General features: G+C 46.0%; 1 long non-coding RNA gene across 1 annotated transcript; it reads right to left on the bottom strand.

Moving 5' to 3' along the window:
* Positions 1 to 20,508: 20,508 nt before the first annotated feature.
* On the bottom strand, positions 20,509 to 66,665 carry LOC146863218 (uncharacterized). The gene is made up of 4 exons (XR_014978571.1): positions 66,434 to 66,665; positions 28,118 to 28,258; positions 25,073 to 25,150; positions 20,509 to 21,158 (listed from the first exon to the last, which is right to left on the bottom strand). It is a non-coding gene; the product is annotated as an uncharacterized LOC146863218 (long non-coding RNA).
* Positions 66,666 to 72,089: the final 5,424 nt, after the last annotated feature.

The following is a 72,089-nucleotide window of genomic DNA, read 5'->3' as shown; positions in this document are numbered from 1 at the left end:
AAAACATCCAGGAGCTAGACTCTGAAGCTGACTAGGAGGATAAAGATGATCCTAACATGGAAATCCAATCTTTCCTGGAGGTGAAGGTGAGGGAGGAGGCATTAATGGACACTCTTTACCCCACCTGGAAGGGTTAATAGTTTACCAAGAAGATCTAGATCTCCTTCTCAGGAATCTAATCATTCTGGCACATCTGTAGGTACCTCTGTTTCTCAAAGGACTTCTTCTCATAAAAGGGAGTCCTCCTATGAGAAGAAGTGCCAACTGCTTGAGTTTGAGAGAGATAAGCTCAGAATCAAGAGAGAGTAATTGGCTTTAGACAGGGCATCCCCGGAGCTCCAGAGAGCTTCTAAAAAGTTGGGGTTAGAGCCCCATGGTGGCAGCAACAGTGTCCCTAGAGGTAGAGAAGATACTCATTACCAAAGGAACCTGAACAAGATTGTCCCTCTCTATCAGAGTGGGGATGACATCCACAAATGGATAACTGCACTTGAGAGGGCCTGTAAAGTACAGAGGGTCCCTCAGGAACAGTGGGCAGCAATCATGTGGCTCTCCTTTGCAGACAAACGTAGAGACAAGCTTTCACTATTAGAGAAGAGGATGCTGATAATTACAAAGTCTTGAAGAGAGCACTGATTGGTGGGTTTGGCCTAACCACTGAACAATACAGGTTAAAGTTCAGAGATACCCAAAAGGCCGAGACTCAAGACTGGGTTGACTTTGTAGATTGTGCTACTAAGGCTCTGGAGGGCTGGTTACTTGGCAGTAAGGTGTGTGATTTTAAAGGATTGTACAACTTAATTATGAGGGAGTAGATCCTTAATAATTGTCAAAATCAGCTGTTGCATCAGTAACTGGTGGACTCTGATCTGACCTCTCCCCAAGAATTGGGCCAGAAGGCAGACAAATGGGTCAGAACCAGGGTGAGGCAGAAGGTTCAGAACCAAGGTGGTGACTCCAAGAAGCAGGAGTCTAAGAACTCTGATAAAGGTGGGGAAAAGGGTAAAGACCAGAAGTCTTCTCAAGGGCCCCAAAAATCTGCATCTGGTGGGGAGTCCCAATCCAACAATGGAAAATGCCAAAAGAAACCATGGAATAAAATCTGTAATCAGAAAACCCATTATACAAGTGATTGTACCAAGTCCAAGGACTCAACTCCAGCCACCATTGCCCCTAAGGCAACTGTTCCCCCTAGTTCAGCTCCAAGTGATGGTACTCGGAATAAGGGTGCAGTAGGGTTAACCCTGGGATCTGAGATGGATTCTGGCCTAGTCAGAGTTCCTACTCAGGCTGTACTGATCTGTGATCGCGGCCTGGATATGGCCTCCTTATTTGTCAGTACCAGTAATCTGGGCAAATACAAACAGCAGCCTTTGATAAATGGGAAAGAGGCCTTGGCATTTAGGGACAGAGGAGCAAGTGGCACAATGGTGACAAAAGATCTTGTGACTCCTAAGCAAATCATACTTGGTGAGATGTACCAAGTGACCAATGCTAGCAATGTCAGGACAGACCATTCCTTGGCAGTTGTTAATTTCACCTGGGGAGGAGTAACTGGCTCTAAGAAGGTTGTGGTAAGTGCAGACCTCCCTGTTGAATGCTTGCTTGTCAATGATTTAGAAACTTCAGCTTGAGCTGAAGTGGAGCGCAGGACTCATGCAGAAATGTTAGGAATCCCTGCAGATGTGTTTGCGATGACCATGTCACAGGCAAAAATGTCTAACACTGAACAGGCCCTGGATCTTGGAAGAATGGAGCAGGCGCCTTCCAAGAAAAGGAGCAGTAGGGGTAAGGCAGTGTCTTCCCCCCAGACTCAGAAAGCAGATCAGTATCTTGAGGGAGATGATCTCAGTCCTGAAGAATGAACTGTCCCAGATGAGCTTGAACCTGATCAGGTTGAGTTCTTGGGGACAGGGGGCCCTTCTAGGGCAGATCTGAACCAGGATCAGCTGAGCTGCCCTTCTCTTGAACCCCTCAGAAAGCAAGCTGCTGATGAGGCTGCTGGGAATGCTAGTGGAACCCATAGGATCTATTGGGGTGATGGACTCCTTTACTCAGAGTGTAGAGACCCCAAGCCTGGAGCTACTAGGCAGTTGGTTATATCTCTGAAGTTTAGGGGCTTCCTATTAACACTAGCCCATGATATTCCCTTAGCAGGTCACCTAGGCCAAAACAAGACTTGGGACAGAATTGTCCCTCACTTTCATTGGCCTCACATGTCTGAAGACACCAAGGAGTTTTGTCGCTTCTGTTTCACCTGTCAAGCCAGTGGTAAGGCAGGTAGTACCACAAAGGACCCCCTGATACCACTGCCTGTGGTGGGGGTTCCCTTTGAGAGGATTGGGATTGATATAGTTGGTCCCATGGATCCTCAGACAGCATCTGGGCACAGATTTATGCTGGTGGTGGTGGACCATGCCACTAGGTATCCAGAAGCTATTCCCCTTAGGACCACCACAGCACCTGTCGTGGCAAGGGCCCTACTAGGAATATTTTCCAGAGTGGGTTTCCCTAAGGAGGTAGTATCAGACAGAGATGCATACTTCATGTCTAGTTACTTGACTGCTATGTGGAAGGAGTGTGGAGTGAATTACAAATTCACCACCCATTATCACCCACAATACAATGTGTTAGTTGAAAGGTTCAACAAAACCCAAAAGGGCATGGTCAAAGGTCTCCCAGAAAAGCTTAGGTGCAGATGGGACATACTTTTGCCCTTCCTTCTCTTTGCCTACAGAGAGGTTCAACAGAATGGGGTTGGTTATAGCCCTTTTGAGCTTCTCTTTGGACATCCAGTTAGGGGTCCATTGTGTCTAGTGAAGGAGAGATGGGAGTTACCTCTCAAACCCCCTTAACAGGATATTGTGGGCTATGTACTTGGTGTCTGCTCCAGGATTGCTGAATACATGACGAAGGCAAATAAAAACCTTGAGCCTAGACAGGAATTACAAAAGGCCTGGCATGACCAAAAGGCTGTGCTGACTGTTTACCAGACAGGGCAGAAAGTATGGGTGTTGGAGCCTGTGGCCCCAGCAGCTCTCCAAGATAAGTGGAGTGGCCCCCATTCCATAATTGAGCAAAGGGGAGAGGTTGCCTACCTGGTGGACCTTAGAACTCCCAGGAGCCCCCACAGGGTGCTCCATGTCAATAGGCTCAAACCATATGTTGACAGGGCTGACATGGGCTTGCTCATGGCTACTGACGAGGGACAGGAGGAAGAGAGTAATCCACTCCCTGACCTGCTCTCACAGAACCCTGGTGATGGTTCAGTAGATGGTGTAGCCTTGGCAGGCAGCATCACTGTACAGCAACAAACTGAGTGCAGAAAAGTTCTCAATCAGTTTAGACACATGTTTCCACTGACTCCAAGTCAGACCACCTGGTGCACTTATGAAGTGAACACTGGGGACAGTCTGCCTGTTAAAAATAAGATTTACAGGCAACCTTACCATGTCAGGGACTGCATCAGGGCTGAGGTCCAGAAGAAGTTGGAATTGGGAATTATTGAACCCTAGATAGCCCTTGGGCTAGTCCAAAGATGGCAAGAGAGAGATGAGGTTTTGTGTAGACTACAGAGGTCTCACTGCAGTCACTAGGACTGATGCCCATCCAATCCCTAGGGCAGATGTGCTTATAGACACTTTGGCCTCAGCCAAGTTCTGAGCACATTTGACCTAACAGCTGGCTACTGGCAGATCAGACTAGCTGATGATGCAAAGCCAAAGACAGCATTTTCTACCCCTAGTGAGCATTACCAATTTGTAGTGATGCCCTTTGGTTTGAAAAATGCACCTGCCACTTTTCAAAGGTTGGTGAAAAAAGTCCTTACAGGTCTGGAAGCCCATAGTGCAGCATATCTAGATGATATTGCTGTCTTTAACTGCACCTGGGAAGATCACCTGGTCCACCTGAGAAATGTTTTGGAGGCCCTGCAAAAAGCAGGTCTAACTATCAAGGCCACTAAGTGCCACATAGTGCAGAGTCAGGTTGTGTACCTGGGCCACATTGTGGGTGGAAGCCAGGTTCAACCATTGCAGAGCAAAATCCACACCATCATGGACTGGGTTGCTCCAACCACCCAGACTCAGGTCAGAGCTTTCTTAGGCCTGACTAGGTACTATAGAAGATTTGTCAAAGGTTATGGATCCATAGTGACCCCTTTGAATGACTCAACGTCTAAGAAAATGCCAAAGAAAGTCCAGTGGACCGTCAGCTGTCAAAAGGCATTTGATGACCTGAAGCAGGCCATGTGCACTGCTCCCATTCTGCAAAGTCCTAACTACTCCAAAGACTTCATCATTCAAACAGATGCATCTGAGTTGGGGGTAGGGCCTGTGTTATAACAATTGAATGATGAGGGTCAGGATCAGCCAGTAGCTTTTATTAGCAGAAGGCTGACCCTCAGAGTGAAACGTTGGTAAGCTATTGAGAGGGAGGCCTTTGCTGTGGTTTGGGCTCTGAAGAAGCTGAGGCCATACTTGTTTGGTACTCACTTCATTGTTCAGACAGACCATAAGCCCCTCTTATGGCTAAAATAGATGAAGGGTGAAAACCCCAAACTTTTGAGGTGGTCCATTTCCCTACAGGGGATGGGCTATACAGTGGAACATAGACCTGGGAGTACCCATGCCAATGCAGATTGACTCTCCAGATAATTCCACTTAGAACATGAAGACTCAACTGGTCAAGATTAGTTTAATGTCCTTACGTTTGGGGGGGTTGTGTAGTTGAGGAGGATCTGCTTCTTATAGTTACCTCCACTTTTTGCTGATGCTTCACTGTTTTTCGACTTTAGTGTGGCTGTGATCCTGCTATCCAGGACCCCAGCCTACCTAGCTGCTTCCTCTCTAAATTGATTGCATGTACTTTAGGTACACCACAGATTGGAATCTGGGGTACCCTTATAAGTCCCTAGTATATGGTATACTATGTACTTTGGGCATAGGTACCCCAGAGGCCTCTCAGGGGCTGCAGCATGTATTATGCATGTAGGAGCCACAGCAGCCTGTGTAAGGTGGTGCATGCACCCCTCACTTAGATATAGGTCCCCTATATCTATCCATATCACTGCACATATAAACCTATCAGTCACCCCTATGGCAGGCCTTATCAATCCTGAAGGCAGGGTGCTGGATTTTATGTGAGAGGGTGCACATGCATGAGCAGAGCCCCTCTGCAGCTTTCGGAACCTTTATTCCGGGGTTGTTTGAGATGCAGCCAAACCATATACTCTTAAGTGCATTATAACCTCGCGGTAAATGCTAACTTTGGAATGGCTGCATGGAAACATGTCGTGTTTGATGTCAAACACCTTGGAATCATACCTCCCTGCCAGTAACTGGCGGGGGAGGTATGATTCCACACTACTAGAGAGAGAAATATGACTTCACTGGTACACCCTGTACCAGCTTCACAGAACCATGGCATCACAAAATGGATGCTGCCAGCAACAGACATGAGTGTGCCCTCCTGCTGCTGGATGAAACTCTGGCAGGGGAGGCTGGACAAAAGGTTTGCTATCACAAGGAGGTGTAACCACCTCCCAGACAGGTTTTAGTGTATTTGGGCTGGGTGGGTGCACTCCAAGAGTGCTTTGATGTCTCCACTGGGGGCACATTTGGTGTTCAATGTGCAAAGTTCATCTCAAACCGGTTGCAGGGGCTATCTGCCCCTGCTCCGGTGCAAAACTGGACAAAGGACATGGGTGTAGCCACCCCTTTGTCCTGACCCTCCCATAGGTGGGTCGCCAGAGTTTGTCCCACCCCTTCCTTGGGTATAAAGTAGGAACTCCTGACTACAGGACTTTAGATTTACCTGGATGAAACTCTGCTACAGATCCCAGAACTTCTACTATCTACACGACGTTGGATGACCGAAGAATCTCTCTTGGAGTAAAGGAGTTACTCCCCTGCAAGGCAGGCACCATAGACGCATCTGTCCAGTTGGCAACTACGCAGCTCTTGAATGAGTCCGAAGACTTTGCAACCCAGGAGGTGAGTTTCCAATCTTCCCCGAGGCCGATCCGTGCTCTCAGCAATCCTGACATCCAAAGCCCTCGTGGGGACCGTGCAGTCCGAACCCTTGGACACCGTGCACATTTGCAGCCGCATATGCTTTTTGGCAATCCCCAAGGCTGTGCTTTAGGGTACTTATAGTCCAAACCCCGAGCAGTGATTCCACCGAAGATTACTGGCCTACACTCCTCGAGTGTCCCGTGGGCTGATATTTAGTGATTCCACTCGAGGACCCTTCGTGATCCCTTGTCCGTCGACTTGAGGGTCCCTGAGACTTTCAACGGGCTTATTTGATTGCTCCAGACGTGCCCTGACTCTCCATTGCTTGGGGAGTACACAGGACCTTGCTGGTCCACACCGAAGCCGTTTTACTCTCACCGCGTGGGTTGCCGTTGTCAAGGCTTGTTGATCTCCAATCCGGACACCGACTCCCCCAATACTCGGCATCCTTCATGGGACAGCTCGCCTGTGGACTGTGGTTGTCGTCGACGCCTCCTGGTCCCCCTGGCAGTGGAGTCAAGCTTCACCTCATCACACCTGAAACACCCGACATCGGTGGGCTTTCGTCTATCGTGCCCCTGGTCACTGGCAAGTGACCCAGACTCTGTCCCCTCTGCTTTCAGGTTCGTCTCATCTTCGATCCAGGCTTGGAACACACTGGACACTTCTCCTTTCCATGGCAGCAGCACTTTGCAGCAACTCGCCATTGAAAACAGTGAAGATTCCCGACACCATTTGACACCTATGCACCTGGCTTCCCTGGGTTAGGTAACACGAGTACTCCAGTGCTCACATGGGTGCTGGCCTTAGAACCTTCTAAGTCTAAAATGGTTTGCTGCAAGTCCTCTCCTAAGTGTCCTTAATCTTTAAAATTCCAACTGCGACTTTCCCTTAGGATTGTAGGGAGCTCGCGGCTGTGTTCTCACACTGCACGCGTCCCTCGTGGGTCCCCTGTGTCACTACCCTGGATGGTTCCTTGGGGTCCCAGCGATTCTACGTGCTCTAGGCACTGTGTCTAGTCAAGTTGTGGTTCTTATACCACTTTCTTAATATATGGTTTGGTCTCCCCCTGGGGCACATTGTATATTCTGCTATTTATTGTCGTTTTAGAACTGTAATATTCTGTGCCTTACTCTCTAATCTCATAAAGAGGTTATTAGAGAGTGTTTAGTAATAAATACATATATTTTATATATATATATACACATTGTGTGGTTCTCCTTTCATTTGGTCATTCAAGAGGTAATAATCTGGTAAACCAAGCTGCTTTACATTCCTTCGAGACTTAGCATGAAGGCTGCTCTCCATAGCTACCACTAGGATAGCTTTCAATAAAGGTTTTCTCTAACCTAATCATCAATAAGGGTTGTTTGGACTGGTACAAGGTACCCACTATCACTAGTGGACAGCATATACCAGGCCAACTTCTCACACTAACAACCTGTGTATAACACTGCTACCTTGGGGGCCAAAAAGAGCAAGAATGCACCTCACACTCAATCAAATTCAGGAGGATAGGGAATGTTTACATTATCTGCCGACTTGAATCTATGAATCTAGGATTGATTCAGTAAAAGATGCATATAACTTCCAAAGAGACACTATTTTCTATATCTCAATGGCATAGTTGGTCATACCATGATGTAAATGCATGCCATTTTTCTGCCTTGTACTTTTGTACTCTTATTATCACAATAGGAAGGACAGATCTGAGCACAGATAAGCAAATCCAGCTTGGCAGATATTTAGTCCTTTGATTCGACTTTCTGTCTGACCTTCAGAGCTTCCCTCTGCGTGCTAGACATTTTTGAGCATGCTTGATGTGGTCCTTTTGATTTTGTTTTGCATTGTAAGCAGAGCACTAGTACCATATCCTGTTTGTTTGCTCTCCATTGTGTTCACTGTTTTCTAGATGGGCATGTGCCTTATATTCCGCTATGCACTTTTTACTGTGTTCTAGTGGGGCAGGTGCCATGTATTCTACTATGCACTTTTCACTATTTTCACTGTTTTCTAGGTGGGGAGGTCCCATGTACTTTTCTGTGCACTTTGTGTAGGCATGCAAGGTACTTTAGCTTGAGTACACTGTTCAACTAAGTGCAGATCCTTGGTATTTCTGTTAGAATAAACATGTGGTGCTGATTAGTTCAAAGCCTCTATCTCCTGCTGAACTCAATGTTACCTTATATGCTTCCTTGTTGTTTATGTGTTCAGCTGCGCTGCCATCGAATTAAAGGCCTCTGTTTCAGATTAATTAAAAGCCTCTGTTTACAGCTGAACCCCAGTGGAAAAACCTGATATGTTTGATTGTTGTTTATTTGTTCAACTGCTCTGCCATTTAGTTAAATGCCTCAATGTCCTGCCCCAGTCTCCTAACAGTCTTCTAATATAGCCTTATAGCCCGCTGTAGCGGGATATACCGGCTAGTAAAGGTCCGCTGCAGCGTTAAAGGCCCGAGCCGAAGGCAAGGGACTTTAACAAGGCAGCAGACTTTAATAGCCGGTATAGCCCTGCTACGAAGGGCTATAAGGCTATTAGAACATTCTGCTACTAGAGGGCAGAATGTTCTAACAAATTAAACAAAGGCTTCAGGGAGCCTGAGGGGACTGATATCCCCTCAGGCTCCCTGAAGCCTTTGTTCACAGCCACAAAGAAGAATTAGAATGTTGGAGCTCCGGGCTTCTACCAACCATTATAAGCCCGGAGCACTCCATTGTTTTCAAAGGAGCTTGCAACATTCCAATGTTCTAATACTCGATAACTGAGTAGGGAAGACTCCAGTGCGCAATGGGTTGTTTCCTAAAACTTCTATTTCCTGCCCCAGTCTCCTGCTAGAGACAGTTTTCTCGTTGACAGAAAATGCTTTGTGATGTGGAAGAAGGCTTTGGATTAACACTTTCATGAGAGGCTATACATTCTGCTTTCATACTCAGCACTCTGCTTGGCTTCATCAATCCATTTTAAGAGAGAGCTGTGTCTCCCATCAGTGCTGTCCCTGGGTTCTGAGTCCTGTCACCTGCGACAAGAATATCTTGGATATGTTTGCCTCGAAACTGGGAGTCAGCCTCCCCTCTTGAAACTCCGTCCCTTTGAGGCAGAGTCCCACAATCTCGTACCTAGGAACTTGGTCGATCAGCCAGTACCGCTGTGCCCCATCACCTTGACTACGACCAAAGTTGTGCTGTTTAACACTTCAGCTTTTCCAGCCCATTATACACAACTCAGATTAGTGAATGGGTGCTTTAGTTTAGAGATCCCATTTTTGTTAAAGGACACCCTAGCAATTCGATTTTGAATTAGAAAGGATTGGCTAAAGGAAAGGGATTAGTTGTGTGAGGTAACACAAGAGGTGGTTGAAGGTACAACATCCAAGAATGCAAATATGAAATGGAAACATACACAGTAGACACAATTGTGTGCCCTTGTCAAAAAATGTACATAGGCAAAACCAATCAAGAATAAGGCAACGAATCATCCAGCATATGTTCGGCATTAAGACAATGACAGCCACAGCCCTGATGGTAAACCACCTCATCACGAATGGACACACAGAAAGAGATTTCCAATGGGCAGTATTATAGGTCACCCAACCAAATCCACAAGGAGGAGGCCTTGAAGCCTCTTCAATACAGAAAGAAGCACATTTGATACTGTGTTTTAATACAGTGACCACGGGGCTCAATGGAATGACAGAACGCCATAGACCATAAATATATTTAGTGCCAATACTGGTGACAGTACACCATCAATAAGATACAGAACAAAGTTGCCCCACCCAAAAATGTATGAAATTCAAAAAACAGCAGCTTGACGCTCAAAAAATCGACACTGAACGTCAAGAAGCTATATGGGAGGAAAATGCACATATTTCAAAACTTTGTTTCAAAATGAAGAAGCAATAAATAATAAGTGGAGCAATAACACACTCACTACTATGAGAACCAGCAATCAATTGGCTGTGAAATTAGGCCCTCATTTATCAATGCCTGACAAACAGAAACAGCATTGCTTAGTGGTCGCATACACCAGAGGACACTGAAGGACTTTCCGGGTAGCAGTGAACATGTTCAGTAAGTTTAATGACACGTTTAGTTAAAAGTTGTAAAGCGCTTTGATATTAAACACCGATAAAGCTGCCTAATAAATGGAAGAGTGGACACGGAGTAATGTGAGAAGCTCAGCAGGCAAGAATGACGGTGCATCGAGCCCCGCGTTCAAGTCAATCATGAATGTTTGACAAAGTTAAGATCGGATAACACCACAGAGCATTTCAAATCAGTCAGCTTTAGAAGTAAAACTAAAACGTGCGGACAAAGTCAGAGGAAAGGAGATAGTATTCCTTCTACATGCACCGACACAGAACTGAAGCCTGAGTGCGTAAGTTTGCAAAAAAACACGAAGTCTGACCACTCATGGCCCTTTTTGAATGAAAGTATTCTCCACTGTTTTCACAGATTAAAGGAGAGTGGATTAGAGCTGAATTTACCAGAGAGCTCGTTTTAAACGACCAGCACAAGATTCGACAGAGAGCTTAAGGTCAAAAGCATTTTCCAATCCATGCAAATAGCCTCACAGGCATCTGACATTCATTGTATTCATTTTTTGCAGAATCAATAAATCGAAATGTGAGGTTCGAAACGCAACGCATTGACGACCATCCACAGAGGCATGGAGGAGCTATTTGTAATCATCGTGACAACCTCAAATAGGGCATCCTAAAAAATAAATTGGTTACCTATACTACCTAGGTGCTCTGGACAACCTTTACAGCTGGACTTGTAATAAGAGGTCATGGAAGAGATTAAAAATAGAGATCTCACTTCCAATGAAATCATTTGACTGGTGCACATGTGATATTAATATGTGAATCTATGTTCATGTTGGATATACATTTTAAGATCGTGAATGTTTTTGACCCATAGATTGGGCACTCATTACTTATGTAAAAATGTTGTTTTGGAAATGTAATGTGCAGCCATCGAGTGCTGCAGAAACGTACCTCATACACACACGTGGTCCGATTGATTTGCGGAGGTGATTTTGAAATGTATTTGAAAAGCATAGAGTGAGAAAAAAATCACTAAAAGATGAAGAAAATTAAATTACTTGATCCTATATAAAAGAGTTGTTAGACCTGGCATTTCTTTGGCGTAGTTACCCCTGACTTTTTGCCTCTACCTCCTCTATTTTTGATGCTGTGACGGATTTCGTTTTGCTGGATTAGTGTTCCCTGTATAAAGTGTTATGGTGATTGGTTGTCCATAATTGGTATGTTTGTCTTACTAGTAAAGTCCCAAGTAAAGTGCACTATGTGTGCCAGGGCTGGTAATGCAAATGCTACTCGTGGGCCTGCAGCACTAATTGTGCCACCCACACAAGTAGCCCTAAAAAGAGATCTCAGGCCTGCCACTGCCGTGCCTGCGCGCATTTTGTTAACTGCCCTGTTGTACAGACAAGTGCACCCACTTGCCAGGCATTACCTTGCCTTTTTATGCACATCAGACACCCACATATTAGGCCCAAGGTACCGCCCTGGGCAGGGTGCAATGTATGTGAAAGGTAGGACATGCACTATGGTGTGTACCATGTTCTAACAGTGAAATACTGCCAAATTAGTTTTTCACTGTTGCAAGGCCATCTTGCCCATGGGACAGAATGGCGAATGCTGTGTCACATGTTTCCAGCATATCTTCCAATAGGCATAAGATGGAGGGTTGGAGTTTACTGTACCTGAACTCAGAATTTAATAAAACATCTTTTTGTGAAGATAGTTTTTAAATTGTATGTTTAGAAACCACATTTTTAGAAGTGGCTGGTTTTTTGTCTTAAACCATCCTGTGTGCCTCTGCCTGTTTGTGTATTGACCATCTGGGTGTGGATGTGACAAGGTCTGGGGAGTGTCCTGACACTAGAAAGGGGTGGGTGAGACAGCAACAGGCTGGCCTGGATTTAATGAGAGGGGGAGGAGTAGCCCCCCTGGATGTGAAGAGGGCTGTGTTGCTCCCACAAAAGGATGGCTCCACCTCCTGCTGAGCGTCTGGGGCCAAGACCTGCACTATCAAAGGAAGAGGGTGTGACTGGCAGGAAGACACCCAGGTCTGGTTTGGACTGGTGTCGGAGCCCCCTGAACACAAAGACTTCAAAGGCATTTATGGGGATAAGTGTGAGAGCTGAAACCCCTGAACTCAAGACTGATATCCCCCCCATCTAAGCCTTTTTACACACCGACCCCCCCCACCACCACCACCTGACAAAAAAGTTCTGGAAGATGGTCTTCCTTATGATGATTGGTTGTTTTGTTCTTTATGACAGCATTCTGTATTTTTCTCTAAGCATGCTCGGATTTGTAGTTTTTTGTTGGCTGCTGTTTAATAAAGGCAAGAGAAGATAGCATACTACTCGCCTCTGTGTCTTTAATAAAATCAAGACCTTCTTTTCCTGAAGCTAAGAAAATCTCAATTCCCTTGTGCATACATGCCAATAGACCAGATTCAGGCGGGAGACTACCGATTTTTCAAGCCAAAAAAGGCTTTATTTGATCTGTCTCCCGCCTGAAATTGCATTTTCTATAATAGAAGTCAATGGGGAAATTTCATTCTCCCGATTTTTTACTTTAATTCTCCCACGTCCCTGTCCTAATATGTTGGCATGCATGCTTGTGTTTTTCTGCAGCCTCCCAGAATGACAAAACTATGGCACACTAGAAGCCATGTTCAGTGAATCAAAATGGTTGAACTTAAAACATTTAATTTAGTAAGGGACAAAATGAGGGGGTTCAGTTTGTCATAGAAGTTATGGTTAGTGCTATAGAAAGAAAAATTAGGACACTTTCTAAGGGATTCTCACATTTCTTACTCTTCTATTTCATTAAAACATTCTGACATGCAGACTGAAACATGCACTTTCAACACCAGCAGCAGACTGCCAGTTAACTCCCTGGTGATCAGCAGCTTTACTACAGTGTTCTAGTGAGCAACTAAAATTCTAACATTCTGATTTTATGCAAAAAGTGTGACACATATGAATGCCATCTTGATAAAATAGAAGAAGAAAACTGAAAGTATTTTTAACTGAGTATACTGCAGTAAATGAGGAAATAAGGGAGCTTTGTGAGATACAAGTCTCGCAAGATGGCCATCAGAGAAAAAAGAGCCCAAATATAGCACAAATATCACCAAAATATATTCCAAGTATAGCCCAATGTCTGAAGTGTGCAAAACACTTTGGGGGATATTCTCAAGAACGTGTGATAACTACCGCAAAAGTACACATCGTAGTCCATCGCGGGAAAATAACACCATGTTAACGTGGTATTCCCAAGCGAGCAGCACCATGCAATAGTTCCTCGACAACACGTCAAATGTATGCGATAAAGTCAATGCGACGCTGCAAAAATGCAAAACGCCAACACAAAAAAAGCTGCGATGATGCCAACTGCGATACAAAAACCAGCACCAGGCCTGCAATTCACACGCGTCATGTGGAAAAACGCAACATAAAAGCAGAGTACAAAACCGATGAGATGACAATGTACGATCACACCCCCACATCCATGACGTAGAACAAATCACCATCGTCCTGCATCACATAGGCATCTCCTCACAGTCACAATGTACATTGACAAGCAATCTGCATGTAAACTGCGCCAATGTAGACACATGCATGGAACACGTAGTGAAACCGCATCTCCCCTTCACATTGCAGAGGGACAAGCAACCCCTCCTGCACACAGACGTGTCATGACCATGAGCAATCAATCATGACAATGTGGACGAATGTAGGGGCAGTGACTCCCGCATACGTACATGTTGCACATGTTGTGGTATTTGAGTCACAGGGGACATCGCTGCATCATGGTGGAATACATAACTGACCCCACAAGGAGCCCTGTTGTCACCTTTAGGCCACAAATGGCAGCCAAAATGGAATGACCCTGGACACATGTGAAACGCCGAAGAGTGGGATGCCCTACCAACTGTGACACACAGGACTGGCAGTTAGAATACGTGACACCCCAAACAGCCCCACTGCACAGAGGTGACACACCCACCATCCATGAACACATCATAAAATCGCCATCAACACATGTTGCACTCACACCTGTCTGAGTGATGTGCCTGTATAGATGAGTGACATGTACTTAGGGAATTTAAGTTCGGAATGCATTTATTTGCACATTCCATGCCTGTGGTCATTCTGTACTGTCCCATGATTGCCAAGGACAGTCACAATATGACGTGATCATCGCAACATGCGCCTGTCCAGCTCCTTCAAGAGAACCCTCTATTTCCATACACAAAGCAGGCTCTTTGCATAGCTCCAACCAGGTTATATCCATATCGTTCTCACTGGTTATAAATGTGATTTTATTAGTAACTGTTTAGAAACAAGAACTGACTCCTCTAGAACAATGAAGGTGACAACTCACTTCCTCTGGACATTTCTTTTCTCCACCACTCCTCTGGTCGCATTTTTACCTGCTGTTTTCAGCGCCAGGACAGCCCTGTTGGGGTAGCTGTCGCGCTTTACAAGCCCCGGTATCAATATTATTATTCATGGTAAGAGCTGTGACCTATTGATAAGAAGAATCATGTTTTAAAGGACTTCTCCAAAGCATCTGTTACCGGTTTCCTACTTTTGATAGAGCCGGAAGTTATAATAGAAGATGTTAAGTGTCATTATTTGTCTTTCTGTCTTCAGAGTCCAGAGCGCAGATTGTGTTGACACAGACCCCAGAAGTCCTCGCCGTGTCCCTGGGAAAAACCATCACACTCCGATGTAAATCCAGCTCATCCGTCGGCGATTGATTACACTGGCACCAGCAGAAGCGCGGAGAAGCACCCAAGCAGGCAAAAGGCATACAAGGCAAGGCCTTGGAATGGTTTGCCTCCTTTTTGTCCAATCGGACACAGGCAGTATTCACTTCCCCTTTTACCTCAGACTGTCGCCCCCTCAGGTGGGGCGTCCCTCAGGGCTCCTCACTGAGTCCCCTTTTGTTTAATGTGTATTTTTCCCCGTTGGCCGAGATTATCACTCAATCTGGAATCCAGGCCACTTCCTATGCTGATGATATACAGCTTCTGTGTTCATTTGATTCCCCCTCCCAATCCACCTTTGACCCGCTGAAAAACTGCCTCCGTAACATCGCTAGCTGGATGGATAACAACTCCCTCCGGCTTAACGCTGGTAAAACCGAGGTTATATTTTTCCATCAGCCCTCGCCTTTGGACCCTAACCTGTGGTGGCCTCTTGATCTGTGCTCACCCCCCTTGCCTAAAGACTCAGTCAAAAATCTCGGAGTAATCTGGGATACCAATCTTTCTTTTCAGAAACAAATCCAGTCGGTTTCTGCGGCCTGTTTCTCTAAGATGATGATGATGAAAAAATTCATTAATTTCCTCCCTAGCCAAATTAGGAAAACTATCGTGCAGGCTTTAATCACTTCCCATCTAGATTACGCCAACAGACTGTATCTTGGTCTCTCCCGGGGCCTTCAGCGTCGTCTTCAGACAGTCCAAAATGCCGCTGTCCGTCTGGTTTGTGGGCTTCCACTTCGTGAACATATCACTCCCCATCGACATAGGCTGCATTGGCTCCCAGTTCACAAAAGGGCGGAATTTAAGGCTCTTACCCTTGCCCATCGCGCGATCAATGGTAAAGGTTCCGCTCATCTATCCTCTTGCCTTCGTCCCTACAGCAATACCCGACTTCTCCGCTCTAGCTCCAAACATCTCCTTTCTACCCCCAGAGTCAAAAAAGCTCGATCTGGGGGAAAAACATTCCAAGTCTGTGCTTCCTTCCACTGGAACAATTTACCCTTGTCCATTCGGACCATCCGGGAGGAACTCCCCTTCCGGAGAGCTTTGAAAACCTTTCTCTTCTGTTAATACCACCTGAGTTCTGACACAGCTTCTGCCTTCACATAAGCGCCGGGACACCCCGTTGGGGTATCTGTGCGCTATACAAGATTCCCAAATAAATAAATAAATAAATAAGCCTCTCATTTATTTGGCCACCAGTCGCCAGCCCGGGGTCTCGGACCGCTTCAGCGGCAGCGGGTCCGGCTCTGACTTCACCCTCAGCATCAGCAGAGCCGAGGACGACGACGACGGGGATTATTACTGTCTGCAGGGAGCTAGCTATTTGGCAACAACTATTCGTGTTCAGTTGTTTCCATGCATTAAATGTAAATTCTTACAACGAATTCCAGGTTTGCTGTAAAAAATGTATTGGGTCATTTTTTTAATGTTGCTTAGCAAGCATAATACAAAATTCTCAAAATTACGTAAATTATGCATGCATTATTTAAATTTCATCTCAGCCTAACATTAGGGTTCTGAAAACCGTAATGTTAGCATTACCCTCTAATAATGTTTAGAAGCACAACCATAAGCCGTTCACTGCTTAAAAACTCATATATGTTGTCAGTTAGTTTCCTAGATGGGTGAAGCTGCAGAGGCCAGCTAGCAATATCAAAGTTGAGATTGCATGCATACTTTACTGTCTTTAATGCGCAGGGACGTTGCTGCATAGGGGCATCGTCCCACTTACAATCCCCCCAGAACCCTAGAGATGAAAATAAAGTGGTCATTTATTAGCATTTTATTTTTCATCCCCCTCCCAACAGGGCGTCAGGATGGGACAGGGCCGCTTCTGAGTGACAGCAGCCGGGTGGAGAGTGGGCCTTCTATGCACTGTTTAAAGTATACATGTCTTTTTGGCCAGCCACACATGCACACTTTAAACACCTCTAAACCAGCTGTCTCAAGACAGCTGGGTCAGAGTAAGTGCAGGCCTCCAGAGCGCCGTGGAGCGCCGAGTGAGGCCGCTCTCCCCAATCAGGGCGCTGCCCTCGTGCTGCATGAGAGCAGTGCCAGGATTAGTTAAGGGAGTTGCTACATCCAGTTACTGTGGAAATAGGACCAGAGCGGAGGACGTCACATTCGGTTTCATTTATTTCGATTTTATTTTGCGCACATGCCCCCCTCCCCTCCCGCACCCTCTCGCCCCGTAGATTCCAGCTGCCACTGGTAATGCGGGTTATTGAATCTGAAACAAAAAGTTTGCCAGCCAAGCTTTGGTCCTCCCAGTGTGTAGCAGTAACATGCAATGACTGCCGATACAACAGAGGATCGCGTTTAAGGCGGCATGTCTTGTATTCAAGGCGCTGCATGGACGTGGACCAATCCCACTCCAGGGCCTGTTTTCTTGGTACCAAGCTGCCCGGCCTTTGAGATCCTCATCGGCGTTTCTGGTGCGGATCCCAAGGATCACTAGAGTCAGGATAGGTGGCCGAGCTTTCAGCCACACAGCCGCCTCATTATGGAATTCCCTTCCGCTAGTGCTGAGGGGTAAGCAAGATCTGACTTCCTTCAAAAGGGACCTTAAGACCTATCTGTTCCCTAGGGCAATATAAACATTCTTCCGGTGGTTTAAATAGGGTCTCAGCGCCAGGATACCCTTGGGGTGACAGATGCGCTTAATAAGAGTCAAATACATACAAATGAAGGAAATTGTCCAAAGGTTGAGTCTATTACAGTGTAAGGCATGTGTAGTTTTAGTAAAGACCCAAACACAGTTTTGCCTAAACAGAGTTCTTCTATAGGTAAAAGAGCACACATATGTACACAGGTAAAAGCTGAACGAAGGAGTAGAGGCCACCAATTTCAATAAACAGACACATACCAAAAAAGAATGCAAAGGATGAGGGGCACTCAAGGTATTCTCAAAATACACTGTTCATGAACCTTACCATGTTCCAATCTATATCCTGCTCATAGTTACTTTTTCTTAAAAAGATAGAATCACAGCCTCCTCTCATGCAAAATAAATGCCAATGTTCATAAAGGAGGAGATCTGGGTGACAGCGTGGACACCGCATTTGTATTTCCCTCGCCCCACTCATTGATTGAGAAACCCCATTCAGAATGCACCGGGCTAATCTCTCAAAGAAAGCAACGCACTAATGCTACCCTGTGGGAGTGGATCTGAACGCACGTCCTATCTGACATATCTGTGGCATGATCACTAACTGTCCATGAATTCTAGTACATTTACAAGTAAATACAATAATGAAGGGAACGTGTTCCCAGAAAACTGCTTGGCCTCTCAGTTGAGGATTAGTATGTTCACAGCACTGTTCAATGTAAGATATCAAATGATACAATGGTGCCGAAAACTCAATTTCTGATTCACAAACCGCACTTTCTAGTACTACAAAAAGTACTAGAACATGCATTGCAAAGTGTGTGTTCTTCACCCCGACTGCAGATGTGGGAGGGACGCGGGGGAGTGCCCTGGAAAAGGGGCAGGCTTAATACTAAAGCAGAAGGGTCAGGCAGGGGCTTTGGGAGGGAGGGCGCCCACCCACACACAGTAAGGCAATTGCATTACTCTAGGGGTGAAGACATGTAACACTTTTTCAGCAAGTTACACCGTTGGGTTTGCGAATATCGACGTATTAAAAACTTTCTACAAAGTGTAAACAAACTCAAAAGTGCAACTTACCTCTGTGAGTCAGGGCCACAGGGACATTGGTACAGTGTCCAGATAGGGCATACCTTTTCAATGAAAGGGTGGAAAACAGGAAGTGAGCGCACATGGCTACGCACAACGAGCAGTCAGAAAGACACTCAAACCCCGTATCAGAATAGCATGCAGGCCTACTACATGCTGACCCTATGAACACCCTGTTGAAGTCAGGGGAATACCACATGTGAATGTTAGCCACTTCTTGCAGCACCGGGACAAGTGTATGGATCCCATAATTGTGGCAACAAGCAACTGTTAGTACAGGGGGAGAGGGCTCCGTTTGCCTGCACTTCAAAGAATATTTGGAAGTCCTCCTCCGATATGCAGTGAGCAATCTGGTGAGCTTACAGCCTTATCTACAGCTGGTTTTCACATAAGTAAGGAAAGCCCAAGGAATGCTAGTCATGCTACAGCGTACATCATGCTGGCTCTCTGCCTCTAGAAATCACACGGTTATAAACCCAGTTCCAGAATGACACCTGCGCCAGATGTGCAGGTCTAGTCAAGACACAAGTCTTCTGACATATGGAATCAGCTTCAACTTTATAGGCCTGCTTCACAAAGGTAAAGTTAGACCAAAAGTCTAACTTAGACAAAAAGTGTAATATTACAGATTTTTGGTATTCAAATAGTATGTTTACTACTAGTATTTTTACTAGTCATAACATCACTACTTGTAACTTTACTACTAGTAAGTTTACTAGTATTAAATGTACTAGTAGTAACTTACCTTTGTGTCTACTGAAGAGTAATAAAGTTAGACTTTTGGTCTAAGTTAAACTTTTGGTCTATTTTTACTTGTGTGAATCAGTGGGAGCAGGGTCTCAACTCTGAGACCTGCCGCTCCCATGCCATCCCCGCGGGAAACAGCCATTACAACCCGGCTGTTTCCCCGCAAGTCATTACATCGCATGTGCTTTTACAACGCATGCGATGTAATGGCAATCCACATCATTGTGAGGAAACTGAGGCTATTCCGTTTCCTCACAACGACGTGCACCATGCACCGCCCCTCAGACGAAGCTGGAACCAGGAGAGAGGAACCACGAGGAGAGAGAGGTAAGGGGGATTGGGCTGGGTTTCTTTTTTAGGGTTTAGGGTAGTGTCGAAGTAGTGTTGTAATGTTTGTGTAGTGTAGGGTTCTGTTTTAGGATTTACTGTAGTGTCGGGGTCATGCAGGGTAGTGTCAGAGTGTAGGGACTGGACTGGGGGTGGGGGCGGGTCGCACTGGGTAGTGTTTTAGGGTTAAGGGTAGTGTTGTGGTGTTTGTGTAGTATAGGGTAGTGTTTTAGGATTAGGGTAGTGTCGGGGGGTCGTGCAGGGTAGTGTTACAGTGCAGGGACCGGACTAGGGTTGGGGGAGGGTCGTGCCGGGGTAGTGTTTTAGGGTTTAGGGTAGTGTTGTGGTGATTGTGTAGTATAGGGTAGTGTTTTAGGATTTAGGGTAGTGTCGGGGGGTCACGCAGGGTTGTGTTACAGTGTAGGGACCGGACTGGGGGCAGGGGGAGGGTCATGCTGAGGGTAGTGTTTTAGGGTTTAGGGTAGTGTTGTGGTGTTTGTGTAGTGTAGGGTAGTGTTTTAGGATTTAGGGTTGTGTCAGGGGGGCGTGCAGGGTAGTGTTTAAGTGTAGGGACTGGACTGGGGGAAGGGGTGGATCGTGCTGGGGTAGTGTTTTAGGGTTTAGGGTAGTGTTGTGGTGTTTGTGTAGTGTAGGGTAGTGTTTTAGAATTTAGGGTAGTGTTAGTGCAGAAGTGGTTGGTTACTTATTACCAGTAATTCATAGTTTCCGGAACTACAGCTATTCACTTTGGATAGAGGAAGCACATCTATTGACTTACTCTAACAGTTCCTCCATCCGGGAGGTCCAATGGATTATTTAGTTCATTTGGTATTTGATAGAAACACATTAACTCTCATATTAATCAATAAAACATTTCAGAAAATAACCACCCGACACAGTTCTTCAAACAATGATTTTGTTTATCTAATTAAATTTGCAGGTTAAATCCTAACAATGCGATATTATCTTTTGTCATAATTACCTATTCTGGCTAATTGTCGTTCTCTAAGTCAGAAACTGGTTCTCAGAAATTCATCAGAGATTCTACCGTCCCATCCTCTGCTGTCAGCGTAAAGTGCCACATAGAGTAGCATCGATCAGGGTGCGTCTCAAACTCTTTGGGTGGTAACCTTCTTTCTCTCTCTAGACTACTTATATTTATACTAAAATTTACATATTACAGTATCATTTTTATTATTTCCAGGTCGTTGATTGGCTGAATTCAGCCTCGTCCCAATACATTAAGAAACATTCTCCAAAGTTCACATACGGATGATGTATAAACTAGGCGCATGGGAAAGTCGTTCCCAGGTCGGGAAAGTATCAGTCTATTTTGAATAGGTGGCTTTTGGTTCCCAGATGGCAACATTTGGTCCATGTTCAGGGACATTGGCATCTCGCCCAGAGTAGTCTTCATGGACCTGGTTCGGAGGTTCAAGGAGAGGCCACGACGTAGTCAGTGCAGGCGCCTTCCTCCATTGCTAGTTGCATGAAGTCATGTACTTTAGTGAGGATTCAGTCGGCAGCCATCTTTTAGTAGCCCGAAATAGTCAACTTAAGTAAAAGAAACACAAAATCGTATTTAATACATAGAAATGAATTAAACAATGTTATTCCCTCACTAATACCCTTATGTGTATGCATTTATCTAGCCATATGCAACATTTTAAGCCGTTAATGCTGGTTTATTTAAGCGCAAATCACGTTAACACTGTTTAAGCTAAACATATAAATTTAATATGCGTACAAACTTAGTTCACTTATTATTTTAGCCATGCAAATGCATTCCCACGTGTATTCTCTTGGTTAATTAGGTTGGTTAATTCAATCACAACACTTTATTATTCATTAGAATTAGTTCTCTAGTCGTTTTAATATAAACATATATAAATGGATTGGGTATACTAAAAATTTTTTATTTTACCCGCTCCATCAATCCTCCCTTTGGTGATTTTATCACCACATCACCCACAAAAATTTCAATTTATTTCCCTTTTTACAGAAATTTGAAATGGCTTCTTGCTTAATTAGAATTATGTTTCCCTTTCGTCTTCTCTCTTTGTCATACATACTCTCCTTCCATTCTTTCAATTCTATTTCATTGAGATCTTTTTCTGATTTCTTTTCCCTCTTTTTGTAAATTTCTCTTTTAACCTTCTTTTTATTTCTTCTATATCTACAACACATACATTCCAATCTAAGTATTAATAATACAAAAATCACACAGGTTAATGGGAATAATATTTTCCCTATTATAGTACTCCCTAATTTACCTAGATAGGCTTTAATAGCAGCCATTTTATTACTAATTCTAGTCCAGATACTTTCAACCTCCAGTGGTTTTATTTCATCATGCAATTCTGTAATATTCTTCATATAGACTTTTAGATCTCTGCTTTCGTCAGGAATGTAAGTGCAACAATGTTGAACTTTCAGCATTCCACAGACTCCACCCTCTTTTGCCAATAAGATATCAAGGGCAAGTCGATTTTGCATAATCATAGCACGCATGGCAACCAGCTCAGTGTTTACCAAGAGAAATCCTCCAGCGGTGCTTGTTGACAAGCGATCCACTATGGTTGACAATTTCCGAATATTATTTGCATTCCAAGATATTCCCACTGCTGGTATCAAGGCTCCAAAAATATCACCTACAATTTCTAACCAAGTTTCTCTTCTGCTAAGCATTAGTAGGTTATTTGGTCCACTATTTTCTACTCTATCCATGTGAAAAATCTTTGGAAAGACCAGGCCAACATAACATGTGCCATACCAATGGTCGGGCAATCTGTAGTAAGCCTTATTCCCACAAATATAGTACAGTCCAGGGAAAACTGGGTCTTCTCCACCTCTAAATCCCCATCCGGATGCAATGAAATATGTATCATGACACTCACTTGTCCCTATATAAACATAATCATATTGGGATCTTTCCCTCATGATGCATAATTTGCCTTTCTGGGGTGAGTCTATAGCTATTGTCGGTTTAACTCCACCCGGTGTCTCCTTTTTCCCATCTATTTCCCAAATGTTATCCCCTTCCTTATGTCCCTCTATATTCGTGTGTATTTTCAATCTTCTCTCTTCAACCATATCCAAAAATGTTTTCTCTTCTGTTTTCAAACTGCAAGTTAAATTGTTCTTAAAAATATATTCTAGAGTTAGTCCTTTAGTTTCTATAAAAATTTCTCCTAACACATTAGCATCTTTAGCTGGATTTAATTCTTTATTCATGGGCAATCGTCCAAGAATATTATCTATATTAGACAAATTATACTCTAATTTCCCTACTTGATAAAATATACTAGTTAAGACGCTACATGTTATTCCATAAGTTGCTGGGAGGTGATGATAAGTCACCCCTTCTGAAACAGATGCAGGTAATTGCATACAGACGTAGCAATCCCTTACTTCCATTGTTTTTACATATTCATACAATAATTTTGAAAACACATTGCTAGAAAAATCATTTATTGACCTATATTGATGCACATGCTCTGTGCTTGTTCTAACCGGTATTACCTTTTGTGAGTTCTTCACTATATTAGTCATATTCTCAGTATGCCCTGCTAGTGTATCTAGAGTTACTTTGAAAAAGATCAAAAGAGCGAGTACGCTCTAAAGAAGCATTAATAGTCCTGTACAGCAGCAACATGTCTTGCACCATCTTCTCATGAAGGTACATCTACTCTTGTTATCATCTATGTTAGCCATTATGTTAGAATTAACCGTGTCTTTTGACTTAGCCTCTTCTACTCCGCCTCTTATAGCTTTCCTACAAGAGCTAAAACTTATCAGGTCGTCCAAATACTTCGATCTTCTTATTCAATCCTGTGTATTCCTACAAGGATCAATATAAATTTCTCAGCTTGGTTTTTCGTCGTTTTTCACTTCCTTTTCGTCATCCACATGCAGGATTTCCTGATCTTCCGCTTCTTCTCCAATGTCGGATAAGATAACTCTCAGGATTTCCCCAGTTTCTTCTTCTTTTATCAATTTCAGCCAAGTCTCCTCTGGATTTCCTTGACTATCTGCCTCTTCTCCTTGTTCAGGCAGTGCCACGTACGTCCATTCAGGTGACTTATACTTCTGGTTTGGTTTTCTTGCTCGTTTGTTTGCTTCTGACACTTCTGTTTCTCCCTCTTTCTCTGGATGCTGACTGGTTACTTCATTCACTTGTTCAGCCTCTGAGGGTTTAGCTCGTGTAAATCGATATCTCAGCTTCTTAATTTTGTTTGGCCAGAGATCACCTTTAGCATTTCTTCTTTGTTTGCCGTTTCTTTCCTCAATCCAAGTTCTCTTTCTCAGAACTCGACCCTCTGGTATTTCAGTTTCACTGTCTCCAGATTCTGTCTCGTTTGGTTTTTCTGTCTCAGTAATCTCCTTTTCCACCTCTGGGGATGGCCCTACTTCTGTCCCTCCTCGGGTTTCCGGCGCGCAATCCTCCTGCTGACTATTTGTCCCTTCACCTAGCTGGGTGTTGCAGTTCCCTACACCTCCTCGGGGTTTTTCCGCAATCTTTCCCTCTCTTTCTGTAACTGTCCGTTCTTCTTCTTCCAGTATTTTCTCAGGTGGAATTTCTTCTACTCTCTCATCTGGCGTAAAAGTTACTTCTGACTGGACATTCTTTTCTTTTCTTCTTTCTGTGTTCACCACTAGCGTTTTGCTCATCTCCAGAATCTGAACCATCGGAAATCTGCAATCTTTTCCTCAGAATTTCCTCTCTGGGGGTCTGAACTAGTCTTGGCTCATTTTCCCCCCTCTTAGGATTTTCTTTTGACTTTATATTCTCATTGCTTGACTCATCACTTGATTCTGATTCGTCAAAGTATTCTTTTCCAATGCCGTCGACTGGATTTGGAACTCTCAGAGTGTGACTTGCATGTATCCAATTTTTCAGTCCAGCACACTTCACAGCAGTTGTTGTGGTCAAGATGACCTGTCTTGGCCTTCCCCACCTTGGAACCAGGTAATTTCTTCTTCTGTGGACTTTTAACCTGACCCAGTCCCCTGGGCTCAAATCATGGGCTGGTTTCTTTTCAAGTGTGGTGGCATCCGCTCCAACCTGGTGAAACACAGAATGAACTGCGTCAGCCAGGCCTTTACAGTAATCCAAAATCATGTCATCAGTTATAGTCATCAGCTTGTTGACTGGCACAAACACGTGTCTCATGGCGCGTCCCATGATGATCTTGTGTGGACTCAAACCTGTGGTTCTATCTGGAGTAGACCTAATGGTCATCAAAACCAGAGGCAAGACATCTGGCCATTTCAAACCTGTGGCTAAACACATTTTCCCTATTCTGTTTTTGATAGTACCATTCATTTGCTCAACCACACCAGGAGCCTCTGGTCGGTAGGCACAATGCAGTTTCTGTTGTACACCCAATGCTTCACAAATGAGTTTCATGATCTCATTGTAGAAATGTCCTCCTCTGTCTGATTCTATGGTTATTGGGAACCCGTACCTTGGAATGAATTCCTTCAACAATAGCTTGGCCACTGTGATTCCATCATTTCTTCTGGTCGGGTATGCTTCCACCCACCTAGAGAACAGACAAACACATACCTCAGTTTGTTAAAAGGGGGCATTTCAATGAAATTCACTTGCATTCTGGTGAAAGGTCCTCCCTCCCGGCCTATGGTGCCTAGACTCACCACAGTTTTCCTTCCAGGGTTGTACTGCTGACATGTCAGGCATCTCTGACAGAGACTTTCTGCTATCAACCTGAATTTTGGATTGTACCAGGTCCGCTTAAAAGCCCTTATCATGGCATCCCTTCCCAGATGTCCTTGGCCATGATACATCCGTGCCATGGTTGACATCATGCTATCAGGCATTACTGGTCTTCCATCCCGATAGACCCACACATGATCCTTTTCTCTGGGTGCACATCCTGCTTTTACCCACTGCCTCATTTCTTCATCCACTGCTTCATCCTGCAACTGCCTCACTTTATCCCATGTTCCCACAACGTTAGTAAACATTATGGAGCAAGAAGACATTTCCTTTTCTTTCGACCGATTAATTGAGTACTTGTTTCGGGCACAATACTGAGCCATGTCATTGGCAAAGCGGTTTCCGGTAGTGATGTAATCACTACCTTGTCCATGAGCAGCACATTTTACCACAGCCAATTCTTTGGGCATTTGTATTGCCTCAAGCAATTTTCCAACCACTTCTGCATTCCTTATGGGAGTTCCACTTGAGGTCAGGAAACCTCTTTGCAGCCATAGTTGGCCGAAGTCGTGGACAACTCCGAAGCCATACTGGCTATCAGTCATCACTGTCACTCTCGCATTCCTCCCAATCTTGCATGCCTTGGTTAATGCCACTATTTCTGCTACTTGAGCGGATCTAACTCCTTTCAAGGGCGATGCCTCTATAACTGCTTAAACTGTGCATACTGCATAGGCTGCGCTCAACACTCCTTCTCCTGTTCTCAAACAGGATCCATCCACAAAAAACACATAATCACTTTCTGGCAGTGGCAGATCTCTTATATCAGGTCGAGGTTTCGTGCAGTAGTCAAGTACATCCAGACAATCATGATCAACCTCTTCTCTTATCGCCACTCTCTCTGCATCAGGTAAAAGTGTAGCTGGATTCACATTCACACATCTTTCCAGACTCACATTGTTTGCACCTAGAATGACTTTTTCATACTTAATCAGCCGACTATGTGACATGAACTGTGTTCGACTCCTTGTTAAAAGGATCGCCACACTATGGGGTACAAACACTCTTACTGGATACCCCATCACAATTCCCTCACTCTGCTCTAGGCTTCGGCATGTAGCCGCTACTACTTTCAGACATCCTGGCAGACCTATCGCCACTGGATCTAACATTGATGAGAAATAGGCCACTGGTCTCCTTTGCCTTCCATGTTTCTGTATTAACACTGAAAGTGCGCATCCATTTCACTCAGTATAGCTCCAACTCCTTTTCATAGTCTGGCCTACCCAGTGCAGGGGCTTCACAAAGACTGTTCTTCAACTGTTTAAACGCTGCCAATTCTTCTTTGTTCAGTTCAAGGGGGTCTTTTCCCTCACTTTTTGTCAATTTCACCAATGGTTTGGCAATCAGGGAAAAATTACTTATCCACTGATGACAGTAACCAACCATTCCTAGAAACATTCTCACCTCTCTTTGGGTCATTGGAGCTCTCATTCTTCTAATGATTCTGATTCTGTCTATGGTTACTTTTCTCAGGCCTTTCTCAATATTATGACCCAAGTATGTCACTTCCTTCTTACAGTATTGCAAATTTGTTGGAGATACCTTAAGCCCTCCATCTGCCAAATGATTTAACAAAGCTATGGTGTCTGTTTCACAGGCCTCACGTGTCTTTGATGCCACCAGTAGGTCGTCAATATACTGGACTAAAACTGAACTCTCAGGCATAGTAAGACTTTCCAGAGATCTCTTTAATAACTGATTGAAAATGGAGGGGCTCTCTGTGTACCCCTGTGGGATTCGGCACCATGCCAAAATAAGGTTTCCAAACCGAAATGCAAAAAGTGGCTGGCTGTCATGATGCAACGGAATGGAAAAGAAAGCATGACACAAATCAATTACTGTGTACCATTCTGCATCGTGTGGGATCTGATGCAAAATCACTGAGGGATTTGGAACAATTGGACAACATGAGACGACAATCTTGTTAATCTTTCTCAAATCTTGCACAATCCTGAATTTCCCACTTGGCGTTTTTTCAGTCCCACAATAGGCGAATTACATGGACTGCTCATTATCTCCCTCAACACTCCTTGCTGGATCATTTTCTCAATCAAAGGGGTTACCCCTGCTATTATTTCTGGGGTCAGTCTGTATTGTGGAATGTTTGGGTAAACAGCTCCTTCCTTTACAGCAATTCTCACTGGGTCTACATTTCTCATCAGGCCTACATCTTCCCCAGTGAAGTCCCAGACTGCTGCTTTCACTGTCTGTTTCAATTCTGGGGGTAATTCATCTGGATTGAATACTGCATAGGTTCCAGCAACCTCACACTCTCGGTTAGCTATGGTCATTTTGTACAGAACATCTTCATCTGGTGTTTCAAAGGCTATTCCATCTGGTGTACAGAATATGGTGCAATTCATCTTGCACAACAAATCCCTCCCTAATAGATTCACAGGACTGCTGTCACACACCACAAATCTATGCATGAAAATATCCCTATTCTGACCTTTACAGGATCAGTAAGATACGTTTTAATCTGGGTGTTAGACACACCAACTACTTGGATTGTTTCATCCGAAAGAGGAAGATTTTTCACATCTGCTGATCTGACAGTAGATCGTGTAGCTCCAGTGTCTACTAGAAAAGTAAGGTTTTCATCATTAACTTTCCCATCTACAAATGGTCCTGTCTGATCTATTTCTAGAGATGCGCCAAGTACGCACTCTGCTTCCTCTTTTCGGCACCGTCAATAAATCTCTTCTGGCTCACTTTCGTCATTTTGCAGCCAATACTGTGACACAGCGCTCACGCGTTGCGGTTTGTTTACCTGTTCTTCATTGTAGAATCCCGTTTCTTTGCTATATCTCTGTGTGCTCCGGCTCTGTGGTAAGGGCGGTTTTGGCACCTGATTCTGTAGATTAACAGCCTTCTGCTGTTGCGGCGATGGGCCCCTCCCCTCACACTGCACCTGTGGATTTAATGACGGATTTTCATCATTAGCAAGAGGTGGATTTTTACACTCGGATTTCCAGTGCCCTAATCTGCCGCAATTGTGACAGGGAAACTTTTTCTTGGCTTCTTCTATATTACCCTTTCCCTTTCCTGGACCAAACTTTGATTTAATGCCTGGATTATTTGCTTGTTCTATCAGCTGAGCTTCCTGTCTCTCTGCAACCTTCACTTGAGCCCACATTGCCTTCTCTTTTAATTTTCGCTGCTTTGCCTCAATTTCATCACTAAAGTATTTAGCATGCCTCAGGATCTCATCTATTTTCTTGCTCTGCCAGTCCACGGTGTGCTGCTTGATCATGTCCCCAATCTCGGGGCGCAGACCATACACAAATCGGTACACAAAATGACTCAGGTCCTTTTCTCCCAGACTGTCATCCCCACTAAACTGTTTGAAAGCCAGACTTAGCCTCTCATAGTATGCGTGGACTGACTCTTTCGCTTCCTGATGTGTTCGATCTATTTTAACCCAGTCTGTTTCTTTTGGAGGCACTTTGTTCTTCAAGAATGCCATGACCTGTTCGTATTTCTTCATAACCTCTGGGTCTGGGGCTCCTGTTTTGGGATCTCTCGGGTGTTCTTTAGTGGGCCAATCTATGACTATCTTACATTCTGCCCACAAATCTGCTGGCACTATTATATCAAACAGACTATTCAAATCAATCCACAGCACTTTTGACAATTTCACAAATCTGTCTACCTGTCTGTACCACTCGACTGGCTTTTCCCTTAATCGAGGGAAGTCATTTGTAAATGACAAAATGTCCTGTCTGGTCCATGGGACATGCACATATCCCCCTCCTGGGATCTCTCACATAGGGAATTCCATCACCACCTTCTCCTTTTCTCTCACAGGAAACGCTGGAAATGTTCTGTCTGAGGTATCATCCCGCTTCCTATACCACCTGCTCTTCCATTTGTCCACATCTCCCCATTTCCTCAATACTGTGATTATGTCTCTAATCTGCCCTATTCGTCCTGCAGCGTTCAGATTCTCAATGTCTTTTTCTGTAAAGTCCACTCGGTATGGTTTCTGCAAAGCTTTTACCTTATCTATGTCAATTCCCATTTCACTCGCTATTTCTGCTAGTCTGTCATGCAAATTCTTTGCTCTCCAAGTGACACTTTTACAGAGGAACAGTAGTTCCTTATCTTGGTAATTTTTCAGCTTTTCTGTGGGGATAGTTCCTACAATCAACTCTTCTAACACCATCCGTAATTTCGCCACATCAACGGTATGAGATTCTTTTTCTTTATCCTGCAAGTTTTTCAGCCATACATTCAACTCTTCGGTAGTTATGCTCACTGATTTCTCTACATTCCCTGGTTCTGTCAATCTCTGTGGTTCTAATATTGATCCTCCTACCATTCTGCTCCTCTCAGCAGTATCTGAACAGTAAAATGGGTTCTTTGACATATGCAATTCACCTTTACCCATAGTATGTTCCCATGAATTCTCTTTTGCTCTCATCAGGGGCTGTTCTTCCTGTCTACTGTTTATATACGGGACTGTTAGTCCGTGCTCACTATCTTTCTGCTTCTCAAAAATAGGCATAACAGGACCTATGGTCACAGGAACTGTAACTGCTTCTAGATTTTTCGTCAATTCTCTTATTTTCTCTGTCAGTTCTAATGTGGTTTTTGCTAATTCCTTAGAATTTTCACTCTCAGCTCTATTTTCCTTTCCCTTTTCCTTAAGAGAATTTCTTCTTCTTACTTCTGGGGTCACAACTTCTGTTTTAATGATTCTCAGAGTTTCCCTCACTGGTGTACCTGCGGTTGGCGTTTCTGGTTCCTGCCTGTATGGAGGTGGACTTTTGTAAAACATATCATCTAGGACATCGTCGTCCGTTTCATTAGCCCCATACCTCCGGGTTTCTACATGATTTTTCTTTTCTAGACATTTCCTTCCTCCACTTTCTCCTTCTGTTCTAACGGGAAACAATCCTTCTGTCATACTAGCATCTCGCCACCTTCTCATTCGGTCACAATGAGTTTCACGATCGTTTGGCTGTCCGAACATATACCGATACCTACTGCCATTTCTCTGTTTCTCTCGCTCATGCATCTCATCTTCCCACTCTGTTAATGCCTCAAACTGCGTAGGCCTAGGCCGCGGATCTAAGCTCATCATCCTCTCCCGTAAGTTCCTCAATAATGCCAAATTAAAGGACCCATCCTCTGGAAACGCTAGCACTCCGTCTTCCTTTGTATACTTTGCCCATTTGTCTAACCAGATGCACGTATGATACCCATATTTCGCAACCATGAAGGATGCGGGGGTTTTAGCTGGGGGAAGTAGCTGTCCTTCCCTAGTCACAATCTCTTTGTCTTTCACAAACCAATTCCGTATTTTACTAAATAATGTTTTTTTCTTCTTTTCGGGTGAATGATAATACATTTTCCTTCCTTTCGTGAACCCCTTTTAATCGTCCCTGCCACAATACGATCTTTAGTCCAATAGCAACGCGACTCTTACTCCTGCACCAATCCTGGCGCGTCTACGTCACTGTCTCAATTTCCAATCCTTGCGCGACTCACACTAACGCACCAATCCTAGGGCGTCTACGTCACTGTCACAACCTGTCACAGCCTCCAATCCTAGCGCGGCTCACACTAACGCATTAATCCTGGAGCGTCTAACTGTTAGAGTAAGTCAATAGATGTGTTTCCTCTATCCAAAGTGAATAGCTGTAGTTCGGGAAATGGATATCTCTCCTCTGTAAGGCACGGATAGTTTGATGGAAATGAATGTTGGTGTTATGGGCCCCACCAGCGTGTGATGTGTGTATGTGCGTGCGACTGAGAAGTCATTCTGTCCGTGGAAGCAGGAGGAGATTTTGTGTTCTGAACTGCACCAGTATTACCACTATTACGCCACCAGTAGGTCGTCAATATGCTGGATTAGGGGGGTCGTGCAGGGTAGTGTTTAGAGTGCAGGGACCGGACTAGTGGTGGGGGAGGGTCATGCTGGGGGTAGTGTTTTAGGGTTTAGGGTAGTGTTGTGGTCTTTGTGTAGTGTAAGGTAGTGTTTTAGGATTTAGGGTAGTGTTGGGGGACATGCAGGGTAGTGTATTGTTATTGTAGGGAGCAGACTGGGGGTTCGGGGAGGGTCATGCAGGGGAACGACATTAGGGTTAAGGGTAGGGTAGGGTAGAGTCACTTACCTTGCAAGCATTCACCATGAGTATACCTTTACCATGTATAACTTTACGTTGTAATGGCATGCATGGTAAAGGCATAGTCGTGGTAAAATTTTGCGATGTAATGGCATGTCGTTGTAATTGACATCGTGTAGTAATACCCGCATTGTAATGGCATGCATGGTATTGCTATGAGACGTAATGAGTCATATTCCATCCCAGCCTATGCCAACATCCTAGCAGCTCTCCATTCTTTTTCTATGGGGTCATTCCAGAGGGGTGTCCGGTTACCTCATGGGTATCTCTTAGTGAAGCTAATCCCTATGCTTGTGTTAGATACTGAGCTGTATCAATAGGAGAGCTCATCTTCACATATGTTTCCCCCATATACTGGCAAGAAGGCAAAGGCTAGGGATTTCTTCTTCTTTTCTAGCTCTCCAAGTGTGGTAGCCTAGGTGCAATGATTGTACCCATGTGGCTCTTCAGCCACCTTATCAAAATGCACACATCTTCCACAACAGATACTGCTGGCGCTCTATCAACGTGCAGGATGTGAATGATGCTAGTGGTAGCTTTATTGATGTCCTTGCAGTGTTTCTAGGAAGTACACATGACAGCAACATATTCCACAGGTCTCCTCTTGCCTGGTGGATGGCACCAAGAGAATTTGGCACCAGTTCCCTTCTGAGTAAGTACCAAGCACCACGCAAGGTTGAGATGTATAATTGTTTTTTTAATATACACAACGATTATGAAACACTAATCCTCATGTCACGTTCATGGCCCCAACAGTCTCTGCATATACCATTTCACACATCATGTACTGTACAGATACAAGAGGGATATGTACAACTAGTTTATCATTTGTCTCCTCAGGTGAGGCTGTATATGCACTCTCCCTTCATCTCCTCACACCATACAGATGTGCAACCACTGCACCTCAGTGTATGTGCAATAGGGCACATATCTGTACACAGGTGATTATCGAACACACGTTTGGTCTCCTCAATTGCCATTCAGATGTCTTCACCATACGAGGGTGCTACGCTACTCCACTGAAGTTGTGTGCAAAATAATAGAAGCCTGTTGTGTCTTGCAACACATAGTAGTAAATCATGGATAACACATACCGCTGGTCCCTCACCTGGGTCTCGATCTGAGCAACCAGGCCATTGAAGAAAACAGAGGACAGGGTATGCAGATGCGTGACCAGCAGGTTGACACTTTTTTCTCCTGAGCAACCTGTTATGTTTCAGTGTTTATGTGGGTTGCAGTCTGTTGTCAACGATGATTGGTGAACATTTAACACTCTGTCCATAAACTCCATCCTGAGACTACTATGTAAGCTGTATACAATGTATGTAAACAAGAGCTGTTTTCAAGAGTCAAAAGATTGGCCATGCAATACATTATGTGCTCGTCAGTGATTAGTGTGGACAAAGACTCATTCTTTAGAATTTGGAGGTTGCCAGCCTTTTAGCTTTCTGGTGCAGGTACTCTGTTGGATCCCTCTTGGGTCCTGTGGTCGAGTCCTTGTCTAATCAGGCGCCCCTTGCACGTCCAAGATCGCTGCGGCCCCTTTGGGGTTGTTCTCATCTGTTTCTCTGTCACTCCAAGGGGGCCCCTGTGTGGGCTATGAGGTCAGTGGCTAAGCATTCTAAGCCCAAGCTACACATGACAGGTGGGGTCACCTCCATGGGGTGTTACTGTGCCAGTTGGGCATGATGTATTTCTTACCGCAGTCACTACCCTGGGTGCCGCGCTTGGTGACAGAGAGGGGGTCACAGTGCGGACTTTGCCAGGCTACACTAGGTAAGCCTGAAGGTGCGTATGGCCTGGTTGCTACTGCCATTGTCCCTATCTGCCTTTTACTGGCTTCCCACTGCGCCCTGGGGGGGGTGCAGTGGGACTATGTGTGTCATGGTCTTGGGTTTCCGGCTCCCCTCGCACCCTATATGCTACCATTTTGGTCATTTCTACTAAGGAGTTGTGTACGCAACCGGTCCACTGCCGAGATTGTTTACACAGCTCTGATGGATTTCGCTTTTGACAGGGGCTTGACGGTCCAGGATCACCCTGGCTGGCGTTCCCAGGGTGCAGGGGGAGGTTGCTGGTTTGTACCAAGAGAGGAGCCTCCAGGGTAGGAACAGGCTATGGTTCCATCCTCGGTGAATTGGATGGACATCTTTAATTTGGACAATAGGTCCTGTCCTTATATAATAGTCGGGGAGGAGAGATAGTAAAATAACAGTTGCCTTATCCAATTCCCCCCCAGCTCCAGCTCGAGGGGCTCTATGAGGGGGATGTTGGCCATGGAGCTCAATATTCCCTGCACGGTGACAGTGGTTTTTAATATAGGAGTTGCTCCTTCCCGCAAGCAAGACCTAGCCGCTCCGGTATCCACCAGAAAGTGGTATGGTGCCTCACTTATTAACATTGTGACCACGGGGTTCTCCTCAGGGTGGCCCTGGGCTGTCAGTGGGGTGAGCGCATCTTTAAGTACCTGCATGGCCCTTGGTGTGTACTCCCTGCCTTCTCTCTGTATTGGCGGGCCCCACCCCATGCTTTCGCCCTCTCTGTCAGATTTGGAGGTGTATGTTGCTGGCTCTGGTGTTTGGTGCCCCTGTTAGGCCCATGTAGCAACACTGCACATTTTCTTACATTGTCCTCTTTTTGCACAATAACATTATACTGTAAGCTTTTGCACATATTTGCGTGTGTGACAATGTTGGATTAGTTTCTCTGAAACTGTTCAGCTTACACATCGGGATTTGTGCACTGTACAAATCTTGTTCTGTGTTCATCCACAGGACAACAGGGCTATTGGCATATCCATAACAATGCTAATCTGCATATGCGTCACAAGGATGCTTTTAATTAAAAATAAATAAGCATTTCCGTAGGTTAGCGGATGAGACACTTCTGCCTGCTGAGGCTTTGCCAGGCATTTGCCTAACATCTCCGTGAGGGGTGTCCAGTTCGTTACCAATACAGGGTCCTACATATTCTCCTGCTAGGTAATGGGGTTGGATAATTCTGAGGGGCGATTCTTGTCTATGCACACACACACACACACATACTCTAGACACATATAGAGTAGGGATTGCCTAGCAGGAGTATGTCTGATTACTACCTTGTTTTATATACCTGCATATATACACTGTCCTTAGCACCATGGTGGAATTATACCTGCTAATCACTCTTTTGGTGCTTGTACTCACTTCCATATGCTTCTGTCTACTGATTATCACAGTGTGAGAAGTTGGCCTGGCAGATGCTGGTCACAAGTTATAGTGGCCACCTTGCACCAGTACAATTCAACTCTTATGGTAGATAGGTTTAACACAACCTTTTAAAGAAAGCTATCCTAGTGGTAGCTGTGGAGAGCAGCCTTCAGGCTAAGTCTCAGAGGAATGTAAACCAGCTTGTTTTACCTTATAATCTCTTGAATTACCAAATGAAAGGACACCACACAGGTATATATATCAAATATATATGTTTTTATTACTAGTCACACTCTACTAATCTCTTTATGAGATTAGAAGTCAGGAACATATGCAAATATCAATGTTTCACAATAAGATAAGCACAAATATGGCTGGGGCCCTAGGGGCGTACCAGACCATATACTAAAAAAGGGGGTTAGGAATGTCGACTTGCAAGGGGACAAGGCCTAGGGCCTGTAGAATCGCTGGGGCCTCACTAATCCACCCAAGGCAGGTAAGTAAAGGACCCACGAGAGACGCGTGCAGTGTGAGAACACAGCCACGGGTTCCCTATTGATTTCAATGGAGCAAGTCGCGGTTGGATTTTTAAAGTTTTAGGGTACTTCTAGAGAGTCTACAAGTAAGCCACTTACAAGGTAAGTAGTTCGAGGGCCAACACCCACAGAAGCACCGGAGTGCACGAGTTACCTCACCCAGGGAAGCCGGGTGCATAGGTGTCTTTTGGTGTTGGGTCGCGTCGACGTTTTCAATGGAAGCCGAAGAAGTTTTGATGCTTGTGAAGACTTGAGAAGTGTCCGGTGGAATCCAAGGCTGGATTCAGGATGAAGAAGACCTGAAAGCAGAAGGGACAGTGCTCACAGTCACTTGCCAGTGACCCGGGGCCAGGAAGATGGATGCCCACGGAAGTCGGGTGATTTCAGGTGATCAAGGGTGTTTTGACTCTTCAGCCACGAGGTCCAGGAGGTGTCAATGACAACCAGGAGCTGGATTCGTAGTGTCCCACAAAATCTGCAGCTTACTGAGTTGCCGGCAACCGGATTGGAGCCAACAAGCCTTGGCAACAGCAAGTCTTGTGGAAAGTGAAGAAAGTCAGCGGTGCAGACCAGCAAGATCTGAGGGACTCACCCAGCAAGGGTAAGGCAGGGCAGGCCTGGAGAAACCAGGGTAGCCCTTTGGTTTGATGAGAAAGTCTTCAGGGGACCCACAAGCCAGCCGGCAAGGGATCACGAAGATGCCTTGTGATGATTCGCTTCACAGGAGCCCACGGTCACTCGGGACAAGGTAGGCCTCTGATTTTAAAGGGAAATCCTGCTGGAGGCTTGGACCATATGTGGTCTAATGCACAAGTTCGTAGAACGTCGTAAAGGGGTTGCACTCAACAAATAGTGCATGGTACCCTCGTATTGCTGTTTCTCGTCACTCGTGGGGTCCACTCGCCTCAGCTTTGCTGGGGACTCACAATGGCCATCGAGAAGTCAGGAAATCCACCTCCTGGGGCTGCAGGGACTTTGGACTCCAGCAGGAGCAGGAACGTTTGCGACCGTTGATTCAAGTATTTGGTGCCTGCCAAGCAGGGGAGTCACTCCTTGACTCCAAGGGAGATTCTTCTGTCTTCCAAAGGTAGCGGAACGTTGAAGGTCCAGGATTCTTCTTGTAGAGTGTCATCCAGGGGTATCTGATTTGCAATGGCAAGGTTTCCCTATCTTATACTAAAGGAAAGAGAGGGACTAGCTCTATGACCACTCCTATGGGAGGGTCACTTCCCTTTGTCCAGTTTCGCGCCAGAGCAAGACAAAATCCTAAACTTACTACCATATTGGTATTCACAGAAGGCGCTTACTCATTTTGGTATTCACAGAAGGCGCTTACTAATTTTGGTATTCACAGAAGGCACTTACTCATTTCGGTATTCACGGAAGTTAGGAGTCCTAACTTTAGGATTCCTAAATGCCTTCTGTGAATACCGAAAGTTAGGACTACTAACTTTAGGACACCTAAATGCCTTCTGTGAATACCGAAAGTCTTAAAATTAGGATTTTTCTCAGTTTAGGAGTCCTATAGTTAGGACTCCTAACTTTACTACTACTAAACTGAGGAGAAAAATCCTAATTTTAAGGCTTTCGGTATTCACAGAAGGCATTTAGGAGTCCTAAAGTTAGGAGTCCTAACTTTACTACTACTAAATTGAGAAAAATCCTAATTTTAAGACTTTCGGTATTCACAGAAGGCATTTAGGAGCCCTAAAGTTAGGAGTCCTAACTATACTACTAATAAACTGAGAAAAATCCTAATTTTAAGGCTTTCGGTATTCACAGAAGACATTTAGGAGTCCTAAAGTTAGGAGTCCTAACTTTACTACTACTAAATTGAGAAAAATCCTAATTTTAAGACTTTTGGTATTCACAGAAGGCATTTAGGAGTCGTAAAGTTAGGAGTCCTAACTATACTACTACTAAACTGAGAAAAATCCTAATTTTAAGACTTTCGGTATTCACAGAAGGCATTTAGGAGTCCTAAAGTTAGGACTCCTAACTTCTGTGAATACCGAAATGAGTAAGTGCCTTCTGTGAATACCAAAATGAGTAAGTGCCTTCTGTGAATACCAAAATGAGTAAGTGCCTTCTGTGAATACCAAAATGGTAGTAAGTTTAGGATATTGTCTTAAGTTAGTTCTGTGAATCAGGCCAATTATGTCCGGGGATGAAGCAGACAACGCATTAATCATTGCGGAGAACTGCAGACGTGGTTACTCTCAAATTATCGAATTTTGGTCTCCCGGCTATGGGTGGAGGCGTTACTTTTGTGGTTCAGGCACAGAAAGTATTTGGGACGGAAGTATTCTATTCCTGAGTTAAATTCCCAGCTGCACATGCTCGTGCACAATTGTTTCATACCTACATTGAGGCTGAAGCACCAGATCAATACACTCCATATAAAGACTTAAAGATTGCTCTTTCTTACCAAGAACATATTAATTGGTTTAAAGGCACCATCTCACACACAACAGAAAACGAAAGAGTCGGTCCGCTCAATAGAGAAGGAACGTCATGGCTGGTCTTAGCTGCATACACAGCGCATCCTGGCACTGCTAACTTAACAGCAGCAGAAATGTGTACACTATACGGAGTTTTAATGAAAATGTACAGAAATCTTGCACAGTTCATAATGCAAACACTTACAGTAAACACTGCGCAGACTGCTCAAGCTACACACCCGCAATTATCTACTACTCGTATCAGTCCACAAACACTGAATGCCATTATGATAAAGATTCCCACCTACCGAAGCAAATTCCATTTTGGATAGCACAAAAAACAAGCCAGATTGAAGCAGTATTTTCCCATATGGGCCCACAGGAAAACACAGAATACTAACAATTTGCTTGTCGATGGGGATGGCTCCCTCAGCGGAAGACTCCAGAACATATGGTACCCCTTCTCTCGTTGTTCAACCTGAAGTACTAAAACAGCTTCAGAAGGAGTATGGCGCAGCACCTGCCCTGGACTTAGGTATGAAACTGATGGACAATTTTGCCGCAGTATCAGCCATTATGTTAAACAACATAAAAGGGGAGACAGCTGACGCCTGAGGGATCTCACTCCTGCACAGCAGGAGCAGGAATTACCAAAACGTATCGAAGACACTTATGCTACGCTAGGTAGAGATAAATTGGGAGCCGGACCTGGGAAACCACAACTTAAGAGTAATTAAAAAAAGAATAACTCTAAGCAAGCATCAGATTCTTCGACGAAGAAGAAGTGGGATAATAAACAAAAATTAAAAGACAAGACACGATCACGGGGTGTGTCCCCTCAGCAGGATACAACTGAAAAAGTTTCGAATCTCAGAAACAGTGATAACATTAGAAAGCCTGACAGGTATCAGGATACTGATACACATTCCTCTCCTTCCTTTCAGGAGTCATCCGAAACATGTTCGTAGAAAGTTGGATGGTCAGAGAGCGGATTGGAAGAGCACGTGAAGCCGAAGAAGGAATCACAATGCTTTTCTGACTACATTATTAATAAAGAAGAAAAATCAAAGCCTACTAAACCTCATATCAAAAAGAACTAGGTAGCCAGAATTAAAATAAGGCATGCCCAAAATACTGAGGACTCTGCTTCTGAAAAGGGAGTAGGTAGTGACGATGTTGGACAGTGTGGAAGAAGTCACACTAGCTTGCTGGAACCTTATGGATTATCTGGTGGCAGTAGCGCTGAGTGAGCATATCAATGTGGAAACACCGGATACTAGGGTAAGTGTTCCTCATGGTTTATACAAAATTACACTCCAGTTGGAGGGGAACATACCTAGAAACATCAAGGCTCTTTTTTGGAGAACTTGACGTATGGTTAGGATATTCTTTTGATTGAAAAAGATTGGCCACCGGAGTTTGTAATGGGGTTCCCAAATGGGGAAATGGTAATTTTACCACCCTTTTCTGACCTCGATTCAGTTAAAAACTCCTATGCCAAGGAGTGGGCATTAGCACTAGCTCCTGCATTATATTGCAAATCATGTGGCGTGGGATGATGAGTCACCGCATCATGAGATCCCCGTTGAAATCAACTCTTCAACCCCAAAGACAATATCCAATCAAAAATGAAGCTAAAAATTAAGTTATGGAAATCCTAGAAGAGCTTGAATAGCAAGGTGTAATAGAAAAGTGCTCCTCATCAATGAATAATCTAGTAATGAGACCGGACAATTCACCCAGTTCCGGCGGTGAGGGGTAGGTCGTCCATCCTGGAACACTGACTTGAGGACACAATAATTTTATGCGTCTTAGCCCACCGAACACTATTGAGGCGAGGCTACTAGAGCTATTAGGTCGTCATCTACATCTGTGGGTACCTTACCTACAGAGATACAACGTGGTAGGTAGAAAGGTCTATATTGCCACGGTCTGTAGATAGTTTTTTCACTAGGTCCTGATGAATTGCCGCTTGATCCTTCAGACTATTACGCAAGAAACATGTCGACCCCTTAAGAGTAGAGCGCAGTTATCCTGAACCATTACTTCAGATAGTCGCCACTCTTTCTTTCTTTTTAATCAAGTGGGGAGCCATCCAGAATAAAGTTGCTCATTGGACTGCCCAACCTGTTTTAAGCCTCCACCATTACACCACATCTACATCTTTTAGGCCCCCCAACCCACTGCACCATACGGCAAGAAACAAAAGATCTCTGCCAAAGAGCCCCTCATTGGGTGCCCGTCGGGTATTGCAGCACCGCCCAGACAAGGAGCAGGCCCAATCATGAAGCATGACACCTAGCTGACAGGGTGTGTGAGGGCCCTAGTTCCCAAGGGAGGAATCTCCCCTCCCGCCTATCAGTTTAGGACTGCCTTCAGCGCTTTGTGGCAACACCCTGCAGCTCTCATTATTTCTCCTAACTCGCCAAGGAACTGCATACCCTTTTCTCTTGTACACCGGACAATTCATACCAGTATGAAACTACATACATCAAAAACATCTACTCGCACATTCGCAGTATTGTGCAGAAAAAATACAAAACAACACTAGATATCTCAAATGGATGTTTCTGACAAAATATAGCACCTGGAAGCAGATATTTGACAGCATTTTCAGGACTAGGTTCACGGGGGCAATTTTGTTGATTGCCCTAGGGGTATAAGAATAGCCCTGGACTGTTTTTAAGCCAGAGTAACAAATTTACATCAACATTTTGATGAGGAGCCGTTGTCCTATGTGGATGATATATATCTCATGGACAATTATTTAATGGAACCCTTGGACAGAGTAGACTACAAAGTTCTGGGGTTTGCTCACCTGTGCTACAAATTTAATTTAAAAAAATCCAAAATTGCCAATCTCAATGTCCTCTTTTTAGGTTATGAATTATCAAGTGAAGGCACATTTTTTAGAAAATGTGCATTGTTCCAACCTCCAACTACTCTGACAAGACTACAATCCATTTTAGGATTTTTAAATGTTGGCAGAACATACATTTTGTATTCTGCAGAACATGTAAAACCATTTTACAGCTTAAGAAGTCCACACTTTTCGAGCACACATTGGACACAAGAACACACAAACATTTTGCGTTCCATAAAGGTTGATATGATAGCTTCCAAACAATTACACCCGCATTTAAACACCACAAATTTGGTTATACGCGTAGTTGCTGGACCATCTGGGTACACTTAAATCATGTTCAACGAAGGTGAAACAGTACCAATAGCATATAACTCACATTTATACATAAATGCTGAAATGCATTTCACACCTACTGAGAAGATTCTCACAGCGGTACCGACTGCTGTAGAGAGAGAGCATTAGCTCAGGGTAAACTCATAATTGTCGTAACCCTGGAACGGACTCTAGAGGTCGTCACTAAAGCAAGCGTTCCAAATGCCAAAGCTTTACATACGCGATGGATACAATGGGCTAACTCTCTCAGTGCAACAGATATAGATTACAGATTTGACTCTACATCACAAACAATCCTTTTGCAGTATTAACAAGAATATCCTCTGCCGACTGAAATAATGCCTATAGATCAATATTAATATAATACCTATACTGAAGAGTCTGCCTAGACTGCCGTTGAGACAAAGCACTAATATTCTGCTTCATGTACAATAGTAAAGAGGCACATGCATGATGGACAGTTCCATCTGGAAAAAATGTACATGCACAGCGCAGCTGGCAGATCTCAGGGCCCTGGTACTGGCGCTAGAGAATACAGACCTTGGATTCCCCAAACACATAGTGTGTGATTCATATTATTGTGTCTAGTCACATAATGAATACCTTCACCACTGGAGCCAGAATGGATTTCAAAATTTTAAGGGGTTGCACAATCACCCACAAGATGATTTGGGAACAGGTGGCAAAGCTGAAGGAATGCTTGCCACTGGCTCATGTAATACACACATTGAGCCATCAAAGTGTTGACATTGCAGGGAATTCTTTGGCTGATGGAGCTACTAAGACAACAGTCCATACTGCTGCAGTTGTTGCTATAACTGGTTCTAGTACTAGAATAGGCAGAGCCATCATGGTGGCTGTCAGTCCTGAACGCAATGACACACAACTGCCGAAATGCTTTCCACTCAAGTACTACAAGTTAGATGCACAGAACATAAAAAATGCTCACATTCCAGGAGAGGGGGATAGAGTCATGCATAACATTGATCATAGATTGTAATTAATACTAGATGCACATGAGGGTCTGTGTTCAGCTCATGCAGGGATGACTGCTACAATTTAATTATTGCAGCAGCGCTATTGGTGGCCAGGTCTTTCTAAACAGACTGAGGACTTTGTCCTTAAATGTGACACCAGCCAGCAGAGGAAGCGTTCCAGCATAGCATGTCCACCACATACACCTCTAATGATTTTGAACAAGCCTATGGCTTGTGTCTAGATGGATCACTGCTACCCCTTACATCTGATGAAGCTTACAAGTACATCTTGATGGCAGTAGATTCATGCTCCAGATTCCTGTGGGTATGTCCACAGCACTCAGCTGATGCCCAAACTGTAACTTGCAAGTCTTAATCTGGACATATGCAATTGGCACATTACATTCCAAAAACCACAGGAAATGATGGACGGAGTGTTGAACATTGCAAGCACTCACCCCCAGTCAACTGATCTGGGTTTAATCCATCACCGTTCTTTAGCCCACTCTGCCACCCCAGTTCAGACATGGCCATATGCAAATCAGTCTGACCCTGTGCCTCATGGGAACAGTCCAGCCCGAACTGCCAAGCCATGTCTTCCCTGGACCGGAAACAAGCTTCCTGGGACCGGTTTCTGGCATTTAAGCCGTCTTCAGCCAGGCTTGCTTGAATCCAGTGGCAAAGTGAGCAAAGTTTGGTTTTTTGCTTTGTTCGCCATAAGTTGGCGGGGTATGCTCAGACGTGAGTCCCTTGCTCACTTTGCCACTGGATTCAAGCAAGCCTGGCTGAAGACGGCTGAAATGCCAGAAACCGGTTCTAGGAAGCTTGTTTTCGGTCCAGGGAAGACATGGCTTGGCAGTTCGGGCTGGACTGTTCCCATGAGGCACAGGGTCAGACTGATTTGCATATGGCCATGTCTGAACTGGGGTGGCAGAGTGGGCTAAAGAACGGTGATGGATTAAACCCAGATCAGTTGACTGGGGGTGAGTGCTTGCAATGTTCAACACTCCGTCCATCATTTCCTTTGGTTTTTTGCTTTGTTCGCCATAAGTTGGCAGGGTATGCTCAGACGTGAGTCCCTTGCTCACTTTGCCACTGGATTCAAGCAAGCCTGGCTGAAGACGGCTGAAATGCCAGAAACCGGTCCTAGGAAGCTTGTTTCCGGTCCAGGGAAGACATGGCTTGGCAGTTCGGGCTGGACTGTTCCCATGAGGCACAGGGTCAGACTGATTTGCATATGGCCATGTCTGAACTGGGGTAGCAGAGTGGGCTAAAGAACGGTGATGGATTACACCCAGATCAGTTGACTGGGGGTGAGTGCCTGCAATGTTCAACACTCCGTCCATCATTTCCTTTGGTTTTTTGCTTTGTTCGCCATAAGTTGGCAGGGTATGCTCAGACGTGATTCCCTTGCTCACTTTGCCACTGGATTCAAGCAAGCCTGGCTGAAGACGGCTGAAATGCAAGAAACCGGTCCTAGGAAGGAAGCTTGTTTCCGGTCCAGGGAAGACATGGCTTGGCAGTTCGGGCTGGACTGTTCCCATGAGGCACAGGGTCAGACTGATTTGCATATGGCCATGTCTGAACTGGGGTGGCAGAGTGGGCTAAAGAACGGTGATGGATTAAACCCAGATCAGTTGACTGGGGGTGAGTGCTTGCAATGTTCAACACTCCGTCCATCATTTCCTTTGTTTTTTTACATTACATTCCAGCCAGGGTCTGCAGTTTAACTCTCGGGCTTATAAAGAAACCATGGGAAATTTCGGTGTGACCTTGCGGTACTCCTCCCCTATCATCCTGAGGGAAATTAGGTAGTCAAGAGGAAAAACCATGACTTAAAGCAGTCTTTAGAAGGAAGGGTGTTGTAAATTAAAACAGCGATGTGGTTAAGCATTTACTAAAGACATTAATTCTCTCTCTAGGACCTGCTTTCTCCGTTATGTTGACCAAAGTTCGGACTCCATTTTGTATTGTCATGCCTCCACGTGTTCACCATGAGCAGAGTCCGACCTCTGTGTTAGTTGCTCTCGTGATCTGCCTAGTAACAGTCTATAAATAGTCTCTTTGTCCATTGACGCATGCCCAGACTGACCACATCTGTTATCAATTAGCCTTGCTTGACCATGTGCTCGTGGGCTCAAGGAATGTGTTAGCTCCGCCCATGTATTGATTCAGTATCGAAAATGACCATAAATGGTAATGTTCTTCGACCTCATGTTGTATCCACCCACTTATGAGCCCCTCTGTTGTGTATAAAAGGGGACCATGTACGCAAGTTCTTTGTGCTACTCTATGCAATACCGAAGGGTGTTGTGTGGACTGTAGGACCACCCTTAAGGGTTAATAAACTTTGTCTTTGTACTTTGCAGTTTCCGTGCCAACTTCCTTATAGATTGCATTACAGGAGAGCGAACCCTTGTGTCCTGCGGGCCTAGCTGGGGCCTGTATTCATCAATTGGCGCCCGTCACGTGGGGCTCATCGGCGACTCGGATGCTCGAAGGGCTGGTCGCGACGAAGGTGAGGAATTTGGCCGGGGATGTGATCACTGCCAGCGGCGTTCTAGCCCTGGCATCCCGAGGTTTTTCTTCCTTCCCTTCCGAACTGACCGTCTGGGTGGCGCCGGTCCTCGACTGAGACCTCTTCTGTCGGTCCTGCCGTGAGAGCCGTTTGGGCGATTTTGGAGCTTGGCAGTTGGAATCTGGACTCTTGATTGGTAAGAACCGTTGTACGGTACTTGCTCCGAGTTTTTGAGGCCTGGTCTGGCTATTTGAGTTTGATTTGTGATGACTAGTCATATTTTGTATTTGTCTTTGTGAATATATATGCGTTGCAACACATATAGGCAGGTAATGTGGAGAGATTTCTCCGGAGCTGTGTACCTTTGAACGGCGCAACGATTAAGTGCCATTTTCTTTATAATATTGCATATTCTGCATTATTTCTGAGCATGCCTGCTTTTAGCGCACTCCGTAAGTGGTGTTGCTGCTTTGGAAACCGGTTGAACCTCGAGGAATCTGCTCCAGCTCCCCCAGAGGGGACTCCTAATAGGGATATGTATGTGAAGCATGGTCTTTCTTCCATAATGTACAGCACAGTATGGAGGAAATATACGAAAAAAGATCCTGAGTTACGATGGCCTTTGTATGGATCGTTTGATATACGTAAGATTGAGTATGTGGAACAGTGTATGTGTAAACGGCGTGCTCGTCAGGATATGTTTGAGTGTGTACGGTTGTGGGTGAAGGAAGTGCGTGAGCGAGAGAAACGTGAGAAAGCGCTGTTTGATAAAGAACAACGGAAGAATGATCATGTGCGAGCACAGGAAGCGAAGCGTCGGGAGGACAGGGAGCAGGCGGACAGGCAAGAGAAAGAGCGTAGGCTGCAAGTCTCGGGTCAATATGCTGTTCGGCAGCCACTTTACCCTGTCCTTAATAATCTTGATGATGATTTTTATTTACTAGATCGCTCTCCGCCCCCTTATGTTGGCGCATCCGCCCCGAGGCCACAAGATTCCGACTCGGCTTCGGGTAAGGTAGATACGCGGTCCATGCTTTCGGCTGAGCACATGACCGAGCTTCGGCAACTTTCCTTTCGTGCACTTAAGGGCAAGGTGTCCATGGATGAATTGTTCCATGCTTGGGGGTCGTGGCAGGATAGAGAGAAATTGTATTTTCTGGGTCATTTCGCTGGGGAAGTGATTGTTGCTTTCCAGAAATATTCTAGTATCTTTGAGCCTGAAGAAGTGACATTGGATGCTAAAGCATTGCATGATGGTGTTTTCTCTTCCTCTAAGGCTCCTGATACGGCTCGGCGGCTGTTCGCATTGCGGGACGCGATGCTGAATCTTAAAGAACAAGCGCGCCAGCGAAAAGAGGCGGAGAAGCAGTCGGATTCGTGTATCACAGAGGGACCTTCATCTACCTCCCACTCAGATAAGAGCGAGCTAGTGCATGCTAAACCAATGCGAGAGGCGGCGCCTCTATATGTTCCTCCTAAAGGAGCAGGGACTAGCTCGGATACCTCCTCGGCCGATGCGAAGGGATATTTTATATATAATTGGGTTTATACCCCCTGGCATAGAGCTGATGTTATGGCATTAAAGAATGCATTGCCTGATCCCCGCAAGAACCCCGCGGCCTTCTACGAGGAAGTCGAGGGGGCCTTGAATTCTTGCGTTATGACCTTAGCAGATATAGACCTGTTCTTTGGCCTTATCCTACCACCGGATATGTGGCGATCTGTCCGAAAGGTAGATGATGTCGCCACTTTTAAGGCTCGGTGGTCTGAACTTGAGGATGAAGATAGGGACCGGAAGCCCGCGCAGAAACCACCCCAGATTATTTTAGAGCTCCCTGCTGCTATCGTGACTAAGTTGAAGACACTTATTCCACCCAAAAAGATTGATTGGAATATGTTAGCTGCATGCAAACAGAAAGTTGATGAGTCAGTTGCAGACTTCTTTACGCGCTTTGAGGAGACGTTTCATGACTTTAGTGGTCAGTCGCTTACTGACGAGACGGGCCGCCACCTTTTCGCGGATAAATATGTGGCCAATCTGCTGCCGGCAGTTGCGGCCCGTTTAAAGGCGAGTGAGAGCTCTTGGTCCTCCGCGACCCCGACGGCCCTCCTGACTATCGCTCAGTATTATGAGCGTCAGGAACAGGAGGCGAAGGGGCAGGAGGAAAAGAAATCGAAAGATCTAAAAACGAAGGTGATGTTGGCGCAAGTATATGGCCCGCCCCGACGGGGTAATAATAGAGGAAGGGGAGGATCTTATGGTCCCCCCTCGGGCCGATCTGATTTGAATAGAAACCAATGTGCGTATTGCAAGCAATCGGGTCATTGGGCTAGGGACTGCCCGGTGTTGCATGCTTCGCGTCAAGGGCATACGCAGGGTGGCCCGCGAGGTAGAGGGAGTTTTTCGACCTTTAGAGGAAATTCTAACGACCAGGCTCGTTTTGACCCTGCTGGGCAACACCGAGATAGATCAAATGTTTTCGATCGTCAGCATCAGTATCAAGTGTCCGGGATTGACCGATCGACGTATCATGATTCTCAGCATGCATAGGAATGCGTTGGATGGGGGTCAGAATCAGTTGAGGTGCCGGTCGATCAGAAGGGTCCTTATGTATCGGCTGAGGTTTTGGGTTCTACTGACCAGTTCCTAGTAGATACAGGAGCGACTCGTAGTGCACTATCTAAACAATTGGTTCCGAGGGCTCCCCCATCTGGCTTAGTCGTTACATCGGTAGGGTTTGACGGTACACTCTCCCGAAGCCCTCTTTCACAGCCCCTCATATTTAAGGTCGATTCTTTTTCTGTGCCCTGTCCGTTTCTGCTTGCCCCGTACACGCCGGACAACATTATGGGCCTTGATATGCTAAAACATTTTAGGGCTACGATCCGCTGCTCCCCTGCTGGTGTGCGGGTAATATTGAATGACAACTACCCCCGGTCTGAGCGGATGTGTGCAATGTCAGAAGATTCGCTGTTAGCTACCCTCCCTCGTGCTTTGTGGGCTACTTCGGATACTGACGTGGGACAGATGGTGATCCCACCGGTCCACATTAGTGTCCAGGAGGGGGCGGTGTTACCTCGCCTCCCACAATACCGTATTTCCCAGGAGGGCGAGGAGGCTCTCATACAGATTGTGCAGGATTTGATTGCTGTGGGGGTAGTGGAAGAAGTTCCCTATAATGTCTGTAACAGTCCGATTCTCCCCATTCTGAAAAAGGATACGGATGCTAAAGTTTATCGGTTCATAATTGATTTACGTGAAGTAAACAAGATCGTGATACCTCAGTACCCAGTGGTTTCCGATATCACGACGTTGCTTACCTTGGTCCCGCCTACGGCGACCATGTTTTCAGTGATTGATTTGAAAAATGCCTTCTTTTCCATTCCCATTCACCCCGATAGTCGATATCTTTTTGGGTTTACGTTGAATAATAGATCTTACCGTTTTTGTAGGATTCCTCAGGGCTACACAGAAAGCCCTAGCATTTACAGTCAGGCGTTGAAAAGACAATTGGATTCCTTTGCTCTGCTCGAGGGGGTCGCCCTCATTCAATATGTCGATGACATCTTGTTGGCGGCTGACACCCTGGAGTTGTGTGAAAAAAGCACGTTATCCTTACTCTCCTTCTTAGCGTCCCACAACCATAAGGTATCTAGGAAGAAATTGCAATTCTGTAGACCAAAGGTGACTTATTTGGGTCACCTTTTGTCTAAGGAGGGGCGTGCACTCACACCGGATCGTATTCAAGTAATTTTGGACACACCGAGACCGTCCACGCAGAAGGATGTGCGTGCATTTTTGGGTCTTGTTTCTTTTTGTAGACAGTGGATATTGGGGTTTTCACACATAGCTAAGCCATTGTTAGCGCTCTTGACAAAAGACACGCCCATCCCGATCCCCTGGTCAGATGAATGTGACGCTGCTTTTCAGCAATTACGACAGGCCCTCTGTTCAGCACCAGTGTTAGGGACCCCTGATTATGCTAAACCCTTTTCGTTGTATGTACATGAGAAAGATGGATGTGCATTATCAGTCTTAGTGCAGATGCATGGCGATAAGCAACGCCCTTGTGCATACTTTTCGGCTGTACTTGATCCTGTCGCCCGGGCATTACCAGGGTGTTTTCGCTCGGTTGCGGCGACAGCTGTGTCAATACGCCAAAGTGAAGGAATTGTGTTATCCCATAAGTTGTTGGTGTTAGTTCCTCATGCTGTTGACGCCCTGCTTAATCAAACAAAGACACAACATTTGACCAGTGCCCGTTTAACGGGATATGAGTTGACGCTTTTGGCTCCTCATATCACGTTGAAAAGGTGCGTAACGTTAAACCCGGCTACATTGTTGCCATACCCCGAAACCCAGCCTGAGGCGCGGAAAGCACATGATTGCATTCTCGTGACTGAGGAACAAACAAAGGGTCGTGTTGATCTTCAGGATACGCCCTTTTCAGATGTAGATGGAGAACTGTGGGTGGACGGATCATGCCTGAAGCTACCAGATGGTACGACTTCAGCGGCGTATGCAATTACCACGTTACAAACGATAGTGGAGACAGCACGCATACCACAGAAATCAGCACAAGCAGCGGAACTGATAGCGTTGACACGAGCATGTGAGCTCAGTACAGGATTATGTGTGAATGTTTATACAGACAGCCGCTATGCCTTCGGAGTAGCGCATGACTTCGGCCTACTCTGGAAGGAGAGAGGGTTTTTAACGTCACATGGGGTACAGATAATGCATGGAGAGTTAGTTCACAACCTTTTAACTGCATTGACATATCCGAAGAAAATTGCTATTGTTAAGTGTAGTGCCCATAGGAAAGTAATTGACAAAGTTGGAGAAGGGAATGCGTTAGCAGACCGAGTGGCGCGGGAGACCGCGATGCAACCCGGTACTACTGCCGTTTATGTAGTAAAGTCACAGGTGGAACGATGGCATGATGCGAAGGAGGAAGTGAGAGAAATGCAAAGGACCGCTTCTGACAAAGAGCGGGAACAATGGGCTAGCGAGGGAGAATTGGATGATGAAGGTTGTTGGAGAAATAAGCAGATGGATAGATGGAAGTTACCCACAGCTTTTGTACAACCTATGGTTCAGATGGCACATGGGCTAGCACATGTTGGAGCTTCCGCAATTGTAAAATTGCTTACTCAAGTCTGGGAGCATCCAGAGATTGCTAGCACGGCAAAGAGGGTGGTGCAGACCTGTATGATCTGTTTGAGGTATAACCCAGGAAAGGGTACTCGAACTCCAGCAGGAGGATTTGTGACACCCACTGCACCCTTTGAGGTTTTGCAGATGGATTACATTCAGCTTGAGCGCTGTAACAATCTGAAGTATGTTCTAGTAGTGGTTTGCGCCTTCAGTAAATGGGTTGAGGCGTACCCTACGAAAGACAATACGGCAATGACTACTGCGAAGCTGCTGCTGAAGGAGTTCTTTCCTCGATATGGCGTCTGTAGACTTCTGTGGAGTGATAATGGGCCTCACTTTGTAGCGGATGTTATAAAGTACGTCTTGAAGGGCCTAGGCATCACTCAGAAGTTCCACGCCGTGTTTCACCCTCAGTCTGTAGGACTGGTCGAGAAGTATAACGGTACGCTGAAGCTCAAGATCGCTAAGATCCAAGCTTCGACTTCTTTGACTTGGCCAGATGCTTTACCGCTGGCATTATTGTCAATTAGATCGATACCGCACTCTCGAACCGGTCTTACACCATATGAAATTGTCTTCGGACGCCCAATGAATATTTGGGGTCCACCTAAACCAAAGTCGGTGTATGATGTACCTTGTGTAATGATGAATGATTATTTGGCACAGTTAACGGATAATTTGGTTTCTATTCATCAACAGGTCCGAGAGGCGCTCCCTGATCGGTCCACAGGCGAAGGTCATAGTCTCCGACCCGGAGACTATGTCATGGTGAAGCTTTTCGACAGAACGAACAGCTTGGAGCCGAGATGGGTGGGCCCTGAGCAGGTCCTCCTTGCAACGAGGACGGCTGTGCGAGTCTCCAACAGAAAGAATTGGATCCATTCTCTGCACTGTCGGAAGGTACCTCCCGGATTGGTGGAGCCTGCTGTATTGACCGACCATCGAGAAGTTCTGACTGCGGAAAAGGGCCGTGCTGTGGAACCGATCGACACTGAGGAGCTCTTTCCGGACCACGTGACTCCTGGAAGAAGGCGATATCATCTTCGACCAAGGAAGTGAGTTTTCTAGTACCGGGACATACTGTCAGAACGGCCCTTGGGTTAGTGAAACGGAGAGCCAATGAGGCAAGGGGGGGGGATCAGCCCTGCATTAGTGTAGCGACACCCGTCTTGGCCCGCTGGTGAAGAAATCGACCGCTGCCCAAGGGGAAGAGTTCTGACAGACTTTTAGTTTCAGGAAGATATTAGGGTATTATTCTTTTTGACATGGAGAAGAAGAAAATCCTTTGTGCGTCAGGGTTCATGCTGACAGTAGCTATTGTTGGGATAACCACATGGTTTGTGGAGGAGGTAACTCCTGCTCGGAAAACACTTGTGTTGACGACTCCGGTGCCTGCGGAGCACTACTTTTATACATTACCGTATCAAGAGTTGAAGCATCGACAGTCTTATTTGAATAACACTTTCATCCAGATGCTGCATCATACCCACGTTGCTACGAACGCTACGAACTGTTGGATATGTGGGATGATGCCGGCTCATCAGAAGAAAGGAGGAACGCCATTCATACCACTTCCTTTCTCTCATAATGGCTCTTGTAGAGCATGGTACACTTTGCTTTTTGCCACTCGGAAACCCACAGTGGGACGATTGCTCTTCAGACTTAATAAAGAATGTCATCAGGATAAAGATGGATATCCGCAAGCGAATGGGACAATCTGGGAATGGGAAGAGTACCGACCGGACAATGAATCAATTCCCTATATCTTTACGAACACTAGAGACACTGTGGGAAAGGACAAATTTGTGATTCAAGTGGCACAAGCTCAAGCGGACCTGTGTGTCCAGAGTGTGGGTTTTATTCCTGTTGGCGTTAGTGATTGTATTACTGTCTTAAACATTGATGGGTTGAACAATAGTACCTTTTTAGCATCCCATAATACGTATTTTGTGTGTGGGAATAAAGGTTATTACCGTTTGCCGGCTGGGTGGTCTGTGGTATGCTATGTATCCTTTTTGCTACCTCCTGTATTCCTAGCACCAGCATCCTATCATAAAGATCTGAAATTGTTGAATAATGTGACTGTAAATAGATATAAACGCACTTTATCAATTGATGATGTGGATCAAACAGACACCAGCCTGCAACAGTATATTGATTTCAATTTAGGATTGTTTTTCTTTGTTGGAGCTGCTCTGAATAGTAGGAAGATCCGAAGATTAACAAGAGTAGTAGAAGCTGTGACAAACCAGACTGCTGCTGCTCTCGGGAATCTTACGGAAGAATTACAGATCACTCGAATTGTTGCGTTACAGAATCGTATGGTATTAGATGTCATGTTAGCCGATCGAGGTGGAGCGTGTAAAATTATCGGAAGTAGCTGTTGTGTGTTTATTCCTGATCATACGCCATCAGTTTATAATGCCATTAATAAATTACACAAAATTGCAGCTGAAATCCACACAGAAAACGGCACTTGGTCCTTTTCTGGATGGTTTTGGGCATTGGTTACTGCTTGGGGATGGAAGGTTTTGACTGGTCTCTGTATTGTTGTAACAGTTCTGTTTTCTTGCTGTATCTGCGTCCAATGTGGTCCATTGTTTTGCTCCTTATGCGTATCGTTCTGTATTCCTGATAAGAAAGCTATTGCCGATGTTGCTCACCAGAAACGTTTAGCTAAAGAAGTTGAAGAAATGATGACAATTGACATATATGATGATTACCCTAATAAACCGGATGTCTTCAGTAAATGCTGAAAGGGTCGTCTGTTGTAAATTAAAACAGCGATGTGGTTAAGCATTTACTAAAGACATTAATTCTCTCTCTAGGACCTGCTTTCTCCGTTATGTTGACCAAAGTTCGGACTCCATTTTGTATTGTCATGCCTCCACGTGTTCACCATGAGCAGAGTCCGACCTCTGTGTTAGTTGCTCTCGTGATCTGCCTAGTAACAGTCTATAAATAGTCTCTTTGTCCATTGACGCATGCCCAGACTGACCACATCTGTTATCAATTAGCCTTGCTTGACCATGTGCTCGTGGGCTCAAGGAATGTGTTAGCTCCGCCCATGTATTGATTCAGTATCGAAAATGACCATAAATGGTAATGTTCTTCGACCTCATGTTGTATCCACCCACTTATGAGCCCCTCTGTTGTGTATAAAAGGGGACCATGTACGCAAGTTCTTTGTGCTACTCTATGCAATACCGAAGGGTGTTGTGTGGACTGTAGGACCACCCTTAAGGGTTAATAAACTTTGTCTTTGTACTTTGCAGTTTCCGTGCCAACTTCCTTATAGATTGCATTACAGGAGAGCGAACCCTTGTGTCCTGCGGGCCTAGCTGGGGCCTGTATTCATCAAGGGTACTAGGCTAAGGTTGCAGTTGGCGCCCTCACCTATATAGGGTCCATAGGGCACTTAACAACATGCCAAGAACATCCCTGGGTGGTCGGACTCCATATGAAATCATCTTTAGGGTGAGAATGTGGATCCCAGACCTTGATAATGTCGACACAGTGGCGGCAGGCACACCATTTGACATCAATGAACATTTGGCTACTTTACAAGAGCTAAATGAATTCTGGGGCAAACAAAGCAACATCCAAGTAAAACCCACCGCCACTGGAGAAGTGAAGGTTGTTCTGGCAAGACACAGCTGGGTCCTGAAGATTGGGGATCTGGTCGGGGAAAAAATAGTGGACAAAAAAGAATTTGGGCCATCCTACAGAGAACCTGTACCTGTTCTGGCTGTCAAAGGTACCAGAACTGTACTTCTTCCGCCTTTTGCCGGTTGACGAGTCAAAAGGCTTGTCTCCATTGATTTGATCAAACCACATTATGGGGCCGATTCTCAACAGTAACCATGTGGACTCCTGGGTAGCTACTGCTCTCCTCTCACTACCACGCAGGAGATTCAGATAAAAGTTTTGATAATTAAAGAAGATTCTTCTTTCCAACAAGAAACAGTGAACAACAGTGAAGTATTTCTTCTCCCTGTTGCTACAACTACAGCTGTACAAACAACTAGTACAGAAACGCAAATTTTTATTAAAACACTCAACGACAATAAGATCTATGTGAATGTGCCACAGATTGAGTCATCTTCCAGTTCTACAAAACCTGCTGAGCTGCTAAAAATAGACCGAAAGGCATCTGGCTACTTCATGGACTATGAGAACTCTTCTTCAGATTCAAGAGAACCTGAGACTCCACAGTCACGTTCACTTCTTTCAAACTACAAGTACATGCTCTCTATCTTTTGCTGAAAAAGACATACTTGGTTACTCCTTGGTTACATCTCTGGATTACAATTGGATTACTGTTTCTGGTCCTCTGGATTGGTTTGGTGACTGCCTTTTTCCTGATTCTGAATGGACATGGTCTTCCACAACACTCTGCAGTACACCTTGTGAACTTGGTATTGAAATGACATGCATCTTCGAACCGTGAACAAAGAAATGTGTCCCTGGTGAGCATTACTGCAGTTTCAGTTCCTGAAGGAATAGTCCGGGACAGGGCATTGTATGATATGTAAGCCCCTACGGAACTTTTGGAAATTCCGTATTTGTTTAAAATTTCCATAAATATATCATCACCTCTAGTACTATTTCTGATGATTAGGACATTGATACAGTGTAATAGATGCTAGAAGATCTAGAGCAATTGTCTGTATTTTCTTCTGATGAATTGTATGATGGTGCATAACATTGTAGTGATATGTTCTGTACTTCTGTTATCAACATTATGATCACCATTTCCTACATACAGCAAGTATCCCACATGCCATTTATAATTACACTCAATGGTAACACTGCCCAACACCACCAAGGGGTAGTTCAAAAACATTTGCACAGACGCTTATTTTTTTGGGTTTGACACACCATGTCCAGCCTCATATTTTTAAAGTCTCGCAACTACATCTGCATGAAAAATATGCTAACAAATACAAAGCTGATATATTTTGCTCCCTTTCTTCCCCAACTGTCTGTACATGGTTTCAACGTTTGGAAAGACACAATAGATAGGAAGTCTGTTTGGAGAACAAAAGATTGGCAGGTTCAGGTAAGTGAGGCCTTGTTTAGAGCATGCCTAATACTAACCCTGGGCATAAAACTGCACTCCGCTCGTGGAGTTTGCAGGTTTTTGGCAGCTCCGTGTTCCGCGTAAACTCCACACTCCGCAACAGAGCGGAGTTTTTTTTGTGTGCCCAAAATATGTTTTTGCGCGTGCGGGAGCGACTTGCCGGGTGCTTCCGTTCGCCAATGAGATTTCCAATCCGTTTGCGAGCGCCATGACATTTGCTAGCTGGCAGCTTGGTCCCACGAGATATTGCGATCGTGAACACATTATTCGGGCGCCCCATCGCAATTCCAGGCAGAAGTGTGTGTATTTTCCGAATATGCAGAATCTGCAATCTGGTGAAGATTGTCTCCTGAGCACCATCAAAACCTTCTCGAAATGACGATTTTGATTTTAAAAAAACTCCTCAGATTGACCTTTGGCTGTATTTGTTTATGCAAGGAGTCCTTTTTTTAAACTTTATTTTTAAGAGGAAGGAAGTGCTCCAGAGTCTCCAACTTCCTGTTCCTGTCCAGCAGGCTCCTCCCAGTGCCTTTTCCATCTCCTGTTCACTTTTCATTTGAATTTGGAGCTGGAAGGATCTCTCTTTGTGTCTGCTGCTTCATATATCATTGGATTTGAGGACTTTTGAGATTTTAAAAGTAAGTTGGCAAATTGGTGTTGTTTGTTTGATCGGGGCATTGCACCTAAATTATGTTGTACTTTTCATCATTTTTAAAAAATGTGCGTGGCCTGCAGTTTCAGTAGGGTCCTATTTGTTTCTTTGTAAGTTATTTTTCTTCATTTATAAAAGAAACATACTGCACAGTTCACTACATTTTCTACAACTTTTTAAATCAATTTGCAATATTTATTTATTTAATTCAGTAGCCCAGTTGTCTGCCAATAGGCCTTTTAGCCAGTAGACCCAGAGCTACTCATGGGTGCATGAAACAACTGTTTCTGTGGTTTCTGTTGAATTGAAACATAATTTAGGGCATGGATTGCATTGGATTGAAATGCATTTTTTTTTTTATATTTCACTTATTTCATGTGTGTTAAATAAATGCCTGTGTTGGATGTGTGTGGTTGTAACTGGCAAACCTTTTTTAGCCCTGTGGATTTTAGTTTTTGGCATTGTTACATTAAAGCCTGTGTTGTTTATCATGCCTCCTTTGTCTGGCCGGCGTGTGAGTGTGTTTGTAATAGTGGGCCAGCATTTGCCTTAGCTCAGCCTCCCCATGTGGCCAGGGTCTACTTTGTAAAGTCTGTGTCCATATAAGCCTGCTTGAGTTCATTGTTTTCCAGGCCTCCTGCTTGTTGTTTTGTGTGACTTGTGAGTGACCATGTGGCTGGTGGCCATTTTGTGGTGGCAGTTAGTGTGCTTTTGCCATAGGCCTGCATGTCTTTCCTTTGTTCTTCCTAGCTTATTGCTTCCATCCCTTGTCAGCTGCAGCCCAAACCATTACATTTGTATTTTTGTTGTTCTTTTTTAGGTCTCGCCTACACAGCGTTCATGCGCTGCATAGGCGAGAGACCTTTACCCAGCGGCGCAACTTTGGGGGCAAAAACATGCACGCGTTGCATTGCTTGCAATGGCCACGCGTGCACGTCTGGCGATTTATTTACGGGAGCGCGCGGCGCCATATGGTGGTGCCATATGGTCGCAATCATCGCGCCTTGCTGCATGCTCCCACAAGGGAATCGCGCAGGTCCCCTCCCCCTGCTGCCACGCGAGGCGCGCGCTTGTGCTGGTTTACATTGTGTCCGCTTACTGTACAACTGTACCGCATGGTCTTTAATTATCACGTTGATGAATGGAATCAAAAGACCAATCAGTGTCCTATTCATCCACTGTAGCTGCAAAATATGTCATGTCATTCCCATGATAGGTTCATGCCAATCAGAGCGAACTTGAGCAAGAAAAACGAAGTGCCAGAAGAAAGCCGACAAGCTGGAGGAGGCGCTGAAGTAAGTGAAAGCTTGGGAAACACAATGTGATAATTTTTCGGCGTTTGATAACACTGACATCTTTAGAATTCTGTCCAGAGGCGGTGCTTTGTTCACATTCCCACCGTACAATGCCCTTAACCCGAGTTCATTTGCCCAAGACGCATTTAAAAATATGTTTGGACATAGATAGGATTGCATGAAAACTAATATCCATAAATGTCATTTTGTACGCGGCCATTGAAGGTCGAATTTAAACGTGTTTTTTCAGCATTTGCTTTAGGGGTGGAAGTTAGTAAGGAATGTCTATCTTCATTTTATCAGAATTTAGCCTTCAGTGACGAGGTGTTTGCAGTCTTGGCTTTTCTCTCATATTCTGCGGCGCTCTGGATAAAGGTACCACAGAAAGTGCAGTAAAGAAACACATTTTCAATGTTGAATTTGTAACATTAGTCCCCAGGCCCTTCAACGATATTCAAGCAAATTGTGGCTGTGTTCAGAGTTTGTTTTGATGCATTTCAATAAGGAATTCCCCACAATCGGTGTCTTCTCTTCCCGATCTCTTTTAGTATCTTGGACTACAAATGAAAATGACCTGTGCAAAAATAAGGCAACCCCCATAATGTCTCGAGCTGCAGGAAGAGTAGAAAGCATGAGGGAATCTTTTATTTCTAAAGTACATCTCCTCAGACCTCTTGAGGTGTGTTTGCAGCTGCAATGTCAATTCCTATATCTGGAACATAATTCCAGACTCTCGACCTCTTTTTTGGGATGTTTTCTTCTGTTGCATTAAAAGTGAGGACCTTAAGGATAAGGGGATCTGGCGAATGATTGCCAAAAATTCCTGTTGGATCGGGACTTGGGTAGGAATGCCACACAGCATACTCTCCAGGCCAATGCACTAATAAAACAAGCATTGGCATAGCCAATAGGTCTCGCCTTTGGGACCTTATAAGTGTTTAGCCATACACCACTTGATGTTGTTGCACCAAGGATATTGTGTTGGATAGCTAAACACTTATAAGGTCCCAAAGGCGAGACCTATTGGCTATGCCAATGCTTGTTTCTTATAGTAAGCAGAACAAGCTCTGCATTAATCTGGAAAAGACTAAAATTATGATTTTCGGGGAAAAAGTGTAGAGTTGTTCCTGGTATCTAGATTCACAGGTGGTGGAACAAGTGGATCAGTATAAATACATGGTTTTAAATTTTAGGAGAAATCTGAATTAGGGTGCGCATTGGGATGCCATTAAGCAAAAAGCCCAATTGCAGGCAAGCTGTTTATCAGGATTCAATGGTAGATTCGGGGGGCTATCCTATATCCCATTACTAAGGGCCTATGAAGGGAAGATTCCACCATTAGGCCTGTATCGGGGAGAGTTATTTTCTCTTGATTCAACCTATAAATGGGACAGACAGGAAGGGGTAGTGCTTAAAAGACTTCTATCACTCCCCCAAGGTACCATGGTCCAGGCTAAAAAGAGACAGTGCAGTCTGGTTTCTTGGAACATGGCTCTAAGATACTTTAACACTCTGTTGGAGGATGATGAGGTGGATAAAGTCTCCAAATTGTGTTGGGAAGAGATCCAAAGCAGGCAAAGGATGTGGGCAAAGGCTGTTAGAACCAGAATAACTGCAATGAACAACCTCCATTTAAATAGTGGTACAGTCACATCCTGGCTCACTTTTCCAGGCAAAGGAGTACTGAGAGAATCTGCTGCTATGGCGTAAGAAATCATCTATTAGCTTCTCGTTTGCTTCATTTGGCCAGGAGCGACGATTGACCTTGTTTGGTAGGTCGCTACCCCTCTGCACAGCACTGCCTGTGCATCCTGTCCCTGCCCCAGCTGCCACTGCTGAGGTAAATTGAGGCCCTCCTCCACCCTCAGGCTACCACCTGCGCCTTATCCCTGGTGGCCTGTGGTAGGCCTTAGGTCTGTACTATTGTCCATTGTACTGCCCGTATCGTTTTCTCTTTTGCTGTCTGTGACTGTTGTTGTCTGTCTTCCCACTGTGCCTGTATGTTCCCCTGTACCCTTCTCTCCTTCTGTTCCCATCGTCACCCCCGTGATTCTGTGCCCGTTTCTCCTTCTGTGCCCCCCGTGATTCAGTGCCAGTTTTTCCTTCTGTGCCCCCGTGATCTGTGCCTGTTTTTCCTTCTGTGCCCCCATGATTCTGTGCCCAGTTTTCCTTCTGTGACCCCTGTGATCTGTGCCCGGTTTGCCTTCTGTGACCCCGTGATTCTGTGCCCTTGCCTTCCGTGCCGTTTGCCGCTCTCGTTCCCGCACCTGCATCCCCTGCGGCCTTGCCCCCCTGACTGCCCATTCGCTGCCCCTACCTCCCACCTCCCAGCTGCTCCTTCCTCCCACCTCCCCATATATGGCAGCCGCTGTGTGGCCGTGTCGAAGGCGCGCCTAAGGCAAGCTCATCCGCGCCTGAACTGCACCCAGCGCCAGGACCCCTGGCCCCTGCGAACACCTCGATGCCCGCATCGGCTACGACTCCAGCACCCTCCACGCACTCAACGCCGGACGCTCACGCACCTGCTGCCTGGCCGCCCCGAAGCAAACCCAAGGACCCTTCGCCTGCCGGAACTGCAGCTTCACCAGCATCTGGCCCGCCAACCCATGTACCAAAGAACCCAACCACCTCAGATGCATCCTTCTCAACACCCGCTCCACCCGCAAACATGCCGTGGAACTCTGGGACCTACTGGACTCCAACTCCCCAGATTTCGCCTTCCTGATGGAGACCTGGCTGAACCCCTCCTCAGCACCCGACATAGCTATAGCCATCCCGGATGGCTATAAGATCACCCGCAGGGACCGCACCAATGGAGCAGGAGGAGGAATCGCCATCGTCCACAGGAACACTCTCAAAGTCTCAACCAACTCCAACGACACCCTCAGCACCGCCGTACACCTGCACTTCCAGATCCCACCGATGCCAACACCACCCTCAGAGGAACACTCATCTACAGACCCCCAGACCACGAGCACAGTTGAGCAACTCCATCACCAACCCCGTCAGCACACACGCCCTCGCCTCCACGGACTACATCCTCCTCGGGGACCTGAACTTCCACCTCGAGAACAACAACGACCCCAACTCCCCCACCCTGATCAACAACCTTGCCAACCTCGGACTCAGACAACTCGTCACTACACCCACCCACTCTGCTGGCCACACGCTTCACCCCATCTTCTCCGCAAGCTCCCACGTCTCCTTCAACCACACCACTGAGCTCCACTGGACCGATCAACGGTGCATCCACTTCACCTTCCGGAAACCCACCATGCACCACCGCACCCAACAGATACTGCACCGCTGCTGGAGCAAAGTCACCGAAGACCAGCTTTACACCACCCTCGCCCAGAGCCCACCCGCAGATCCGACTGACCCCGACACCGCTGCTCGCAACCTCAAACAGTGGATCAACGACTGCGCCAACATCCTCGCCCCGCTCAAGAAGCCCTCCAACCCCCACACTAGCAAGAAAGCCAGCTGGTTCACCGAAGACCTCCAGGCCTCCAAGCGAACCTGCCGACAACTCGAAAAAAACTGGATCCGTGAACGAACACCAGAAAGCTACACAGCTCATTAGAACGCCACCCGCAGACACCACCACCTCATCAGATCCGCCAAAAGGACCTTCTTCAAAGACCGCCTAGACAACAACGCACACAACAGCAAAGAGCTCTTCAACACCAACGACATCCCACCTTCGCAAGACCTGTGCGACTCGCCTGCCACCTTCTTCCATCGAAAGATCGCAGACATCCACGACAGCTTCAATGCCATCACCACCCCGGCAACCACTGAGACCCCCACTTCCACGACCACCACCCGCACCAACCACCTGATCGCCTGGACCAACATCAACGACGACGACACCATCAAGCTCATGAACACCGTCCACTCCGGATCTCCGGAAGACCGCTGCCCACACCACATATTCAACAAAGCCAGCAGCACCATCGCACCCCATCTCCGGAAAACCATCAACATCTCCTTCGAGACAGCGACCTTCCCAGAGAGTTGGAAGCACGCAGAGATCAACGCCTTACTCAAGAAACCCAAGGCGGACCCCAAGGAACTCAAGAGCTTCCGACCCATCTCCCTGCTCCCGTACCCGGCAAAGATCATTGAAAAGACTTTCAACAAACACCTGACCAGCTTCCTCGAGGAGAACAGCATCCTGGACCTGTCCCAGTCTGGGTTCCGCAGCAACCACAGCACCGAAACTGCCCTCATCGCTGCCACCGATGACATCAGGACCCTGCTAGACAACGGAGAAACTGCGTGCCTCATCCTCCTGGACCTGTCAGCCGCCTTCGACACAGTCTGCCACCGCGCACTACGAACACGCTTCTATGACGCCGGAATCCAAGAGAAGGCCCTGGACTGGACCTCCTCCTTCCTCTCCGGCAGAACTCAGAGCATCCGCCTCCCCCCCTTCCGCTCCGAAGCCACCAAGAACATCTGCGGCATACCCCAAGGCTCATCCCTCAGCCCAACGTTGTTCAACGTTTACATGGCACCACTCACCCACATCGCACGACTGCACGACCTCAACATCATCTCCTACGCCGACAACACCCAGCTGATCCTCTCCCTGACCAAGCACCCCCACACTGCCAAAACCAACCTCCACGAAGGAATGAAGGCCATCGCCGATGGGATGAGGAACAGCCGACTGAAGCTGAACTCGGACAAGACGGAGGTCCTCATCCTCGGATCCAACCCCTCGGCCTGGGATGACTCCTGGTGGCCGACTGCACTAGGAACACCCCCAACAAACACCGACCACGCACACAACCTAGGGGTCATCCTCGACTCTACCCTCTCAACGACGAAGCAGATCAACGCCGTCTCCTCCTCCTGCTTCAACACCCTCCACATGCTTCACAGGATCTTCAAGTGGATCCCCACCAAAATAAGAAGGACGGTCACCCAGGCCCTCGTCAGCAGTAGACTGGACTATGGAAACACACTCTACGCAGGAGCCCTGGCCAAACTCCTGAAACGGCTTTAACACATCCAGAACGCCTCTGCACGACTGATCCTCGACATCCCTCACTGCAGCCATATCACCCCCCCACCTGAGAGACCTGCACTGGCTCCCTGTCAACAAGAGGATAACCTTCAAACTCCTCACCCACGCACACAAGGCACTCCACAAAACCGGACCAACGTATCTCAACAGCCGACTAAGCCTCTACACCCCCACCCGCCAGCTCCGCTCCACAGACCGCACCCTCGCCACCTACCCCCGCATCCGAAGAGTGACTGCCGGTGGCAGATTATTCTCCCACCTCGCCACCAAGACATGAAATGCCCTCCCCATCCGCCTACGGCAGAACGAAGACCTTCTGACCTTCAGAAGACTTCTCAAGACCTGGCTCTTCGAACAGTTTTAGCTTCCCCCCCCAGCGCCTTGAGACCCTTGTGGGTATGTAGTGTGCTTTACAAATGCCATGATTGATTGATTGATTGATTGATTGCGCTTTCCCTTATTTATCACAGTTACCAGATCCAGGTTTGAGAAAAGAAATTTTAAGGGTTCAGTGGGATGTAATCCAATCTATTCATCCCACCTACATAGGACTGGGCGGCAGAATAATAGTGGTCTTTGTCCCTGCCCTTTGAAAGCTAAATGTACTCTCACGTATATTCTTATGGACTGCGTTTTGTTCTTGCAAATCGGATCAGGTTTTTAAGACCTTTGTTTTTTAAATATAATGCCCTTCATAGGAACAGAGCGGTGGAGTTATTGTCTGGAATGCGATATTTAGATGTGGCTGTTGGGATTGCTCGGTTTTTACAATCTGTTAAACAGAATTTTAAAAATGAAATGTAATTGGGGTGGGGCGGCGAGGAGGGGGGTTCATTTAAAGGTTTTAATTGTTAAGTGAGCTTTTTAGAATGTTTTATGGACAATTGTCTAAATAAACTTGTTTTTGAACCTGTTGTTCTTTTTTTTCTTTCCTATCCTTCCTGAGTGTACTGTATAGTACACCAACCATGAAACCCTGGTTGTTGTCAAAGTCTCACAAATGGCTACACTGCATTGTTATGTTTTTTAATAACTGAGGTAATAAATGTAATAATATTAAAAACGCTATCAAGTATGACCACACACTAAGTTATATATTATATTTGTTTGCTTGTACTAGTAGTAATTGAACCACAACAATGAATGTCACACTTCACTGATGTTCTTCTTGCTTCTTTGCTTTTAGTTGCACAAAAGAGGAGGAGACAACATCACCCATTGTACTGCCAGCCAGAAGTCCTGCTGCGCACAACGTGCTGTTGACATGTTCAAGATTGCCCCAAATAAAGGTACCAGGTCCTGTACCAAGAAAGTTGCCAGTGAGAAGAAGGCACTGCCACTTACCAAGAGCGGTATGTCGCCCAAGAAAGTTTTTGGGAAACCAAAAATTGCGCCTGCAGCAGCGGTGTCCAGGGAGCAAGCTGGGAGCACCAACCCCGCATCAGTGGACCCACCCCACCAACCAAGGCCCAAGCCCATGTCTGTCACAGAGGCAGCCAGTCTAATCATGAGTCTAATGCCGACGAGCAGTGATGTTAAAATTGACTCATTGTTATCGCAAAGTAGTACCCAATCAATGCAGGAAACTCAGATAAATGGGAAACAACAGCCGCAACCACCCCCAGTAGTAGTTGTTCCTCCCAAAGTAAGGGCAGTTTAGGATATCGTGCTTCCTGCAGAGGAAGAAGAAGAGCAACCCACTCTTTCAGAAGATCCATTGTCTTTCAAATCCCCAGCAAGGAAGAGAAGGGTTAGTCCATCAACTTCTTCTGCAAGCCCCCCTTCTGATGATCTAGCCACCACATGGAAGCCACCTCAGTCTGAGAGTGAGACACGCCACAAGGCTATGGAAAAGGAAGGTTCCAGAAAGCCTTAGAGTTAAGGAGGTAGATGTAGAAGAGGAGGATGATGACGAGACAGTCTTCATGAACATTAGCCCTGCACCAGTAAAGACGGACATTACCCCATCCCAAATTGCTGTGAGGGATGTGGTATGGATACCACCAACACAGATGCTACTGACACCACCTCCAGCTTTCATATTTACTAAGGCCTGGCAGTGACCTACATCCACCACAACCACCTCAGTAGAAGTAGGTACTGCAGAGAGTCAAACGTCACGCCCATCTACAATTTTATCCAGCAGCACCAGAAAATTGACCTGCCCAGTTTGGACCTTCTTTTTAGTTACCAGGAAGGAGGTGAACATTGCTTTATGCTTCATTTGTGGATAAGGTGTTAGTCAGAGTAAGCTTGGTACAGACTATGGTACCAGAGGCCAAACAACCCATTTGAGAAAACATCACTTGAGCCAGTGGAAGGAGCACCTTAGCAGCCAAAAAGCTGCACGTGTTGTTGGTGGAGGGGATGAAGAAGAAGATCTGATCACGCTAAAATGTGAACAAGAAGGAAAGCAGCCCCATCCCCAGCACTGCCCACATCATCATCAGCAACATCGCAATGGCACAAGTGTCAGGCTGAGACACCATGGGGTCCAAGGCAAGAGAGTAGCACAACAAAAAAACATGCATTGAGCCTAACATCTGGCATCAACAAGTCACCAGCATCAGTGGCACCAGAAAAGAAAATAATCCAGGCTACCATTCTCAGCATGTCTAGGTCAGAGGGGAAGTACGAACGCAACAACCCAACAGCACGTTTGTACAAAGCGAAGTTGGCTAAAATGTTAGCGCTGGACCTCTTTCCTTTGATTTTTGTGGAAGGTATGGGTTTTCTTGAGTTTGTGACAGCAATCTGCCCGAAATGGAAGGTACTGTGCCTGTCCTATTTCACCGGAGTTGCTGTTCCAGCGCTACATCGCGACGTGCTGGAATTGTTTGGACAAGCTTTGCAGCATGGTGCTATTCCCACTATCCACCTGACAACAGACATGTGGACCAGTTGCCAAGCCACTGATTACATGTGCATCACTGCACACTGGAACTTTTTTGTGGGGGTTAGAGAAAAGACATCTAGAGGTGTTGACACTGATTTTTAATGCCCCTCGGAAACATGCAACTGTAGCCATGTTCGCTATTGGTAATATAGCCTAGAGTAGAGTGGCGTACAGCAGAATAGCGCTTAGTGGAGTAGCGAACAGTGGAGTGCCGTATAACGGAGTAGTGTAGACTAGAATGGTGTACAGTGAAATGAGGTAAAATGGACTATCATACAGTTGAGTGGCATAGAGTGGAGTTGTGTTCAGTGTAAGAGCATAGAGAAAAGTGCCGTAGAGAGGAGTAGCATACAATGGAATAGCACATAGTGGAGAACAGTGTAGTGGCAGATACTGGAATACACTAGAATGGAGTTCGGAACAATTGAGTGGCATAAAGTAGAATAGCATACAGTATAGTGGCGCACAGTTGAGTGTCTTACAGTGGAATAGCATGCCATTGAGTGGTGTAGAGTGGAGTGGCATAGAGTGGAGCAGTGCACAGTAGAGTGGCGTAGAGTATAGGGCTTTCTTCATCAGAGGATGAGGAGCAAATAACATGCTTTTTCTTGCTGCTTGTTTCCCAGACATTATGAAATTGACCGGCAGCTTGACCCTCCAACTTCTAAATTGAGGTACTGGGACTAATCCACAAACCAATATCCTCCAAAAGCTCGAAATTGCCATCCAATTGGAGAAAATATTTTATTTTCCAATCATTACCAGGGAAACCAAAGCATGATGAAAATATAAAATTTGTTCCAAACAGGACCTTACCACTACCACTTGACTATAGGAAAGTTCCGCTCTCCCCTGTGGTCAAACTGCAAGCGGAGTAACAGGAACAGCTTCCTCCAACCCAGAAGCGACGCCCCAGCTGCTTTGGATCTGCCCAAATTCATCAGGGCATATCACACTTAGGTGATCATCTGCTGCATTTCAGCAAACTTATAGGTCATCCCGGCTCCTCAGATCTTAGCAAAAGGCACTGCCAGATACAGCACTCCAATCTCTAACAATCTCAACCTCTTACAATCTTGCTGTGCAGGTCAGTGAGGCCCCAACGTCATCTACAATAAGTCTAGGTAAGAGACAAGCAAAGACAGGATGAGTGGTAGGGAATAATATTGATTGCTGTGCCGTGGTGGTGTCTGGGGGTGGCGGAAAGGCCTTAGTTGTTATGAATTCAAGAGGGAGAGGGGATGTAAGAGCCTTTTACCACCGAGCAGATTGTAAGACATGCCAAATGAACAAGAAATGCTATTGTTTGAGGCGGCAACCTGGTAGCCTACGGAAAATAGTGCCTACCTTGGAAAGTTTTGAGATGAAAAGGGCCTGCAGTTCTATTCACTTGTAAAACCTAGACATTATGGGCAACGCTTTCCAGAAATGCAGTTTTTAGAAATTTATAACATAGCACCCTACCTCATTTTCGAAGAGTGACTGGGTTTGGTAAGTTACACTTGATAATACGTATCCATTGGCGCAGTCAATATGATGCTCTAAAAGGTTGTGACAGAAGAGCCTGAATTGGCAAAGGTTGCATTATTTCAGCCAAGGAATCCTATCAGGGGATGATGTATAGAACGATTTAGGCATATTCTGCTACCGAAACACCACACTGAACCCTAGTGAACCTCAAACTGGCGAACAAGTGCTAGCACTGCCCTTTCTTCTCCCCCTGGACAGTGATGTCCACTCACTCATGTGAAATCACCTCATCCTGGGTATTAGTGCCACCATGCTACTAGTGCAGACAGCACTGGTGAGTGGAAGAGGAGACACAGTACAAGAATATGAAAAAGGGACATTTTATATTATAAAATGTATGAAATCCCAAATAAAAATAGAAGAATTCATGGGGAAAGCCTTTAAAATTAACCTGACATACCATAGCGAGGGAAGACAAGAATCTATCCTGTGTAATAATTGCCTTACCTCTTATGGAAGGAACAGTGGCTGCACCGAGATGTGTGGAAGTTCAATATGATGTGCTGTGTTTATGTATTTGTCTAAATACTTCCGACGGTATGATTCGATTTGTGCAGTTACACCCGGTTCTTCTGCGTCTTCGGATCTTCTGAAAAGCGGAATCAATAAAACATTCACACAAATGAAGGAGGCTGCACGAGAGGCGTCATCTCAGGAGGCGGAGCACTGAGTGAGCTGCAACCCCATCACAAATCCAGAAGCAAGATGTAAACATGCAAAGCAGATTTGCGAACAGGATGTTGGTGTCTTTGCATAACTTCAGCCGGGGCGTTCCGTAGTGTTCTGTCTGATTATCAATGAGTTTTGCATGGAATTAATCGGATAATAGAAACCGTCTGTTCTAGAGCACTGAAGATGGAGTTAGCAACTCCGTTCTGGATATTTCTTTTCTGGATTCGTGCTAAGAGCAGTCCTGCTGGGATGATATTTATTTGTATGTATTTAATTTTAAAATACAAAATATATCAGTGTTGTTTAATTTATTTTAATAGGTTAAATACTCTGTAAAGGGTACTGGCTGTTTATTGATGTCATTGATTACATTTCTGTGTTCAGAGTCCAGAGGGCAGATTGTGCTGACACAGACCCCAGAAATCTTCGTTGTGTCCCTGGGATAAGCCATTACAATCAGATGTGAATCTGGTACATCTATCAGCATTTTGCCTGGTACCAGCAGAAGCGCGGAGAAGCCCCCAAGCTTCTAATTTATGGGGCCACCAGCCTCCAGCCCGAGTTCTCCGACCGCTTCAGCAGCAGTGGGATCGGTACCAACTTCACTCAGCATCAGCAGGGTCCAGGCCAGCGACGCCGTAGATTATTACTGTCACCAGAGACTTATAACTACCCACCCACAGTGACACAGAGCAGAGCAAAAATTGCAGGTTCCTGTTTCTGAGCTCAGCTTGCTGATAACCATCGCTGCTGTAGTGCAAGAACTGAGCGGTGCTCCTCTGGGCACTACTGAGCACAGCGCTTGAGTTAGCAAACATTAAAAAAGTTTATTTATTTATGAGTTTGCTGGCCCCCAGGGGACGTGAGGGTCGCAGACCAGTTTTCCCCTGGGGTACTTCGTGCTTATATACCGAGAGCACAAGGTGTGGGGGGGGTTAATGATAGTAGGGGAAGGGTTGGGAGTAGGCAGGGCTATAAAGGTGCCAGGAGAGGAGGATCCGGCCTCTTCCTGACACCAAGCATCACGGGGAGGGAAGGGTTAAGAAAAGTTCGATGGCATTTTTAGGTCTCGCCTGAGCCAGCGCTTTAGCGCTGCTCTTGCGAGAGCTTTTGTAAAAGGGGGATCTGGAAGTGCAAACAGTGCTTTTCAGGCCTCCAAATACAGTGCATGTGTGCCGGGCGCGCGCACCATTTGGCATCCTGAAAAGCACTGCCTGATCACTTTCACGGCCGCTTTGATGTCCTCAGTGAGCCGCAAGGCCACTGAGGACATCAAAGTGCACACCATTTGCCACCCCCTTCCTGCTTGTTATTGTCTAGCTAGGTGTTAAAGCGCTGCCTCGTGTGGTTTCTATCTATTTTGTTAATCCTTCCTGTTCGTCCTTGTTTCCTTTGATCCCTATCTTTCCCTTTCTCAATCTCACCCTCTCCCTGCCTTTTACAACTGCGGCCGCACCACTGTGCCCGCCCCCACTCCCCCCTCCCACTCCCTCCTCGTCAGCTTCAGTGCGCGCTTGTTCCAATATGCCACGGGGTGACGGGAAACAAAGTGAAAGCAATCTCCGTTGGACGCAGCCTCTTACACTGAACAAGCATTTGCAATGCAATTGGTCTCGTAGTTACACAAGTTAAAGCTATTGGCATTGTAAATGACAATGCCAATAGGCATTGTTATTTGCAATGTCAATAGCTCAAACTCGCGTAAATGCGAGACCTAATGCATTGCAAATGCTTGCTACTAGTGAGGATTCAATAAGCAGGGCCTACCTGGCTCCGTGGCCGTGTCGAGAAGAGATGTCGGAACACAACAGTGAGGCGGTCCGGGTCGCTTTGATCATGCTCAGCAGGCCGGGCCCGGCAGACTTGCTCAAGCCTTGCAACCTTGATCAGGCCTGGGTGAGCATGTGTCGCCCGAAGTGCTCCGCATTGGGGGCGGGGTCGCTGCAGCAGTGGCGGCTTGCTAGGCTGAGAAGGGAAGTCATCAGGATGCAGGGGGTGGACCGGACAGAAGGATGCATCTGGAACCAACAGCAGGGTCAGGAGGAAGAGCCTACCCGCACGGCTCCCAGCAGGGCTGGACTGGGAACAGAAACCGGCCCTGGCAAACTTCTCAGCAGCCCCCCCCCCACCGGGGTGATGGGGAGTGAAGCTGAGCAGTTTGTGTCGGCCGATTTTGTAACATGGGCCGATATTGCCGACCCCTGGTAACAAAAACGGTGCCCTAGGGCCCAAAAACCAGCCTCCACCCTAGCGGCGTGCCAGGGAAACACCCAGTGCCCGCTATGGCCAGTCCGGCCCTGGCTCCCTGATCACTCTGAGCAAAGTAAGGAGGAGGACTGGGCGAGGCCGCCTAAAGTGGTGCCAGCACTGCCGAGTGCAGACACTGGTCCCCACAGCCTGTAGAATGAGCTCCCAGGGTTGAAATGGGAGCAGGCAAATTGGGCCCAGTACAAAAAAGATCCAGATTGGCTGGGGCACAGGTTGAGAGGCATATGCTAGAGGCCCCAGTCAAGAATTGTGGCCTGGGGTCTGAGTGCCATGGTGGGTATGGGGGGCAGAACCACCCACTCTGATTTCTAGATGGGAGGAGCTGGATTTAGAGGCACACATTAAGAGGAGAGGTGGGAAGGGATATGCAAGGCCAGGGAGCGGGCTACTGCTGACTCACCTGGGTGTGGGGCAGAACCACCAGGCAGGAGAGGAGGGGGGAAACGTGGCAGGTGGGCATGCAGGTGGGGGTCAGTGGGTCTGGGTTTCTGACCGCCAGACCCCCGAGAAGGTTACAATGACAGCCTGCACTGCGTTGTGGCCCGGTGGTGCAGAGGACCCCCAGGTTGGAGCAGCCTGGCAGGGGGGAGTGAGACCAGCAGGTGAGGCCAGTAGGAAGGTAACGATGCCAGCGGGCCACATGATGGCTTTGGGATGTTGACCCATAGCAGCAGGGGGGTCCACAGCAGCCTACCCTCCGTCAAGGTCTCGCGCAGTTGGCACAGCAGCAAAGGACTGCTCTAGGCAGAAGGAAACAACTGTACAAGGAAAGAAAAAGTGGTGCAAGAGTCTGTGTGTGGTGCATTTGAGAGTGAGGTGGAGCTGGTGCTGGATTACGAGAATGTGAGCAATGAATGGGAAGAGGGAGAAGTACGTGATGATGAGGAGGAGTTCGCTGGGTGCTTGGGGTCAGTGGAGAAGGCAACCAGGAAAATTGGTGTTTTACAGGTGGCAAGTGCAGTCAATGAGACAGTGAAACCCAAGGGACAGCAGATTAGCAGTAGCCAGGGAAAAGAAAAAAATCAGTTCCTAACATGCTGTCAGGTAATGGGGAGTGGTGGACTGCATAGAATGGGGGAGATACGGACTTTAAAGGAAAGACCTGCCCATCTGTGGGAGTGGGTGATGGGGCAGTGAGGGACTTGGGGGCAGAAAAGACAGGTTGACAAGGGAAAAAACTGCAGCCAAGTGTTTAGTGGGTGCCGGTGTCCAGATGGACGCTGCTGAAAGGGCTGAAGGGAAAAAGGAGAAAACGGATGATAAACATAACAAACAATTACCGTACATGGGCCTTGCGATGCCATTAGGATCACATCTTTCAAGCAAAACAAAAAATAGAATATGGAAACACAAATACTTGGACGTGCTCAAGTTACTCCATAGGAAAATACAGGCGAAGGAGGGCACTAAAGAAGAGGAGTGGGAGTTGTCGAGGAGGCCGAGGGTGCCCATTAACATGGAGAACTGGATCTCCGCTTTCTTCATTTATGCCAGCATTTTTGTGAGAGACATCTGGACTGGGAAATCACCTTACTGAAATGCATGGATATTATATGCAAGGCACAGATGAATTTTGGAGGGTATGCCTGACTGAGCTATGATGAGGAGTTTAGGGCTAGGGTCAGCATAAAGCCAGATTAACCTTGGGGCGAGGTGTATTTGGAGCTCTGGATGCAGTGGATGTCATCCACCCAATCCTCGGCATCCACTCATAAGGCCAGAGGCTTGCCAATGACCTATTGGTCCTTTCAGTCATGTTCGGATCGGAATTTGGAGCGGGAGGGTCTGGTTTCACACCAAAACAGGAAGGACCCAGCTCGGGGGCATGCATGAATGTTAACAAAGGATTTTGCTCCAGGCACTCATGTAAGTTAAAGCACAAATGCTCCGGCAGAACAGTGGAAGGCCATTAGAGGATGGGGACAGTCTGGTCCGAAGGGCCCCTACCCCAGTTAGAGTTGAGGCAATGGGCCTGTGACTCTCAATTTATCCCGACAAGGAGGCAGCATTGAGATTACAGTGGGGATTCATTGAGGGATTTCGGGTGGGATACCAGGGTCCAAGGGGGTGCAGATGGGTGGATAACCTGAAGTCAGCTAAAGAATTGCCGCAGGTAGTTCCAACTAAACTAAGAAAGGAAGTTGAGGAGGGTATAATTGCTGTTCCATGCGCAGATTGGACACTGGAGAGCTTGATCATTTCACATTTGGGTGTGGTGCCAAAAAAGGAGCCGGAGAGTTTAGGATGATTCACAACCTATCTTGGCCAAAAGGGGGGTCAGTCAATGATTTCATTGTGGAAAAAGACTCTAGGGTGTTGTATGCCTCAATGGATGATGCCATTTGCCTAGTGCAGGAGTGTGAGCAGGGAGCAGAGATGGCAAAATGTGATGTCAATTCTGCCTTTCGCTTACTGCCCATACACCCAGTAGACTTTCCGATGCTGGGTATGCAATTTGGTGGTGCCATCTATGTGGACAAAGTCCTGCCAATGGACTGTGCCATTTCCTGTGCACTGCTTCATTACCTGGATGATTTTTTGTTCATAGGGAAGGGAGCCTCTGGAGATTGTGCACAGGTGCTACACCATTTTGAAGGCCTCATGCAGGCCTTTGGGGTACCACTGGCACAGGAGAAGATGGCCTGGCCCAGTTTCAGACTGATTTTTTTGGGAATCAAGCTGGAATAGGTGCACTGGATGGCGTGGCTGCCTAGGGAAGATGTGGAGGAGAGAAAGATTGAGTTGAGAGCTATGCAGAAGCTGCTGGGCTCCCTGAAATTTGCATGCAGGGTGGTGAGAGCAGGTAGAACATTTTGCAGGTGCCTGGGCTTGGCCATGTCAAGGGCAGTGTTGCCGCACCGCAGGGGAGGTTTTGTTGGGGGTCAGAGCAAATTTTGGAGTGTGGCAGAATTTCTTGGTTGAGTTCAATTGTGTGTCATTGGATTTTGTGGAGGAGCACATGGTCTGGCAGGTTCAGATCTTCTCAGATGCGGCAGGATCTCTGGGCTTTGGACTGTTCTGGGATGGACAATGGTCTGCAGAGAAGTGGTCACCACGCTGGTTGAGGCAGGGAAGGAGAATTACATTTTTGGATTTTTTTACACTGCTGGTGGCATTTGCAGTCTGGGGTGAAGAACTGAAAAATCGGCAGTGCTTTTCCATG

The sequence above is a fragment of the Triturus cristatus genome, chromosome 2_2 (genome assembly GCF_964204655.1).
Source record: "Triturus cristatus chromosome 2_2, aTriCri1.1, whole genome shotgun sequence".
NCBI classification, from domain to species: Eukaryota; Metazoa; Chordata; class Amphibia; order Caudata; family Salamandridae; genus Triturus; species Triturus cristatus.
This window is presented reverse-complemented; position numbering and strand designations above follow the sequence as displayed.